We start from the raw sequence: 72,089 nt of genomic DNA, 5'->3' as shown, positions 1-72,089 counted from the left end.
TCGTGAGAGCCATACGGCCTCCTTGGCAGCCCCAGTGGCAGCCATATATTCAGCCTCTGTAGTGCTCAAAGCAATGCATGGCTGTAAACGTGATGCCCACGAAACCGGTCCACCTGCAACTGTGAACACATAGCCGCTAGGAGACTTCCTCGAGTCCACTGACCCTGCATAGTCTGAATCTGTATATCCGCAAACAGACATATCCTTCTCACCATAACATAGGGACAACTCTGAAGTCCCTCTCAAGTATCTGAGAATACCTCTCACTGCATCCCAATGACGCTTGCCCGGGTTAGACATGTACCTGCTAACCACACCAACTGCATGAGCAAGATCTGGACGCGTAGCCACCATGGCATACATCAAGGAACCAACAGCTGACGCATAGGGAATCTGAGACATCTCTGTAGTCTCCAAATCTGACTGAGGGCAGTCATCATGGCCGAGTTTTACATATGGAGGCAACGGGGTACTAATGGCCTTCCCCCCTTCCATATGAAACGCTCAAGCACCCTGTCAATGTACTCTTTCTGACTAAGAAAGAGCATCCTGCGAGAACGATCACGAGTGATCCGCATACCCAAAATATGACTGGCATCCCCAAGATCCTTCATGGCAAAGGTCTCATGTAGCCTATGTTTCAAGGCATCCACATCAAAAATACACTTCCCTGCGATCAGCATGTCATCCACATACAAAACCAAAACAATAAGACTACCATCTGCAGCCTTGTGAGTATAGAGGCATGGGTCCTCATAACTGCGTACATAGCCCATTGAACTCATGAATGCATCAAACTTACGATACCATTCACGAGATGATTGCTTCAGACCATACAAGGTCTTAAGAACCCGGCATACCATCTTCTTTGAACCATGAATAACAAACCCACTTGGTTGCTCCATGTACAAATCCTCGTGCAAGTCCGGATGTAAGAAAGCTTTCTTTACATCCATTTGCTTCAACTCCATGTCTTCTGTAGCTACCAAAGCAAACAACATACGCAAAGTAGACATCTTCACCACTGGGGAGAAGATCTCATCAAAATCAATGCCCTTCTGTTGCTTGAATCCTTTAGCCACAAGCCTTGCTTTGTACCTAGGCTTTGCATCCATTGAACACAATTTTATCTTGTAAACCCACTTTCATGGTAGTGCCTTCTTACCCTTTGGCAAAGGAGTAAGCTCCCACGTTTCATTTTGGATCAACGAATCCATCTCTGATTGCATAGCCTGCTCCCACTTGAGCTTGTCAACACTAGAAATGGCCTCATCATAACATGATGGCTCCCTGCAATCAGTCAACAATACATAATCCATAGAAGGCACAAAACGCTGAGGCTGTCTTCCACGCCGCTCTGAATGCCTCAAAGACTATGCAGGAGGTGCATCTGGCTGTCCCACATCTACATGATCTCCCAACAAGGGCTGATCTCCCACTTGAGGGTCAATGGGCTGCCCACGAGCAGCCATGGGACCATCATACCGATGACCATCCTCCTCAAATATCACACGCCGAACCTCAACCGTTCGCGGTGATGCTCTATACATAGAGTCCTCATGAAAAACAACATCATGGCTGCGCACAATCTTCCTGTCAATAGGATCCCACAATCGATAACCCATCTCACCAGAGCTACCATAACCCAAGAAGATGCATCTCTTGCTCTTTGGATCCAATTTACTATGTTTTGCCTTAAGTACATGTACATAAGCTTCACAGCCAAAACCACGAAGGTGACCATACGAAGGTGGCAAACCTGTCCATACCTCTTCAGGCACTTTGAAGCCCAAAGGAACACTAGGTGAACGATTTATCAAATGCACAGAAGTGGAAATTGCTTCAGCCCAAAATCCATCTGACAAACCAGCCATAGAAAGCATACTACGGACTTTCTCCTGTATAGTCCTGTTCATTCTCTCTGCCACACTATTTTGAGGAGGTGTATAGGGAGCACTAAGCTCACGCCATATACCCTTCTCAACACATAATGTAGTGAAAGCATGAGACATAAATTCACCCCCATTGTCCGTACGTAAGCACTTCAACTTACAACCTGATTGGTTCTCAACAAGAACCAACCATTGCTTAAATATATGAAACACCATATCCTTCTTACGAATGGGGTATGCCCATACCTTCCTGCTAGCATCATCAATGAACGTAACAAAGTACATAGCACCTCCAAGAGAAGCATTGGGCATCGGCCCACATACATCACTATGCACCAAAGCTAGCTTTTCCAAAGATCTGTGTGGAACACTCTTCTTATGAGAAGACCGAGCATGTCGACCATAAAGGCAATGCTCACAAAACTCAAAACCACCAAAATCTGAAACAGGAATGTAATCCGCACGTGCCAACAACTTCAAACCTTTCAGTGACATATGCCCCAAACGCTGATGCCATAAATAAGCAGGAGGTTGCTCAGTGATCCCCACAATGTGATCAGCCACACTAGCTACAGAAAGGGAATACAACGTATTCCTCTTAGCACCTTTAACCAAAACAAGGCTGCCCTTAGTGAGCTTCCAACCTCCATCACCAAAAGATACATTGAAACCAAGTGAATCCAACTGACGCACACTAATCAAGCTTTTTGCAAGAGCCGGCACATGACGCACACGCTGCAAGACAAACGCAATAGAGTTTGGCATAGCCAAATGAATATCCCCAATGCCATGAATCTGCATAGAACGCCCATCGGCAATCCTGACAGTACCTGTGCTCGAAGCATCATAGTCATGAAACCACGACCTATGAGGCGTAACATGAAAAGAAGCACCACTGTCAATGACCCAATCCATAGGCATACTACTCTCATGAGTGAGAAGAAAAGCATCATCAAAATAGGATGCAAGCAACACATCACCAAGCTCTTCACTAGTAGCACTAGTCGGAGCACATACATGGTCATCTTGAGAGCTACACTCTCCCTGTGTTGCATTTAACTCCTCAATATTGACATTGGACTTAGGCTTGTCCTTAGCATCATGGTCTTTCTTCTTACCATCTCCATTTTCCCTTTTCCACTTGTAGCAATCCTTTTTGAAATGGCCTTTTCTACCACAATGAAAACATTCCACATCCTTTTTACTTGTGCCTGCACGGGACTTGCTTCTAGATTTACCACTGTTGGACTTATACTTTTCCATAGTCCTGCCTCTGACAACCATTGCACTAGAAGACTTACTACCTGCATTATTCTTTCGATTAATCTCTTCCGTGAGAAGACTAGACTCCACATTGGTACTTGTCAACTCATCCGCAGGAACCGAGTTCCTTATGGCTGTCCTAAATGTGTCCCATGACTCAGGCAACGTGACAAGTAAAAACATAGCTTTTACATTGTCCTCAAACGTAATTTTCTGCGTAGCAAGTTGGCTGAAAATTGTATTGAACTCATTCAAATGCGCATTCATGGAAGCACCTTCCTCCATTCGCAAATCAATAAGCTTTTTAATCCAATACACCATAGAAGCAGCCGAATTCTTATCATGCATATCGCAAATCCCTGCCATAGCTCATAAGCTCCACCCTATGCATCTTTCACATTGTAATAAACAGACTTTGAAAGGGAAAGCCTAATGGTAGACCTGCACATCTCATCCAACTCCTCCCAATCATCCCTCTCCATGTTCTCTGGCTTAACTCCCTACAACTTTAGAGGTCGAATCTGTTTCTTCTGCACCAAGACATCCCAAATCTGATCTTTCCAATATGAGAAGTTAGCACCATCCAACTTCTCAATATTGAAAACTGTGTCCTCTTTAGTACCCATTACAACAAGAATGCAACAATGAGAAACCTGTAACCAACCAACAAACTGCCACAACAAAGTAGTGTTGCAAATCTGACAACACCTGCTGCTCAATCAAAGAGCAAACGCATAGAGTATAAATCAGCCCATAATGTAACATTTTAATGGCCTAAAATCTTTTGTGTAGCGGAATTTAGCATGAACCTAGTGGGCATTTCATTAGAGTTGATTCCTAATGAGAATTACAAGAGTGCTTGGGTGGAGAGAGCAACAAAAAGCATAACACCTAGTTAGATAGCATCGACAATACTTTCAAAAGAGAGAGTAATTAAGCTATTGACAACAGTTGAGGACCGGATTTGCATGGAGCCGGTCCCCCCTCCAAAAGGCTTTGTATTATGGTTTCTCCCATCAAGAGAGACATTGTACAATACAATTCTTTGTGTTCCTTCAAGACTAGCTAGTGCAATGAAGATGGAAGCTTCATACACCAAGCAAAACACTTAATCAAACACAACTTGAATTATCCCCGTTCTCAGACCCAAGACCTCACACACCTTCGAAGATGGTGAGAGCTAGCAGGGTATGAGAGTAGATTGAGAGGAAAAAGAAGTATCTTACGAGAAAGAAGTACATCTCCTCACATAATCACTCATATTAGCATAGCTTAGCTTAGTAATTAGCTTGGTAGAGAAGATGAGCATGCATTGAAGCTTGGCTCTTGGTTGGATTTGCATCCACATGCCAAGAGAGTGTTGATGTAGGCTTCTATCTCACAAGCTTGGAGTAGGTGATGAGCTCTCCATTAAAGCTTGGGAGGAGATAGAGTATTTTCCCTTCACACATGGTCAAGTGTGAGAGTGTGTGTGTCAATTGCCAAGCAAAAATCAGCCCCCCCTCTCTCTTGGGCGAGCCCTAGCTGCTAAATAAGTCTGGCCTTTGCCTCATTGGACCTCCCCAGGTCAAGCCAATAGGAATTAAGCAGCATAAGTGATAGCCTTTAGACATGTGTCCCCCTTTCCCCTTTTGTGAGAGCTTTAGGTAATTAAATAATTAAACTAAACTCTCATTGGACCCCTTTGCCTCCTGGCCAATAGGAATCAGGCAAGCCATGGGGCTCCTGAATGCTCATTGGACCCCTTGGGAGACTGCCCAATAGTCTTCTAGGAGACTTAATTCTCATTGGTTTCTTTTATTAAATGTTTTTAAATTAATTAAACTAGATTTACTCTAGCTTAATTCTCATTGGTCCACTTCAAGGGTCTTCCAATAGGAATTGGGCACACCTTGTGGGCATCTGGCCTAGGGAGCTGACATGTGTCCCTCATTCCCTTTGTGTAAAGGGAGCCTGTGTGTGTGTGTGTGTGGCTTTCTCTCTCATCCCCTAGCTTTGGGGCTCGCCCCCTCCCATGTAGGGATGTAGAAAGACTTTTTGGGCACACACTAAGCATCCAATTTTCCCTAGGGTTGACCTTTGGACACAACCTTTGAATTTTGGAACCTTAGCATTTTGGAAGTCTTAATGGGCTGAACCTTAGGGTCTTTTTGGCCCATTGTTTCACATGGCTCTTTTGCAGATGGCCCCCCCTTTTGGATCCCTATTTTCCCTCCTTTGGATCCCTACTGTGGCCGGTCTACTAACTTAACCAATATTCTAGCTTTTTCTCCCTTGGCACTTCCCCACATTAAATGATCAGTTTAATATGAGAAAATCATTTAGGAGAATTAGATATTGATTATTATGATATTACCTCTCTCTTGAAATCATAGTCGTCCTCGACTATGGTGTAGAGAAGATAAAGCATATGCATGAGTCCTTTTCTTAGCGGGTAGAGGATCCCTATGTTACCCTACGACATCATTCCATAATGGATGACTAGTCCATTTGGCGCTTGAGAGCCTGAGGCTGCCGCAAGCATGTCTGCACATTAGTCCTATCAGTCTTCCATAGTAGAGTGACAAGCTCTACTTGGTGTTTGGGAGACGTCGTCTCCACAAACTTGATCTAAGCATGCATACTACTTCATTTTTGTGCACAAATAAAAAAAAAGGGAGTCTTATAAGACAAAAATTTTTGTTCATTTTTAACATTTTGTACATTTGCTTACTCTTGGGAAGCATTGTAAGCATTGACAAGGTTTAGGTTATCCTTTAATTGTATGCCTTGCATACATCTAGCATCTTCAAAAGGATAATTCTTAAACTTAATAAGATATCGTCTGATAGTCTTACCGCCTCTTAATACCTTGTCTTCATGTCGGAGAATGGACTCGGGCTGCAGCACCTCCTCGTGGTCCTCGATCTCCGGTGGGTCTTCAATAGTTGGTTCTTGAGGTGGCTCTCCTTTGTAAGGCTTTAAGAGGCTCACATGAAAAGCATTGTGTATGAGCCAATGATTGGGCAACTTAAGTTGATAGGCCATCTCATTGATTGGCCTAAGAATCTGGAAGGGACCATAGTACCTTTTTGCTAGTTTAGCATAGTACTTTTGGTGGCCCGTAGGATTCTTGCCCGTAGTGTGCCTTAATCGAGCCTTGGGAAACTTTAACAAGACCCAATCGTTTTCTTTAAAGGTTTGGGCTCTTCTGTGCTTGTCAGCAGCAGCCTTTTGCCTTTGCTGTGAGATAGAGATAGCATCCTTAATCTTTTGGAAAGATTCTTGTAGGTCTCGGCTATACTCATCTGCAGCGAAGATCTTCCCATGTACCTTAAGTAGCAAGGGACTTTTTGACCTTCCCTCAATTACCTCGAAAGGTGCTTTTCCTGTAGAAGTATGTACAGTGTTATTGTAAGCATACTCTACTAAGGGTAAGTACTTCTCCCATTGGGATCTTTGATCTACTTCCGTTACATAGGCTTTTAGTAGATTGAGAATAGTTAGGTTAGCTATTTCACTTTGGCCATCAGTTTGTGGATGATAGGCCGAAGAGAAGTTTAGCCTTGTTCCTAAATTCTCAAAGAGACCCTTCCAGAAATTACTGGTCATTCTAGGATCTCTATCCGACACTATGGACATTGGCAAGCCATGGTACTTGAAAATTTGTGAAATGAAGAGGGTTGCCATTTGATGGGCTTTGATAGTCTTTTTGACAGGTATAAAATGAGCTTGTTTACTGAACCTGTCTACTATCGTCCATATTCCCGTATTCCCATGGATAGACTTAGGCAATCCAAAGATAAAATCCATGGATATGCTCTCCCACGGTGAATTAGGGATTGGCAAGGGTTGAAGCAATCCAAGTTGCTTCCCTCTATCAAATTTTGTCTTTTGACATACCACACATTTGGAAACATACTCATGTATGTTCACTTTCATGGTAGGCCAATAGAAATATGTTTCAATTCCCTTTAGGGTAGACTGAATCCCTCTATGCCCCGCATATGGGGGAGCATGAGATTCATACATTACTTTCTCACGTAGTGAGTTAGTAACGCATAGTCTATTGCCATAGAGAAGATAACCATCTTGTAAAGTAAATGGTTCTTCTTTCTTCCCTAATGCAAGGGCTGAAATCACATCTCTAAAATCGGGATCAATAGCATACTCATCTATCATTGAAGAGAGATCATTGTGAGTTGCTATAGAAACCGCATTCACTCTCGGTCGTCTTGAGAGTGCATCGGCTACTTGATTATGCTTGCCAGCAATGTGAGCAATATGAAAATGAAATTGCGAAAGGAAATTTGCCCACCTCATTTGTTTGTCGGAGAGCTTGGTCTGCGTCATGAAGTACTTAAGACTTTGGTGATCCGTTCGCAGAATGAAAGGAGTCCCCAATAAATAGTGCTTCCATGAGTCTAAGGCATGTAGAACTGCAAGGAGTTCTTTTTCGTATATGCCTAGAGCTTGCTCAACAGGGTCGAGCCTTCGACTCTCATAGCCTATGGCGTGCCCTTCTTGGAGCAAAACAGCCCCAAGACAATCACCACAAGCATCACATTGGACCTCAAATGGTTTTGAGAGATTCGGTAGTGTAAGCACAGGTTGAGAGATAAGCTTTTCTTTAAGCTTTTCGAAAGCATTGTTCTCCTTAGCAGACCACGTATACCTAACATTTTTCTTTGTTAGGTCATGTAATGGTCCCGCAATTTGTGAGAACTTTTCTATGAAGCGTCTATAGTATGCACACATACCTATAAAGCTTCTTAGTTCATGAAGATTCCTTGGTTTATGCCATCCTTTTATTACCTCTAACTTAGATGGATCCATTTCGATTCCATCTTGAGAGATAATGTGACCTAAATATTGAATCTCTTGCAAGAAAAATTCACTTTTCTTTCGATTAACATAAAGTTTATTCTCTCTTAAAACTTGAAATATTACCTGGAGGTGTTGCTTGTGTTCCTCCAATGAATTAGAGTAGATGATAATATCATCAAAGAACACTCCAGTGAAGGTTCGATGAGGTCTGAACAGCTTCTCCATCAAGCGGTTAAATGTGGCTGGTGCATTAGTCAAGCCAAAAGGCATGACAATGTATTCGTAAAGACCAAATGTAGTACGAAATGCGGTCTTTACAATGTCTTGATCAACTATCCTTATTTGATGATAGCCACTTTTTAGGTCAATCCTACTGAAGTAGGTCGATCCTTGTAGCTTATCAAATAGGTCTTCTACCCGTGGAACGGGAAACCTATTCTTGATAGTGATCCTATTTAGTGCTCTATAGTCGACACACATACGATATGTGCCGTCTTTCTTTTGCACTAATAGCACAGGTGAGCAAAATGGAGATGAGCTAGGCCTAACCATGCCCTTCTCAATTAACTCATGCACTTGCCGCATAATCTCCTCTTGTTGAGCTTGAGAAACTCTATAAGGAGGTTTGTTAGGCGGTGAACTTCCTGGAAGAAGTTCAATTGCATGGTCGTCATTACCTCGTTTAGGAGGTAGCTCACAAGGGATGTCGTCAAAAAAGACATCTTGAAACCCCTTGAGAAAATTGGATAACTCTAATTCCTTTTGGTTGCTTTTATTTTCTTTTGCTAAAGCATTAGGTTCATTTTGAGAATCTTTAACAAAAATCATGTACACGGAAATAGAGCTCTTTATTGACTTGTTGAAAGCTGGTGTATGTACAATGGGGATGGTGTTACCCATTTCCCTAGCATCTATATACATGTCCTTTTCCCTGAACTTAAAGGAGATTCTCCTTTCAGGAAATTTAACATGGGCAGCCAGACGGTCAAACCATGGTGCCCCTAGGATTACATCCTCATGCTTGAAAGGAGAGATAAAGAAGTCCTCTTTGTCCACATAGCCTTGGACATGAAGCCTCAATTTCCCGATTAAGGGAGTGACTGAAGCTTCTTGCCCCTTGAAGGCACTGTCTGCGGGTAGGATATCTCCCATCTCGTAGGATTGTATGCCTAGCTTGGTGGCTAACTCCATAGATATAAAATTGTGAGTAGAACCAGGGTCAAAGAGAATAAAAGCATCATGTTCTCTTACCTTTCCCCAAGCATGGCATAGAGGAGATCCTTTGTGGTGAGTTTGATGAATCTCCTCCTCTTGTATTTCAACCAAAGAAGCTCTAGGAGGATCTTGGCGGTTGTTCTTTTAGGGACAAGCGCGGTACGCATGCCCTTGTTCGCCGCACTTGAAACACCGGTTATCTTTACGATAACGCTCAAGCTCTTCAGGAGAGAGTTTATTCTTTCCTTTGTAAACTCCCTTCTCTTTAGCTTTGTTGGAATTGCCCTTAGGAGACTTTTGGACATTGTCCTTCCCCTTAGGCTCATTGGAACCCTTGTTTTCCGGGGGCTTATTATTTCTTTTACCCCCCGTTTGGAAATTGATTCGCGAGGCCACCATAGTATGGTGTATTACCGCCGATATGGTACGTGGCCTTTGGGAGTTGACATACTCCGCCATTTCTTCGGTTAAGCCCGCACAAAATTGTTGCTTTTGCTCTCCAAAATCCAACTTTTTGAAGACAGTGGCTTTGAGTTGTAGGTCCCAAAACTTGTCTACATATTTGTGGATGGATTCATTGGGAGAGAGCTTTAAGCTTCTCCATTCGGTGAGTACTTTGTCTTTGGCATCGGTGGCCAGAAACTGCTTCATAATGGAAGCTCTTAAAGCCTTCCATGTTCGTGGAGCTTCACCGTTGGCTCGTAGGCTAGACCACCATTGTCTGGCGGACTTTTGAAAGTGCATAGCTACATGGCGTAGCTTAGAGGACTCCGTGAAGCCCTTATCTCCAAACGCCGCATCGAATTGCTGGATAAAGGCCAAAACTTTGTCTGTAGCACCGAAGGTGCCATCATAGGTAAGGAAAGAGATGCTCTTCCCTCCCTCTTTGAATTTCTTCAGCTTGGACGACCTCTTCCATGCGGCATAGGATTTCCTATGGCCTCTTCTTTTTGATGGTTCAAAAGTTGCACCATCACTTTCTTCGAAAGATGAAGAATTTGAAGAAGGTGGAGAAGAGGGTGACCTCTTTCTCGCCTTTTTCTTGTCTTGATCTTTGTCGTCTTCACCATAGCTTTCATAAGAGGAAGAGGATGAAGAAGATGGAGAAGAGGGTGTCCTCTTTCTCGCCTTTTTCTTCTCTTGCTTTTTATCATCCCTCTTTGAATTATGGCGTGGAGAAGAGTGTGATGGTCTTCTCCGCTTTGGTGGTGATGGAGAGCGTTTAGCCCGCCGTCTTCGTGGAGCCATCTCCGCCGAGGTGGCGGGAGACTCGCTTCTTTCTCGTTCCTTCGGTGGAGGCTCTTGAGTTCTCCTTTGGGAAGGAGATGCATCATCAAGAAGTAAGTTCTTGAGCCCTTCATATGGATTCTCTTCTTCTTCCCGAATCGGAGAGAGACCTCTTTTGGTAGTCTCACAAGGAGGCTTCCTAGGTGTTCTCTCGTCATGGTGATGAGCTTGGAGAATCCCGTGAGTACGGAGCTGCCGTTTCACTTCACTTTGGAGAGATGGATTGCCCATGGCTTGTTGAAGCCTAGAAACAAGATAGTTAACAAGCATTGAAGCATCATTAGTAGCTTGCTCATGAGCAAAATCAAAGTTATCAACATTAATTTCACTCTCTTTACTATTGTTAGCCATTCTAACAACTTTTAGGTGTAAACTTTTTAGGTGTACTTTGGCACTTCAAGCCCTAGTTGCTACTCCTCTTTACCCCTTCAGAAAAAGCACTCAAGCTACTGTACCCGCGGCTCGAATACCATTAATTGCAAGGAATAGAAGAGAGGGTCTTTCGACACCAAAACAGCACCGGCTCCTGTCAAGCTTCTAATAGCTCAATAGTGGTTAAGCCGTAGGCAAGCCCCGTAGGACTCCACTATTAAGACCATAGCTCTCGACGGTGATGCCCCGTTAACTGCACAAAGGCAGGCGCACTGCAAGGCTGAAAAATCCCTATTCTACTTACTCACAGGCAATTAATAATACCAACCATTTGTAGCTAGCTTGAGGACCTCCCTTCTTGAGCAAGAAAAGAGAAACCTTGAGCTCTGATACCAATGTAACATTTTAATGGCCTAAAATCTTTTGTGTAGCGGAATTTAGCATGAACCTAGTGGGCATTTCATTAGAGTTGATTCCTAATGAGAATTACAAGAGTGCTTGGGTGGAGAGAGCAACAAAAAGCATAACACCTAGTTAGATAGCATCGACAATACTTTCAAAAGAGAGAGTAATTAAGCTATTGACAACAGTTGAGGACCGGATTTGCATGGAGCCGGTCCCCCCTCCAAAAGGCTTTGTATTATGGTTTCTCCCATCAAGAGAGACATTGTACAATACAATTCTTTGTGTTCCTTCAAGACTAGCTAGTGCAATGAAGATGGAAGCTTCATACACCAAGCAAAACACTTAATCAAACACAACTTGAATTATCCCCGTTCTCAGACCCAAGACCTCACACACCTTCGAAGATGGTGAGAGCTAGCAGGGTATGAGAGTAGATTGAGAGGAAAAAGAAGTATCTTACGAGAAAGAAGTACATCTCCTCACATAATCACTCATATTAGCATAGCTTAGCTTAGTAATTAGCTTGGTAGAGAAGATGAGCATGCATTGAAGCTTGGCTCTTGGTTGGATTTGCATCCACATGCCAAGAGAGTGTTGATGTAGGCTTCTATCTCACAAGCTTGGAGTAGGTGATGAGCTCTCCATTAAAGCTTGGGAGGAGATAGAGTATTTTCCCTTCACACATGGTCAAGTGTGAGAGTGTGTGTGTCAATTGCCAAGCAAAAATCAGCCCCCCCTCTCTCTTGGGCGAGCCCTAGCTGCTAAATAAGTCTGGCCTTTGCCTCATTGGACCTCCCCAGGTCAAGCCAATAGGAATTAAGCAGCATAAGTGATAGCCTTTAGACATGTGTCCCCCTTTCCCCTTTTGTGAGAGCTTTAGGTAATTAAATAATTAAACTAAACTCTCATTGGACCCCTTTGCCTCCTGGCCAATAGGAATCAGGCAAGCCATGGGGCTCCTGAATGCTCATTGGACCCCTTGGGAGACTGCCCAATAGTCTTCTAGGAGACTTAATTCTCATTGGTTTCTTTTATTAAATGTTTTTAAATTAATTAAACTAGATTTACTCTAGCTTAATTCTCATTGGTCCACTTCAAGGGTCTTCCAATAGGAATTGGGCACACCTTGTGGGCATCTGGCCTAGGGAGCTGACATGTGTCCCTCATTCCCTTTGTGTAAAGGGAGCCTGTGTGTGTGTGTGTGGCTTTCTCTCTCATCCCCTAGCTTTGGGGCTCGCCCCCTCCCATGTAGGGATGTAGAAAGACTTTTTGGGCACACACTAAGCATCCAATTTTCCCTAGGGTTGACCTTTGGACACAACCTTTGAATTTTGGAACCTTAGCATTTTGGAAGTCTTAATGGGCTGAACCTTAGGGTCTTTTTGGCCCATTGTTTCACATGGCTCTTTTGCAGATGGCCCCCCCTTTTGGATCCCTATTTTCCCTCCTTTGGATCCCTACTGTGGCCGGTCTGCTAACTTAACCAATATTCTAGCTTTTTCTCCCTTGGCACTTCCCCACATTAAATGATCAGTTTAATATGAGAAAATCATTTAGGAGAATTAGATATTGATTATTATGACACATAATATGGTCAAAAAACGTATGTAGAAATCCACAAACAAATGCATAAACCCGTTACACTTGTAACTCAACCGGCCTAGGCAAACCGTGCCACAAAATGCATCAACAATGAGCTGTCATAGAGGCATAAACATACTCCATGTCTGAATAACCACAATAGAGACATAAGCTGACCAAGCTTACACAAATCCGTGAGCATAAATGGATCCAAGTGAGCATATAACCAATGCACAAGCTCAACGAAGTCCAATCTCTACTGTCAACCAAGTACCTGTCCATACTCAAACCGCAACACTGCAAGCAAGAGCAAACCCGCTCTATGTATAAGTGAACCAAATCTCCACAATATCATGCATAAAGAGTGTCTGTCAAACTTCCATATCCACATCCATCAACATACATAGATGATGTAAACCTGTAGCTCAAGAACATGCATAAACAGACTGCCCAGAAGAGTAGAAGCTCCCACTCAAACCACAACCATATACATGGCTGTCCCACAGTCAAAATACATGTTTTATAACCACAGAAGAAACATGTATCCAAAGCTCCCTGTAACCTGTACCTGTACCTGCACCTGTACCTGTACATGTAGTCGAAGAAGACAATGCCGCCAAACTCCCACTCTATCTGTGTGTATGAGGCCACTCCAATAAGAGGCTACACACTCTCAAATGAGTTGTGGGCTCACGTAAGTGGAAGACACTGCAGCAATGGCACTTGTGATGTCTATGGAAGCTCTGCAGCAGCAGAAATCTACCAAAGAGAGCTGAAAAACGCAGCTCCTAGTCTGTAGCTCGGATGGGATTTCTAATGGCACGAATGGCTCCGAAAGGGGGGTTAAACATCAGGACACCTGTTGAAAATGCTCTCGGAGTGCTAAACCTTCCAATGCCAAGCTCGAAAAAACCTTCTGCTCTTTAGAAATGCGCGCGTGCGCGAAACTAAAAAACGGCAATGAAACAGCAGCAATTTTCAACACACTCAACAATGATGATGAAGCTCTCAATGCTCTCACTACCAAGCTCTGATAACACTTGTTGGGATCGGAGAGCACACACATAGAGAGCCAGCACGAAGAAGGAGATAGACACAGTGTGTGGCGGGGCGGTACTCGCACTACAATGTGTAGTTTTGAGTATAGGTATTATGAATGAGTAAATGAATGGCTGTACATGGGCGGCTGAACAACGGGCAGCCGGGCACACGGGCCTTTAACCCAACACATGTCGTCCCTGACATGACATCTTTGCTTTGTCTTTAGTGGAGTCCCGTCGATTTCAACATCTGAATATGTGACTCGTATCTCAGGTTTCGAATAGTCAGTGTAGGGCCGAATATCTTACTTTCATGATTAAAGAAACCAGTATAAAATGCCTCCTCAAAGGCCTGCATGTGGAAGCTCGGCATAAACATGATTCTCTGATAAAAGAGGTGTAATACTTTTGGAGATGGCTGTAAGGCTAAATCATACATCATATCTGTGATTGTGTCTGTCGTTGACAACAATGTTGAGTTGGTAGCTTTATCCGGCGTGAACACCTCAATGCAAGCCAGGAATGTTTTGCAAATCTTTTTGAGCAGTTGACACGAAAGGTCATGAGAGCCAGTGAAGAGCTTAATGGTGCCCGTTAGGGTTTTCACCATGTAGGCCTTACTTATTCTCTCTCCTGCCTCTGGTCCTGGCATCCTGGGGTAATTAAGCCAATTCGGCTTCTTTGCTATGATTTTGGCATGTTCTTGCCAACTCCTTACTCGTGGCACTGGATTGAATGTCGCATCTTCTCTAACTTCCTTGGGTGCCTCCACCAAATAGATTAGGTAGGTTGGATACTTTGTCAACCACCCTTTCCTCCATCTCAGCCGGGAGTCTACTATCTTCTTTGATTCCTCCTCTTTTGTGATGTCGCCTTCGTATAGCGCGACATACTGCTCTTCTTCTATCCTTTTCTTTGTCTTCAACACTTCAAACTTTAGTAGAGAAAGGGGCAATGTAGGTTGCATCCATTGTTCTTGCAGCACCTTAGTATCCACCCCTTGAAGTCCAATGGAGAACATGAGTCTTCTTTCCCACTCCATGGCCGCCTTTGCACTCTCCTCTGTTGACTTCTCTATCTGATCGTGCAATCTTTTTTCTTCATCTTCGCTAAGCCTGGATGTTGCGGTCTCGTCTTGGGCCGGGGCTGGATCTTCACTTGTTGTGGCTTCCCCGGTCTCTGGAAGCTCCACGACTGCCACGCCTGTTTCTTCTTGATGATCCTCTGTATCTTTTATCACTTTGTCTTGCAGATCTTGGAGCTGCTTTCGGAGGGCCTCATTCTCCGCTTTCAGTGCTTGGGTCTCTGATGTCAGCCGTTCTTCGGCACAGCCAATGAGCCCTCCACAATGTGCAATCTCTGCACTTGCTCTAGCCGCAATTCTCTTTGTAAACTCCGGATTTGATCTTCCAGACCAAGGATTATTGCTCCTTTGGCTCTACTCCTCCTCTGCTAGCTCTTGGTGTGGATCTAAGCCTTAGGATTGTTCTATCCTGTAGCTCCATCCTTTCTTGAAGCTCAATGAGCTTGTCCTTTGCAGCTTCCAATTCTTCATTAATTCTTTCCTTGGCTTCTTGTGCACTGGCCACCTCTCTTGAAGCATCAGCAAGTTGGAGGATTAGTCCATCTCTTTCATTTTCTACTTCCAGGAGAGATGCCTTGAGGTACTCTGATTCTTCTAGTGCACTCTCACATTTTGTTTCCATCTCCGCTTCTCTCTTTTCCGCTTCTTCTTTGCTGTCCCTCATTGTCTTTGATCGGGCTTTGATCTGCTGCAACAATTGATGCACTTTCTGGATATCTCTTTCATCCTCATCCTCGAGCTCATCCTCCTCTTCAAGCTCATCCTCTACCTTCTCAGGTACCAACCTTCGCTCTCTGTCGAATCGATTCTTGGTTCTCCACTCCTTTCCTCTCTGTTCTTCTTGTGTTATGGTAATGCCATACACAACTTTGAGAGCCTCCTCTTGAGTATATCCTGTGTCGATTAGAACATCATATTGATCTTTCTTCATTTGAATTGGATTTGTTGCCTTCTCCTCTAGCTGTATTTCGGGATTTTCTGGCACATCCACCTGCACTTCAGTGGTTGTTTCCTCCACTATCTTTTCCTCTTCTTCAGGACTAGACTCTTCTACCTTGCTCTTGCCCTTGTCACCTCCTTTTAATTCAGCTTTAATGTGCTGAACTTCTGCTTCGGTGTATGGATCTACTGGTTGTTGCTCCAATATAGCTTTTGATTCTTCATAAGCCTTGATATATTGATCGTACTGATCAATATGGGGTCTGGTTGAGCTGGCTCCGACTTTAGTTGGGTTTGGTACCCATTTTTCCTCAAAATCTCCCTTTAAAGCTCGCTCGGCTCTAAACTGTTCAATCAGTCTCTCCATTCTGGCGGCTTTCTGGCTCTTAGTTTGCTTGGGAGCGGGTTTCTTCTTGCTCTTCTTCTTGAGGGGCTCGTCTGCTTCTTCTTCTGGCTCCGAAACAATCTCTAGCTTCCTCCTTGCCCTTGTTGACACTCTCTTGGTGACCTTTGGCTGGTCTTGATCTTCATCTATCTCTCTTAGCCATTGGTTTTGCGAGGGAACCTTTGGACATTGGTCCCTCGCTCCGATAGCTTCATAAGCTATCTTAGTCAACACTTCGGCTCCCCCAATGTACTTTGGCTTCTCGTTCTGCATAGCAATTACTTGCTCATGAATGTGCTGAGCATAATTTACTTCCTTCGGGATGTTGCTCTTTATTGCCCAAGTGATGGTTGTGGCAATGGCATGTGGTGGTGTGGTATAATTTTGTGGCCTTTTGCTGCATATGTGTAAGAATTGGTTGTAGAGCCGGCAAAGCTTTGCCGCTCTCGGATCTGCCATGTCTTCATAGGTGACATTTTGCTTCTTTGGCCCATACACTTCTATAGCTTCTGGTCTTTCTCTGACTGAGCTTCCTTTGTTGTGCAGCTTTAGAGCATCTGCAATGAGCTGAGGAGTGATAATCACTTCAACTTTTTCCCCGTCCTCCCAGGCTGTGAGTGTAGCCATTCCATCTTTCTGTATGGTGGTTACCAAATCATACACTCTTTGAGCATCTACCCCTGATGGTCTGGAAGTAAAAAAACTGCGCAGATCTGCCCTTTCCAGGTATTTGCTTATCTCCTCCGTTCTGCTATAGTCCACCAGTTCTTGGGGAATCATTGGGATATCCACTGTTTTTCCCGTGGGTCTCTGAAAGTACCTTGGTATATCTTTATCCCGTGTTCTTCTAACACTGCTTCTTCTATCCAAGTCTTTGTAGGCTTGAGAGTCTCTGGGGGGATAGAAAATGGATCTGCTTTTGCTATTGCTTCCTTGAGTGTCATTCTCTTCCTCTTTGATGAAGACTTCCCCGAATCCATGGATCCTGTAACTCCAATTTCAGAAGTTAGCGTCTTTTTTCAGTACTGAAAGCCGAAATTAAGCTTTTAACTGTCCAAATGACTTAAAAATTGAAACATAAGCTATTCAGGGCCTAAGGATGCAATGCATATGGAAAAAATATGACATTTGGGTGCAAAATCATGCTGGAGATATCATACGCGTATGATGTCTTTTGTGTCAAAATGGCTTGATATTGGTTGTGCTTGTAGCTGATAGTGCATACATCCATTCTATATGCCTGGATTTGAATTTGGGTCCCATTTGGTCAAGTTATGGCCATTTTAGTCCTGGTGAGGCTCTTTGCAAGATTTTGAGTGGGAATTGGATTTTGTGATCCAAATTGGATGAAACTTGGTGGTTGGCTCTCAAATGGCATGTAGATCACTTTTGTGTGGTGGTTGCAACCCTGAAATGCAAAAATCAAGAAGGGAGACATCATACGCGTATGATGTCTTTTTGGGTAAAACTGAACCATTTTGCATTGTAAGCTTGGATTTGGCTTTATATAGGCTTAGACAATGATTTTATGAAAGTTGGGTATAGTTTGGACTAAAATTGGCTTTGGAGACATCATACGTGTATGATGTTTTTTTTGTCATTTTTGCATGAGATTGGTTACGTGGGCTCCTCATATGATAGCAAAGGACTGTGTGTACTCAAATCTGGACTTGAAGTTGAGTATGGTGATTTTTGGCTGGATCAGGCTTTAAACAGAGAATTTTCCGTTGATTGGGCTAATAGAGTGATCCCCTTGACCAAATGGTACCAAACTCCATATGTGGCATGTATTGATATATATATATAATGGATATATGATGAAAAATGATCAATTTTGGCTATGTATGTGCAAAGTGACATCATACGCGTATGATGTCTTTTTGGCCAAAATGGTACTTTTTGGTTCCAGATAGCTTGTGCATGTGTTGAACAACATTCCTACAAAGTTTCATTGAGTTTGGAGCTATTTTGGCAAATTTAGGGCCATAAGTCGGTTTTTAGCCTTACTTTGCGTCTTTTTGGTTTCCAATTGGTTTTTCAACTCTAAACCTCATGATACTTTGTACATCTGATGTTGTTCACATGTAGAAAGAGGAGGCTATGCATTCATGTGTTCAAGATGATGTGAAAATCATGCTGAGAGACATCATACGCGTATGATGTCACTTCTTGATAAAAAGTGTTTTTTGTGCAAAGCATGGTTTGTGCTAGTGCCGTAAGCCCTGTTAACTAGTTTTCAACCTTAAAAATCATCAGTTTAGTTAAAAGCCCCCTTTGTAGGCATTTCAGTCTCCGAAGTCGTCTTTTGGTGTTGGAGTTGCTTTTCCTCGATCTTTCTCCTCGAGAGTTGCATCCTGAGCTCATTTGAGGTGTTGGGAAGTCGTCTATATGGTTGGACTCGACTTTGGTTCCTTCTTTTCTTCGTTTAGCCATTTGATTGCCCGAAAGCGTCTTTTTCACCATTGGTAGGTGAAACTGCTTTCTTTTGGGTTTTGCTTGTACACATGTGTCATTGATGACTATTTGAAGTTGCTTGTGAAGTTTCATGGCAGTCGATCAATTTTGGCCGTTATGCCAAAATGACGCTATGTGTGTCTGCAGCCGAATCAGTTGTTTTGACTCACTTTTGGTGGTCCAAACCTGGAGATACTCCATGACTGCATTGTCCTCGATGTTGTCAAGCTTCTTGTGAAGTTTGGTGTCGTTTCGACAACTTTTTCTTGTTTGCCGCTTGCAGACTCTCTTGACCTAGGGTTTTTCCAGTTGGTCTTTCTCGCACTTTGAGAGTTAGGAACTCATCTTCTACACTAGGGTAAGCCACCTGGTGGTTCTTGCATGGTTTGGTTAGGCGGTTGTGCCTCTACCTAGCATTCTACCCCTTTCCCGTCTGCTCTTGTTTCTTTGTTTTGGTTAGTTTTCACTACAAAAGTTAGTGATAAGCATCAAAATCTTATGGCAACGAGTCTACCTCTCATATCTGGAGTCCTCTGAGCTCTCGTAGCAGTCGTAGAAGGCTGTAGAAGGTCGGATGCTCCTGTGTGCTCTTTGCTCTCTCCAAGTGGGCAATAGTGCAAATGAGCTTGTAAGTGAAGTCAAAAATACTTAACTCTGGACTTCCCGGCTCACTTGTTACCAAATTTGACATGTGCTCCTATCTCGTCATGAAATGCACTTTAGGATTTGAAATTTGTCAATTTGGACTCTGTTTGACCTGTTTCTGAGAAATTTGTCCACTTTGCCAAAATTCTGTCATTTCAGGCTTTCCGCAACTTTTCCCGAATTGTGCCCAATTTTTACCATGGGTTGCTCTTGTCATTAGGATCATCACCTTCTATTCTTTTCTTTTTTCTGATCTCGTTTCACCTGTTTTTTTATTTTTCTTTTACTTTTATTAAGAAAATCCTAAAAAATAAAGGAAAATAGCAAATTGAAACCAAAAAATTCCAAAAATACACCATAGTTAGCTGGTAACCCCGTGTATATGTATATACACTTATTTGTGGTTTCTCGGCTTGGATTACCACTTTTTGGCTCCAAAAATGCGCATATTTAATCGTATTTACAAACTTGGAGACTCAAATTCATCATTTGATCTCTTATTATTGCAAAACAAAGTATATAAGGGCATAAATATTATCAATATCCGCAATCAAACATAAAAAATTTGAAATCATGTAAGACACTGCCATCGTAATATCATTTTCTTTGTCCTTATTGCTTGTAGTTCCTGTATACCTGTATACCTCCCCCCTTCCTAGTCTGAGTCCTCCCGGACGACTATGAAGTGCCTGAGGGTGAGGCCGTGTAGTTGTTGTGGTCATGCCTGGTGAATTCAATTGTAGAGCGATGAAATAGCAATATTTGCAATAATGCCGCTCTTTGTTTGATGGTCAGGCTTTTGGGCAATATTTGGGTTGTTTGTAGCACTGGTGTTGTAGAATCAGTACCTAGGTTCTTGTTTACATCTGTGTCCTTTTTGATAATCCAAATCTGCCTCTGATTTGCCTATGCTTTCCACAAACTCTTTGCTATCCAAATCTGCTTGACTTTATGTTGTGATGGCTCTGTCCTTGAATACTGAGGATTCTCTGTTGATTGTACTGAAGGGAATTCCTGTTTACAAATCTTTGGAATCCAAGTTTGTTTGCTATGGCTTTGTACTGTCATCAACTTCTTTGGAATCCAGATCCGTTTCACTGAATTTGGCTGTCTGAAATCACTCTGTTGTCTGGTGTTGAAGACTTTGTTTTCCATTTTTGTTCTCTTTGACACAACTTTCTTTGGCTTCCATACCAACTTTGAGTCTGTCTTTATCCAAGGTTGAGCTGTGCATGTATTTTCTGTCTTCCCTACCCATATCTGAGATTTCTTCTTTGAGGAGTGTTCCGGTTGTGTAGACGTGGCTTTTGGTTGCCATCGCTCCTTCTTCACCTCTTTAGGTCGTTTAACTTTGTCATTGGATTCTTCGGCTTGTACCTGTACGGTTGCTTTGGAGAACGGAATGGATTGACTTTCCTCCTAATATTTGATGTTAACTGAATTTGAGCACCAATTAATCATCACATTGTACTGCTTTTGCCATGGTTGCCCTAGTAACAACGGATGTTGTGTAGCTTTGTCTTCAACCACATAAAACATATGCAATACACATATTGATTGATCTGTACGTGCAGTAATGTGCATCCGATTGCCTTAATTGAGTGTGCTGAATAACTCTTCAACTCCTGTTTGACAGTTTGCAGCTTAGTGTCATGTTTCAATTGTTTGTACAAACTGACTGAAAGCAGGTTAGCTTGTGCTCCTGAATCCAATAGTGCTCTGGCATTAATCTGGTTTGGCCTTACTTTGACCTCGATGATGGGCTCTACTTTGTCTTCACCCATCTCTGATATTCTGACTGCATTTATTCGTAAGGCCCCTTCATTGTGTTGTCGCTCACGCAGTAGTCTTCTTTTCTCCATTCTTTCTTTTGCTTCTGCTTGCGCTTCCTCAACAATATTTTTCTTTTTCTGAAGTCGCAGTCTATCTTGATGTATTTTGAGAAGCATGTCCTGGGTTAGTGGCAAATGATACTTCTTCAATTTGCATCCACTAATCCAGTTTGGCATTTCTTCTCCGTCTAATGTAGCAAGCTTGACGGCCCCGCTTGGTGATAGATCTTTAATCACAAGTGGTCCCATCCCTCGCTTTTTAAGTTTTTTTGCATGCTGTTTCAGAGTGTATACTAGGACAAAGTCCTCAATCTTAAACTCTTTAGTTCGTACATGCTTATCAAAGAATTCTTTTTGTCACCTTTTCTGAGCGTAGATTGAAGCCACAGCTTTTAAGCGAAGCTCATCTAGCTTTTCAAGGTCGTTTATTCTATCTGAAAGCTCATGTCCTATCCACTCTAATTCCTTAGCTACTCTCAGTGTTGGAACTAAAAATCTATTGGTAAAATAGCATTCAAACCAAAAACCATGTTGTATGGGGTCGTTCCTATCGATGTTTTATATGCTACCCTATACGCCAATAATGTCGAATGCAATCTCTGGTCCCAATCACTTCTCGACTCAGATACAATCTTTGTAAGAACCGTGCATATGGTTTTGTTCGTCGCCTCAGCTTGTCCATTGGCTTGTGGGTGATATGGAGCTGATTTACGATGTATTACCATGAATTCATCTAGAAGGATCTCTATCACTTCATTTATGAAGTCTGTGCCTCAATCACTCACAATTTCTATTGGTAATCCATATCGTACAAAGACGCATTCATACAAAAATTGTGCCATGGTCCTGGCATCAGCTTTTTGAGTTGCTTTTGTCTCAACCCACTTTGTTAGATAGTCCGTCGCCACAATGATGTATTGTGCATGAGTCCTATATGCTGGAGGTGAAATAGGTCCAACATAATCAATCCCCCATTTTGCAAAGGCTCTTGCTCCCATCATTGGTCTAAGCGGCATATCATCTCTTTTCAGTGGTACTTTTGTCCCCACTAACAATCATCACATCGTTTTACGTATTCCCCAGCGTCCATGTGTAATGTCGATCACCATATTCCTGCAGCTAAAACAATTTTTGTTGTCTTATCTCCTGAGAAATGGCCTCCACCTACTCCTCCATAAGACTGCTCTAGGATTATCACATACTCTGACTCTGATGCACACATCCTAAGCTGGTTGTCCTTTCCTCTCTTATAGAGTTGATTTCTTATTAAAGCATAATCTCGCGCTTCTGTTTGTACAGCTTTCTGACGCGCTTTTGAGATTCCCTCTGGAAAAGTTCTGTTTGTGAGATATTCAACAATATAATGACTCCATTCAGGAGCAATCATTATCTGATACAATGTTGAATACTCACTAGGCGGTTTTGACGAACATGTAATACATACCGTGACATATTCATGTACACTCTCTTTCATTCTTGGCCAGTAGACTCCCAATTGTAACAGATTCCTATACGTGTTTCTTCTTGAACAATGAAATTCACATTCGTGAACATGTGCTTCTCGCAGATATATGTTATATTCTTCAGGATTGATGCATAACCTTAGAATGTTATCGGTTCCTAAGTGATACAACCTTCCTGTAATCAGCTAAAGATTTTTGGATTTTTGAACAATAAATTGTTTCTGGTTGTATTCTTCTCGATCAAACTCTCCTCCATAGGTTAATAGATTAACGACATCCTGCGACCACTTTGGTATCATCTCTATGTTGAATTAGTACGCATCCGGCATGTCGTCATCTACACGTATAGGGTCTTCTCCATTCGTCAACCTTGAAAGGTGATCAGCTCTGAGATGTGTCTTTCCTTTCTTTACTACTACCGTGAAGTCGAATTCTAATAAGATGATGAACCATCTTACTATTCGTCCCGTATTGCATGGTTTGTTCACTAGGTAGAGCAAGGCTTGATGATCTGTTAAAAACACAAACTTATTGGCTAGAAGGTAATGCCGAAATTTCTTCACAGCATAAATCATTCCTAATCCCTCTCGCTCCGTTGTTGTGTAATTCCTCTCAGCATTGTTGAGTTGTCGACTAGCATAATAGATTGGAAAATCCATGTTTCCTTCTTTTGGCTGAGCCAGGATGCATCCTATTGCATATGCCGAATCATCTATATGCACATGGAATATCTTCTCCCAATCTGGTGATTTCAAGACTGGAGCAGTGATGAGTGCCTCTTTCAGTTTCTTGAAAGATTCCTCACACTCCTCTGTCCATTCGTAATTCACTATTAGCCTGTAAAGTGGTTGGCCTATTATAGCGTACATGTAAATGAATCGTCTATAATATCCACAATGTCCCATAAAGCTCTGCACTTGCTTCGCGTTGGATGGTCTAGGCATATCTACTATTACTTTTAACTGTTATGTGAAACAATATGTCCCAGAATTCTGCCTTGTCGGACCATAAACACACACTTCTTAGGATTAAGACAAATGCGATATGTCCTACATTTCTCGAATACCTTTTTTAGGTGTTCTAGATGCTCATCTCTCAGAAGAGAGTGTACACACAAATCATCCATGTATATTTCTAGAAACATCCTCAAGTACTCTTTGAAAGCATGAGTCATCAGCCTTTGGAATGTTTCGGGAGCATTAGTTAAACCAAACAGCATAACTCGATACGCATAAATTCCCCACTCCGTTGCAAAAGCTATTTTGTGTTGATGCTCTGGCGCAATGGCAAGCTGATTATATCCTGAAAATCCATCTAGAAAGGAATATTCTCTTTTCCCCGATACACGTTCTAGAACATGATCAGTTATCGGCAAGGGATAATTGTCCCTGATTGTCACAACATTTACTTTCTTTAGATTGACACACACTCGGAGTTTCCCGTTTTTCTTAGGCACTACCACAATCGGAGATACCCAGTGCGTGTGTTCAATCTCATATATGAATTCAGCTTCCATTAGCTTGTCTATTTCCTCTTTGATTCGCTTGGCAAATGTGTCATTATACGTGTACGTTCTCTGCCTGCTAGACTTAGCGTCTTGTTTCAAAGGAATTGTATGTTGGCATATTGATGGATCGACTCCTTTCAAATCCTTGTACGACCATGCAAACACATCCCTGTATTCTCTGAGAAGACTCAAAAGTCTCTCTTCTTCTTCCGGAGACAAATCTGTAGCTATGTACACCGGTCTAGGTTCCTCTCCTGGAGCTGCTAAATCAAACTTTTTAGCATCCTCCGGTCCATCGTAGGATTCGTTCTCCTTTTTTTCTGTGATGGGCTGGGTTAATATCACCTTCCTATCCTCTATCGTAAATTTCCTGTAGTGAGAGGGAACATCCATGTTTCCTTTGACATTGGCATTTGTGTCCTCACCACTTCCGATTTCAGTCGTCCAAACTTCTTTCAGAGTTTTCTTTAACTCTCTGTACTTGTTTCGGCGTTCTAATTTGGACTCTTTGTTTTCTTTGTTTCTAATGTTCTTTTCCGTTTTATCTGTTTTGGTTATCGTTCCACTGGGTTGAACTCGATTTCTTGAGCTTCGTTTGTCTTTCCGTGAGCTCGTCTCCACATTTCCTCTCATTCTTCCGGAAATATTATCCTTGGCACAATCTTCCGCCTTTACTAGCATTAAGAATTGGTTTTTCCCTCTTATCCTAGGCATCGGAGTGTTTCTAACTCCTTTCGTTTTTCTCTTTTCTCTATAGCGCTTTTGGCGTTTTTCAGTATGATTTGGGAAGTCGTAGAATCTGACATCCTTTATGGTTTCCTCGTTCTCACTTGAGTTGTCTATTGACTCGTTGTCAGCTTCTTTTCCCCATTTTGGATGATCGAGAATGTCGTGAAACATCTCCTCTTCATCTCTGTTGTCTAGTGTATCAATCTTTTCAGTCTCCTTTTCGAGTACAGCTCTCATCATGAAGTACGGAACCACATCATATCCATATTTATCACAGAACTTCGTTGTGGGACCATCTTGAATTGCACAAACATCTAGGGTTGCTAGAATGTGTGTCCATTCTAATGGTTCAAGTGCATCCTCTGGAAAGGGTTCACCTATGTAATTTTCGTCTTCAATCGCCCTTTCTAAAACACATTCTTCGCGCTTCAGACTTCCACAGTTCGAAGCTCCACACATCCATAGCTCTTTGGGTTTGCCTAACCAAGCTGGAAACTCTGATCCTGCCAAAGTAGCTGAATCAAACTCTTCAACTGGCGTTCGGTTCACATCCTTGTAGCTATGGTCTTTTAGGTTCACACGAGTAGTGGTTTCCATATGTCTCAAGTATATGTGGTCGTAACCCCAATCCTGGACCATTTTCAACTGTCTCATGAAAGGTCTTCCAAGTATAATATCATAGTTATTCTCCTTGCCAAAGTCGACAATAGCAAAAGTATGCTCGTATTCAATTCCGCAAGAAGTCACTACAACTTTCTCTAATAGTCCCAAAGGTCTCTCCATATGTCCGTCCGCTAGTTGGAGTTTCAACCTCGTTTTTCTTATCACTGGTTTTCCCCATTTTTTCCAGATTTCTTTCGTAGCAATGGCTACTCCAGCCCCACTGTCAAGTATTGCCATCGTGTTAACTCCCTGGAATTCAACTGGTAAGGTTGTATTCCCCTCTTCGCCTTCGCAATACTCTCCGACCTTGTTCCAAGGTATAGGCTTAGCATTTTTTTGTGGCGTACTCAGCTCTCTTGCAATTTTGCAGTTGGGTCTTTTATCCTAAATTTCTCCAAGCATTTTCCTACAGTTGCCCACATGTTTGGTCGTAGTCTCAAAAGCTCAGCTAGGGTGATAGTGCATGTCACTGGTGTTGGCAAAATCTCTATCAATCCTTGCGAGTCTATAACTTTTTCGGAAGAGATTCCTCATGAGGGAAGCACTCTAATCTCCGATTTTGCTTCATATTCTCCTAAGTATGAAGGTAAGGTTTTTAGAGAATGAGGTTTACTCTCTACTGTTCTAAGAGAGCCTCCATCTCCCCAGTAAGAATGCAGATCTAAGTCCACTTGAGATCTTGCCTCAAATTCCTCTATGGTAGGATTCCTAATGTCCTTTTCCCCATTAGTCTGATTAGCTTGACAACTCAGCTTGTTTGCAAAGTTTGCCTCTCTCACTTGTTTCCAAAATTCATTGTAATCCTCATCTCTTCCGTAAGACCTCTGTATCACAGGATGAAAACTCTCTATTTCTTGATCTGTGGTGTTCATCACCATACGTTCATCCCCGTGCTTTTTTTCAGGCTTTTGTGCACTGTTAGGCTTTTCAACTACTCGTGAGAGGATAGTCTCTTGATGAAATGGGTTTTCCGCTCCACAATTCATTGGTTCTCTAGGTGGTTCTAACAAGGCTTGTGCAGTCTCGATCATTTTCTGACACATTTCGAGTCTCTGCTTTTCCAATTCCGGGTTTGGATAAGTCAACCACCGTTGTTCTCGTGTTTGGTTGTTCTTTAAGCTCGCTTCATAAGCTCTCATCAGTGCATCCAATGGTTCGTGTACTTTGTCGACTAACATTGATCCCCCTGAGCTTACACTCGTTGTCTCTTTGACGCTCTTCAGTTTCGACTTTTCTAAGTCCATTTCTCATATTCCGTTTTGACTCTCAAGTTTCTCTAATCTGTGTTTTGTTTGTTTTAATTTCTCAGCTAGAATCCCGTCTTGCTGTTCTTTTTTCAGCTTCATGTGGGCTTTCCTAGCTTTCCACGTGTTTCTATGGCTTCGTCGTCCTTGACTTGCCAATTCCATCTCTGACTTTCCCTTCTCTGGTTCTCTAGGGGTTTTCTTCGCTTGAGCTCTAGTCACAACTTGTGTTGGTATCTTGGTTTCATTTTCAGACCACTGCTAGTAGGAATCGACTCTAGCATGTTCAATGTCGTCTTTTGCACTTTGTTGGGATTCTCAGAACAATCCTCAATGAAGTGAGTGACACCACACTCTGTGCAATATGCATTTATTCTAATGATCTCTGTGTGTGGACAATCATTCATCAAATGGTCACCTCCACACTTATAATAGGGGCCCAATGCGGGTCTTGGTGTCCCTTGATTTGGTCTTTGTGGGTAGGCTGGTCTTTGGCCTGACAACCCCCCATGAGCTATGAACATAAGTGTTCTTGTGTCCAAGTTATACCTCTCTTCATTTGAGGCATGTGCAGTTGTTGGTGGTCCAACATTTCCTATCATGCTCCAAGGTTCTGGTTGTTTTGGTTCTTCAGGTGGATAATACACAGTAGGAGCCATGGGTTCACCGGAATCTTCGTAATAAGTCTGAACAGGCACTAAAGCTCGTTCTTCCTGATTCTCTAGGGTGGGTGCATATCTAATACCCACTGGTCTCACTCCTGGTAAGGGTGGTTGTTGCCCCAATACCGGCTGTGGCCTTTCTACCCCCATAGGTCCTGGTACGTTTCCCGTTGGGTATCAAGGTACTGGATGTACCTGAGGTGGTGCTATTTGAGCTGGAGGTACATATTGACGCTCCTTTACATAACCCTTGTTGTAATAGCACTCTTCTGTTGAATGATTCGTCCATTTTTTTTCAATTGCACACCATTTCGTTAGTTTTGGCATTGGTTTAGGGTATGATAGCATCTTCTATCATTTGTTCCATGTTCGGCACTGTTGTTGTTTGAACATTCTTCTTAGTGGTGGTCTCGCTAGCTACGGATGACAACATCCGTATCCGTTGCCACCTCTCCATAAACAACACAGTTATCCACTAAGTACAATGCTTCTCTGGTCACTTGCTCAAAACTTGTACAAGCTTTCAGCTGCAAGTCTTTCTTGAGAATGTCCTTTCTCAGCCCTTCTATAAAGAGGACAGATAGTCTGTCATCTTGTGGTCGTTCCCATACTGGACATCTCTCTATGTATTGTTTGAAGCGAAGCAAAGCTTCCTTCACCTTTTCCTTCTCCTTCTGTTTGAAAGCATATATTTGGGATACCGTGTTGTGTTTGATCCCTCTTTTCGAAAATTCCTAGGCAAACTCTCGCAGCAAGTGGTCAATATCATGGAAACCTCCACCATTCAGTGGTTGAAACCATGTCAATGCTGTCCCTTCTAGAGTAAGACCAAATCCTTCGTATTGTGTGTGGAAATCTGTTATCTGCTCAGCTCTTAAGACTTGCTTAAAGAGTGAGACATGTGCATATGGATCTCCTGAGCCACTATACTTCTTCGGCATACACTTGGCCACTTGAGATGGTCTCATGCGTCTATTGTCTGCCACCAATCTCATTGCTCCAGTATCCCGACTAAAACTTTCTCTTGTGTCATGGGCTGCTCTAGTTGGATCCCTTGCCACGAATCTACTACTAGGAGGCAAATGTGATGGTGCTGCTGCAAACATCGGACCTACCGTAGTATGTGTAGAGAATGGAACTACACTACCTCGATTCGTAGCCATTGACTCTCTAGAATGTAATGTTCCCATTGGGCTTGGCATAGAATAATGAGGTTGATTGAAAGATTCAGTTACATGAGTCCTCTCTCTACCTATTGCCATCGGTTCTGGTATGAAAGTTGTAGGCACTGGTCTCATTGGGCTTGGAGTGACATAATAATGGTGGAGTGGTCCCCCAAAGTATGTGTATCCTTCCAATTCCTTTTTATCGATTTGCTGCATATCGTCTTCCATACTTGTCATAGGTAACAATCTTCGTTTCTGATCCCTCTATGTAGGTAAAGACATAAAGTCTTTTCCGCTCTGTCAACTCATCAACGTAGGGTTCCTCGCATCTATAATAGAGATCTTCCTCTCCATTATTATACTTGTATAACCCCACATAGACGTTGTCTGTGTTGAGTCTCAAAGTTTCGTTTTCTCGTCTTAATCTAGCATTAGGGAAGCTCATTGTTGGTGCTTTTTCTTCGAGTTCTTCATCTACTTTGGCTTTCGTGCCCATCATTCCCCACTTGTCCACAATGTTAGGATTCGGGACTACCAAGTACATGATACCTTCATCATCTAGGTACCTATCTCCGCTATAGCTCACAGGCACTAAGTCCTTGAACTCACTTGGTCTATCTTCTATCTTCACACAGTAGCGATCCATACCATCTTTGTAGATGTTGGCACCTTGCTTGTTGTCATATTGATACTTGATGAACAATAGCTTCATTGCGGCCGAAGGGTTTGATTGTCCTGCTGCCATGCTTTCTCTTTCGTTTAAGTTCAAGTATCCTAAGTGTTCAGTGAAAATCTCGTGAGATCTCTCTGAAGAAGTATCGGAAATATTTCCTTCAAGGATCGGCTCTAACGGTCACACTACACTTTGGTTTACACTCTCCTCGGTTGATATAACACTCGCTTGTTCTCTTTGCCTTGGTTATTCTGAAGATATCTACCGGATCTCAAATTCATCAATCCCCCTAGAGGAATCTAACTTTTCAGTCTCGACAATTTGTTTTATCCTCGTTTCGGTGATCAAAAGTGATCCAAACTGAATGACACTTGGTCAAATGGTTTGTTTTGTCAATCGGAAGACTTTTGTGATTTCAAGTGAAAATTCTGTATCAGTTTTGCTAAAAAAGACATTATACGCGTATGATGTCTTTTTTCACAGATTTTGAATATTTTTGCTTTGCTCACTCCCAGTAGCACCCTTATGCTCTGTCCACTCACAAAATTCACTTTGAACTCTGGTTGTGCAAGTTATGGCCAGATTAGGCTTTTCTGGACAATTTCCTGATTTTTGACTTACCTGGGGTCAAATGTGATCCAAATGATATAAAACTTGAAATACAAGCTCCAAACAACTAGTACAAAGGATCTGTGATAGAAAAATGTCAAAATCTGCCCAGAATTAGATTGGAGACATCATACGCGTATGATGTCTTTTTGTCCAATTTTGGTCCAAACTTGATATTTGAGCTATTCTCACTAAGTTTGCAACAATGTTGTCAAGTCAAAATTCAAAAATCACATCAGCAAGTGCAAAAAGTCATTATACGCGTATAATGTCTTTTTTCACAGATTTGCCCAATTTTCAATTTTAAGCTTCTCCAAGTGTTTGTATTTGAGTTTCAAGTGTTTTTATCAAGTTTGAAAGCAAAATTGAGCTCTGAATCAATTTTCCCCATTCTTTGCGTTTTTTGCACTCTGACTTGGTATTTTGAGTTTCTAGAAGTGTTAAAGCCCTTGTTTTATGTTGATCTTAGGGTAAAACCCCCTTCTGAACACTCTGGTAAGGTCAGATTTCAGTTTGGTCTCTATTTAGCCCTTAAGACATCATACGCGTATGATGTCTAATGTGACAGAATTCCAATTTTTTGGCACAAAACTCTTCCAAGAGCTCTCTTAAGTGCTCAACAACATTCAGTTTCACATAAAATCTCTATGCACTTTGTTTATGCCAGTTTCACTACCAAATTGACGGTTTAGTGATCTAACATGCAAACAAACACATCAAAGCAAATAAATCATTGATTTATAGCTCTAGATCAGGATCAAATCAAGTCCAGTTTTTGCAATGGTGAGTATAAAGAGATTCACTGCCACACACGGACTAGCAAATACCTCAATCTCACTACCACTCAACACCAACAAAAATCAATCTAATCTAAACCAAAAAACTATCACACAAAAGACCCAGGAATCTACAAGTTTCCTAGTACCTCTCAAAGATCCTCGGAGTCCACCACTCCTAGACCTCTCTAACTAAAATATACAAAGTAAATGAAACAATTCACCTCGTAGGATTAGTCTAAGGTCACCTACTTAGGGCTCTCGTCCCCGGCAGCCGCGCCAAATATTGGGCGGTTACGCCACTAGCGGTGGCTACGATAGCGAGAACTCAACCGACAAACAAGAATGTCAGACGAGGACGGAGCTTGACCCGTAGGCACATGGAAACAAATAGATGGGTGTCAATCACCTACTCGACCTTCTAGAGACAATCACTACCAAGGAAATCAAATCGAAGTTATAAAAACGCAAAGGACTAAAATCCGTCCTACGAGTAAATGCTATCCGAAACATGATCAAAAGTCATCGAATCAGCCTCAAACTCATAGGGGAGTCTATACACCACATAAGGACAGTACCCTATGAATCTACAATATAATCTCAACCTGTAAATCACTCCGTGCGATAAACGCGTATGAAGACAGACCAAAAAATTCAGGTGACCGAAATTCGACTCCGATGACACTAATGTGTAGCTCTACTCGCTGCGGTTCTATCAATATATGGCATGCTCAATTTCGACACACAGATAGGGAGAAAACTCACATAGAAGCTCGTGGGAGCTCACCTCGCATAGAAGCTGAATGCACGCACGCTCGGTATCGGTGCGTAGCTCTCACCGTTGCTAACACAATGGCGGTGTCGCTTCTCCAATGGCGGCTCTGTAGCTCGCATGGCAAGAGGATAAGACTCTCTCTCACACACAGTTATGACGCTTCAAAACTTATCTTGATTCATAATTCAAAAACTTGTCCTTAGGTTTACAATAATTGGCTCTTATAGTTCAGCCTTGGAAGTGTGAACACATCTCTAATCTAATTACATAAGCAAGTGAAACTACTTGGGGAATACAAGCTAGAAACTCAATTGAGTCCCGCTAATTACAATGAATCGGCTCCATGAAAAATGAAATGTCAGAAAGACATTCATTACAATAAGTGTTTACAAAAATATGAGTGTGAGTAAAAATGTCTAGGTGTAGTCCTCCGCTCAACAATGAGCATGCATTGAAGGTTGGATCTTGGTTGCATTTGCATCACAAAGCCAAGAGTTGTTGGTGTAGGCCTCCCTTCTCACAAGCTTGGAGTAGGTGGTAAGCTTTCCATTAAAGCTTGAGAAGGAGAGAGAGAGTCTTCTTGCTTCACACATTGATTGTGTGAGTGTGTAAGTGAATAATGCCTTGAGAAAATCAGCCCCCTCTCTCTCTTGGTCGACCCCCCTTGCTAATTGCTCATGCTACAGCCCTATTGGACCTCCCTTGGCCTAGCCAATGGAAATTAAGCAGCATAAGTGATAGCCTTTTGACATGAGTCCCCCTTTCCCCTTTTGTAAGAGCTTTTGCTAATTAATCAATGGAACTAAACTCTCATCGGACCCCTTTGTCTCCTGGCCAATAAGAATTAGGCAAGCCATTGGGCTGTTGAATGCTCATTTGCCCTCTTGGGAGACTGTCCAATAGTCTTCTAGAGAGATTAATTCCTATTGGTTCTTTTATTAAGTGTTTTTAAGTTAATTAAAATAGACTTACTCTATCCTAATTCTCATTGGTCCACCTCCAAGGCCATCCAATAGGATTTGAGTACACCTTGTGGGCATCTGGGCTAGGGAGCTGACATGTGTTCCTCTTTCCCCTTGTGTACAAAGGAAGCTTGTGTGTGTGTGTGAGTTTCTCTCTCATCCCCTAATTCTTGGGCTTGCCCCCTCCTTTGTAGGCCTTGAGAAAGACTTTTGGGACACACACAAAGCATCCAACTTCCCTAGGCTTTTGACCTTTGGACACAACCTTTGAATTTTGGAACCTTAGCATTTTAGAAGTCTTAATGGGCTGAACCTTAGCATCTTTTAAGCCCATTGTTGCACATTTCTCTTTTGCAGATGCCCCCCACTTTGGATCCCTATTTTCCCTCCTTTGGATCCCTACTGTGGCCGGTCTGCTAGCTTAACCAATATTCTAGATTTTTCTCCCCTAGCACTTCCCCATATTAAATGATCAGTTTAACATGAGAAAATCATTTAGGAGAATTAGATATTGATTCTGATGACATTACCTCTCTCTTGAAATCATAGTCGTCCTCGACTATGGGGTAGAGAAGATAAAGCATATTCATTAGTCCTCTTCCTAGCGGGTAGAGGATCCCTATTTTACCCTATGACATCGTTCCAGGATGGATGACTAGTCCATTTGCCGCTTGAGAGCCTAAGCTGCCACAAGCATGTCTGCACATTAGTCCTATCAATCTTCTATAGTAGAGTGACAAGCTCCACTTGGTGTTTGGAAGATGTCGTCTCCGCAAACTTGATCTAAGCATGCTTACTACTTCATTTTTGTGCACAATAAAGAAAAAGAGTCTTATAAGACAAAAAACTTTGTTCATTTTTAACATTTGTACATTTGCTTACTCTTGGGAAGCATTGTAAGCATTGAGAATGTAACATTTAATAACCTAATAACTTGTGTGTAGCTGAAATGAGCATGAACATAGTGGGCATTTCATTAGAATAGATTCTTAATGAGAATTACAAGAGTGCTTGGGTGGACAGAGCAACAAAAAGCATAACACCTAGTTAGATAGCATCGACAATACTTTCAAAAGAGAGAGAAATTAAGCTAATGACAACAGTTGAGGACCGGATTTGCATGGAGCCGGTCCCCCCTCCAAAAGGCTTTGTATTATGGTTTCTCCCATCAAGAGAGACATTGTACAATACAATTCTTTGTGTTCCTTCAAGACTAGCTAGTGCAATGAAGATGAAAGCTTCATGCACTAAGTAAAACACTTAGCAAACACAACTTGAATTATCCCCGTTCTCAGACCCAAGACCTCACACACCTTCGAAGATGGTGAGAGCTAGCAGGGTATGAGAGTAGATTGAGAGGAAGAAGGAGTATCTTACGAGAAAGATGTACATCTCCTCACATAATCACTCATATTAGCATAGCTTAGCCTAGTAATTAGCTTAGTAGAGGAGATGAGCATGCATTGAAGCTTGGATCTTGGTTGGATTTGCATCCACATGCCAAGAGTGTGTTGATGTAGGCTTCTATCTCACAAGCTTGGAATAGGTGATGAGCTCTCCATTAAAGCTTGGGAAGAGATAGTCTTCTCTTTCTTCACACATGAGATTGTGTGAGTGTGTGTGTGATAATGCCTTGCAAAAATCAGCCCTCTCTCTCTCTTGGGCGAGCCCTCTTGCTATTTGCTCTTGCTGAGCCCTCATTGGCTCTCCCCAAGTCAAGCCAATGACTATTAAGCAGCATAAGTGATAGCCTTCTGACATGTGTCCCCCTTTCCCCTTTTGTGAGAGCTTTAGGTAATTAAATAATTAAACTAAACTCTCATTGGACCCCTTTGCCTCCTGACCAATAGGAATCAGGCAAGCCATTGGGCTCCTAAATGCTCATTGGACCCCTTGTGAGACTGCCCAATAGTCTTCTAGGAGACTTAATTCTCATTGGTTTCTTTTATTAAATGTTTTTAAATTAATTAAACTAGATTTACTCTAGCTTAATTCTCATTGGTCCACTTCAAGGGTCATCCAATAGAAACTGGGTACACCTTGTGGGCATCTGGCCTAGGGAGCTGACATGTGTCCCTCATTCCCTTTGTGTAAGGGGAGCCTGTGTGTGTGTGTGTGTGTGTGTGTGGCTTTCTCTCTCATCCCCTAGAAGAAGGGATCGACCCCTCCCATGTAGGGATATGTGTTGACTTTGGAGAGCACACAAAGCATCCAATTCCCCCTAAGCTTTAACCCTTTGGACACAACCTTTGAATTTTGGAACCTTGGCATTTTGGAAGTCTTAATGGGCTGAACCTTAGGGTCTTTTTAGCCCATTGTTGCACATGGCTCTTTTGCAGATGGCCCCCCCTTTGGATCCCTATTTTCCCTCCTTTGGATCCCTACTGTGGCCGGTCTGCTAGCTTAACCAATATTCTAGCCTTTTCTCCCCTGACACTTCCCCACATTAAATGAGCAGTTTAATATGAGAAAATCATTTAGGAGAATTAGATATTGATTATGATGACATTACCTCTCTCTTGAAATCATAGTCGTCCTCGACTATGGTGTAGAGAAGATAAAGCATATTCATGAGTCCTTTTCTTAGCGGGTAGAGGATCCCTATGTTACCCTATGACATCATTCCACAATGGATGACTAGTCCATTTGGCGCTTGAGAGCCTTAGGCTACTGCAAGCATGTCTGCATATTAGTCCTACCAGTCTTCCATAATAGAGTGACAAGCTCTACTTGGTGTTTGGGAGACGTCGTCTCCGCAAACTTGATCTAAGCATGCATACTGCTTCATTTTTGTGCACAATAAAGAAAAAGAAAGTCTTATAAGACAAAAACTTTGTTCTTTTTTAACATTTTGTACATTTGCTTACTCATTGGGAAGCATTGTAAGCATTGACAAGGTTTAGGTTATCCTTTAATTGTATGCGTTGCATCCATCTAGCATCTTCAAAAGGATAATTCTTAAACTTAATAAGATACCGTTGGATAGTCTTACCGCCTCTTAGCACCTTGTCTTCATGTCGGAGAATGGACTCGGGCTGCAACACCTCCTCTTGGTCCTCGATCTCCGGCGGGTCTTCAATAGTTGGTTCTTGAGGTGGCTCTCCTTTGTAAGGCTTTAATAGGCTCACATGGAAAGCATTGTGTATGAGCCAATGATTGGGCAACTTGAGTTGATAGGCCATCTCATTGATTGGCCTAAGAATCTGAAAGGGACCATAGTACCTTTTTGCTACTTTAGCATAGTACTTTTGGTGGCCCGTAGGATTCTTGCCCGTCATGTGCCTTAATCCAGCCTTGGGAAACTTTAACAAGACCCAATAGTTTTCTTTAAAGGCTTGGACTCTTCTGTGCTTGTCAGCAGCAGCCTTTTGCCTTTGCTGTGAGATAGAGATAGCATCCTTAATCTTTTAGAAAGATTATTGTAGGTCTCGGCTATACTCATCTGCAGCGAAGATCTTCCCATGTACCTTAAGTAGCAAGGGACTTTTTGATCTTCCCTCAATTACCTCGAAAGGTGCTTTTCCCGTGGAAGTATGTACAGTGTTATTGTAAGCATACTCCACAAAGGGTAAGTACTTCTCCCATTGGGATCTTTGATCTACTTCCGTTACATAGGCTTTTAGTAGATCGAGAATGGTTAGGTTAGCTATTTCACTTTGGCCATCCCTTTGTGGATGATAGGCCAAAGAGAAGTTTAGCCTTGTCCCTAAATTCTCAAAGAGACCCTTCCAGAAATTACTGGTCATTCTAGGATCTCTATCCGACACTATGGACATTGGCAAGCCATGGTACTTGAAAATTTGTGAAGTGAACAGGGTTGCCATTTGATGGGCTTTGATAGTCTTTTTGATAGGTATAAAATGAGCTTGTTTACTGAACCTGTCTACTATCGTCCATATTCCCGTATTCCCATGGATAGACTTAGGCAATCCAAAGATAAAATCCATGGATATGCTCTCCCATGGTGAATTAGGGATTGGCAAGGGTTGAAGCAATCCAAGTTGCTTCCCTCTATCAAATTTTGTCTTCTGGCATACCACACATTTAGAAACATACTCTTGTATGTTCACTTTCATGGTAGGCCAATAGAAATATGTTTCAATTCCCTTTAAGGTAGACTAAATCCCTCTATGCCCCGCATAAGGTGGAGCATGAGATTCATACATTACTTTCTCACGTAGTGAGTTAGTAACGCATAGTCTATTGCCATAGAGATGATAACCATCTTGTAAGGTAAATGGTTCTTCTTTCTTCCCTAATGCAAGGGCTGAAATCACATCTCTAAAATCGGGATCAATAGCGTACTCATCTATCATTGAAGATAGATCATTATGAGTTGCTATGGAAACCGCATTCACTCTTGGCCGTCTTGAGAGTGCATCAACTACTTGATTATGCTTGCCAGCAATGTCAGCAATATGAAAATGAAATTGCGAAAGGAAATTTTCCCACCTCATTTGTTTGTTGGAGAGCTTGGTCTGCGTCATGAAGTACTTAAGACTTTGGTGATCCGTTCACAGAATGAAAGGAGTCCCCAATAGATAGTGCTTCCATGAGTCTAAGGCATGTAGAACTGCAAGGAGTTCCTTTTCATATATGCCTAGAGCTTGCTCAACAGGGTCGAGCCTTCGACTCTCATAGCCTATGGCATGCCCTTCTTGGAGTAAAACAACTCCAAGGCAATCACCACAAGCATCACATTGGACCTCAAATGGTTTTGAGAGATCCGGTAGTGTAAGCACAGGTTGAGAGATAAGCTTTTCTTTAAGCTTTTCGAAAGCATTGTTCTCCTTAGCAGACCATGTATACGTAACGCTTTTCTTTGTTAGGTCATGTAATGGTCCCGCAATTTGTGAGAACTTTTCTATGAAGCGTCTATAGTATGCACACATACCTATAAAGCTTCTTAGTTCATGAAGATTCCTTGGTTTAGGCCATCCTTTTATTACCTCTAACTTAGATGGATCCATTTGGATGCCATCTTGAGAGATAATATGACCTAAATACTGAATCTCTTGCAAGAGAAATTCACTTTTCTTTCGATTAACATAAAGTTTATTCTCTCTTAAAACTTGAAATATTACCTGGAGGTGTTGCTTGTGTTCCTCCAATGAATTAGAGTAGATGATAATATCATCAAAGAACACTCTAGTGAAGGTTCGATGAGGCTTGAACAGCTTCTCCATCAAGCGGTTGAATGTGGCTGGTGCATTGGTCAAGCCAAAAGGCATGACAATGTATTTGTAAAGACCAAATGTGGTGCGAAATGCGGTCTTCACAATGTCTTGGTCAACTATCCTTATTTGATGATAGCCACTTTTTAGGTCTCTCCTACTGAAGTAGGTCGATCCTTGTAGCTTATCAAATAGGTCTTCTACCCGTGGAACGGGAAACCTATTCTTGATAGTGATCCTATTTAGTGCTCTATAGTCGACACACATACGATATGTGCCGTCTTTCTTTTGCACTAATAGCACAGGTGAGCAAAATGGAGATGAGCTTGGCCTAACCATAGCCTTCTCAACTAACTCATGCACTTGCCGCATAATCTCCTCTTGTTGAGCTTGAAAAACTCTTTAAGGAGGTTTGTTAGGTGGTGAACTTCCTGGAAGAAGTTCGATTGCCTCGTTTAGGAGGTAGCTCACAAGGGATGTCGTCAATAAAAACATCTTGAAACCCCTTGAGAAAATTGGATAACTCTAATTCCTTTTGGTTGCTTTTATTTTCTTTTGCTAAAGCATTAGGTTCATTTTGAGAGTCTTTAACAAAAATCATGTACCCGGAAATAGAGCTCTTTATTGACTTGTTGAAAGCTGGTGTATGTACAATGGGGATTAGTGTTACCCATTTCCTTAGCATCTATATATACATGTCTTTTTCCCTGACATAAAGGAGATTCTCCTTTCAGGAAATTTAACATCGGCAGCCAGGCGGTCAAACCATGGTGCCCCTAGGATTACATCCTCGTGCTTGAGAGGAGAGATAAAGAAGTCCTCTTTGTCCACATAGCCTTGGACATGAAGCCTCAATTTCCCAATTAAGGGAGTGACTGAAGCTTCTTGCCCCTTGAAGGCACTGTCTGCGGGTAGGACATCTCCCATCTCGTAGGATTGTATGCATAACTTGGTGGCTAACTCCATAGATATAAAATTGTGAGTAGAACCAGGGTCAAAGAGAATAAAAGCATCATGTTCTCTTACCTTTCCCCAAGCATGTCATAGAGGAGATCCTTTGTGGTGAGTTTGGTGAGTCTCCTCCTCTTGGATTTCAACCAACGAAGCTCTAGGAGGATCTTGGCGGTTGTTCTTTTGGGGACAAGCGCGGTACGCATGCCCTTGTTCGCCGCACTTGAAACACCGGTTATCCTTATGATAACGCTCAAGCTCTTTAGGAGAGAGTTTATTCTTACCTTTGTAAACTCCCTTCTCTTTAGCTTTGTTGGAGTTGCCCTTAGGAGACTTTTGGACATTGTCCTTCCCCTTAGGCTCATTGGAACCCTTGTTTTCCGGGGGCTTATTATTTCTTTTAGCCCCCGTTTGGAAATTGATTCGAGAGGCTACCATAGTATGGCGTATTACCGCCGATATGGTACGTGGCCTTTGGGAGTTGACATACTCCGCCATTTCTTCGGTTAAGCCTGCACAAAATTGTTGCTTTTGCTCTCCAAAATCCAACTTTTTGAAGACAGTGGCTTTGAGTTGTAGGTCCCAAAACTTGTCTACATATTTGTGGATGGATTTATTGGGGGAGAGCTTTAAGCTTCACCATTCCGTGAGTACTTTGTCTTTTGCATCGGTGGCCAAAAACTGCTTCATAATGGAAGCTCTTAAATATTTCCATGTTCGTGGAGCTTCACCGTTGGCTCGTAGGCTAGACCACCATTGTCTGGGAGACTTTTGAAAGTGCATAGCTACATGGCGTAGCTTAGAGGACTCCGTGAAGCCCTCATCTCCAAATGCCGCATTGAATTGCTGGATAAAGGCCAAGACTTTGTCCATAGCACCAAAGGTGCCATCATAAGTAAGGAAAGAGATGCTCTTCCCTCCCTCTTTGAATTTCTTCAGCTTGGACGACCTCTTCCATGCGGCATATGATTTCCTATGGCGTCTTCTTTTTGATGGTTCAAAGGTTGCACCATCACTTTCTTCAGAAGGTGAATAATTTGAAGAATGTGGAGAAGAGGGTGACCTCTTTCTCGCCTTTTTCTTGTCTTGATCTTTGTCGTCTTCACCATCACTTTCATAAGAGGAAGAGGATGAAGAAGATGGAGAAGAGGGTGTCCTCTTTCTCGCCTTTTTCTTCTCTTGCTTTTTATCATCCCTCTTTGAATTGTGGTGGGAGAAGGATACGATGGTCTTCTCCGCTTTGGTGGTGATGGAGAGCGTTTAGCCCGCCGTCTTTGTGGAGCCATCTCCGCCTAGGTGGCGGGAGACTAGCTTCTTTCTCGTTCCTTCGGTGGAGGCTCTTGAGTTCTCCTTTGGGAAGGAGATGCATCATCAAGAAGTAAATTCTTGAGCCCTTCATATGGATTCTCTTCTTCTTCTTGAATCGGAGAGAGACCTCTTTTGGTAGTCTCACAAGGAGGCTTCCTAGGTGTTCTCTCGTCATGGTGATGAGTTTGGAGAATTCCGTGAGCACGGAGCTGCCGTTGCACTTCACTTTGGAGAGATGGATTGCCCATGGCTTGTTGAAGCCTAGAAACAAGATAGTTAACAAGCATTGAAGCATCATTAGTAGCTTGCTCATGAGAAAAATAAAAGCTATCAACATTAATTTCACTCTCTTTACTATTGTCAGCCATTCTAACAACTTTTAGGTGTAAACTTTTTAGGTGTACTTTGGCACTTCAAGCCCTAGTTGCTACTCCTCTTTACCCCTTTAGAAAAAGCACTCAAGCTACTGTACCCGCGGCTCGAATACCATTAATTGCAAGGAATAGAAGAGAGGGTCTTTCGACACCAAAACAACACCGGCTCCTCTCAAACTTCTAATAGCTCAATAGTGGTTAAGCCGTAGGCAAGCCCCGTAGGACTCCACTATTAAGACCATAGCTCTCGACGGTGATGCCCCGTTAACTGCACAAAGGCAGGCGCACTGCAAGGCTGAAAAATCCCTATTCTACTTACTCACAGGCAATTAATAATACCAACCATTTGTAGCTAGCTTGAGGACCTCCCTTCTTGAGCAAGAAAAGAGAAACCTGAAGGAGTACGAGCGGAAGTGCGACGCGAGAGAGAGTGCGAGAAGAAGAGCACGACGATATGGTGAACTCGCTCTACTATAATGTGTAGAGCATAGTGAGTTCTTATTAGGTTTTTACAAAAGAATATGTGTACATACTTGGCGGCCCGCCCACTTACCTGGGCGACCACATTGGGCTTTATACCCCAACAACCTCCCACTTAAAGTCCAATGTGGTACTTTAAGTGTGAGAGAAGCTACTATACAAGCTAATATACAAGAGATGTAGAGAAGTGATGTACTACCCTACACCTAACTGCTTGTGAAAATGCGCAAAGCTCTCTGAGGGAAGTGCTTTTGTAAGTAGATCAGTAGGATTTTCTGTGGTGTGAACTTTGACAAGCTGAAGTTGCTTATCCTCGAGCATTTCCCTGATGAAATGATACTTCACATCCTTCTACACCTGCTATGTTCAAACCATCTGGAGGTGCAGAATTACTCACAGCTGTGCGAAAAGTGTCCCAACTTTCCGGCAATGTGATCAACAGGAACATAGCTCTAACAGGTTCATCAAACTTGACACCTTGAGCTGACAACTGACTGTAGATTGTGTTGAATTCATTCAGATGATTGGACATAGGTGTCCCTTCTTTCATCTTCAAGTCAACAAGCTTCTTAAGCCAGTATACCTGTGAAGCTGCACTTTGCTTCTCATAAAGATCACTCAGCTTTAACCATGCTTGATAAGCCGACATCTCGTCTGCTACATTGAAGTAAACGCTTTCTGCCAAAGTCAGCATAATGGTAGAAAGTGCCAATTCATCCATTTCGCTCCATTCATCTTCGTCCATATCTTCTAGTTTTATCCCCTTGAGCTTTATAGGTTTTATCTGCTTCTTTTGTACCAACACGTGCCAAATCTGCTTCTTCCACAATGGGAAATTGGTTCCATCCAGCTTCTTGATATTGTAAAGAGTAGTGTCCTGTGATCCAGCCATAGCTACGCTTCACAGTAGTTTACTTTCCTGGGAAAAATTCGGCAGAGTTTCCCCTGTAAACTGACCTCTGAACCAATATCAACCTGTCAAATGAACCAAGAAAGCTTCAGATTTAGCAGAAATTTTGGTAGTCTCCTTTGTAAAATGGCTCTGGTGTACTAAAAACAGACCAAAAAACAGCTCAAAAAACCACTGTCTCTCTGACACTGTAAGCTGCGGGTAAACCTGTCCTACACCTGTACTTTCTCTCACTGTCCTGTAAGCATAGACTGCGACAATGCCTCAACGGCAGTAAAGCAAAGATGCAATCCCAACTGTCTAACTCACAGTCCATACATCCTAGCTGCCTATCTAAGGGTGCTCGAGGGATCGCTCCAAGACCTGTATCACCGAAAGGATCTCAACATTCGAGAATACCCCAGCTCAATAAAACCTCACTCGACCCTCAACAAAGGCTGCAGTAAATCTGACAATACATAGACTTCCCACAAAGTCATATATCCACAAATTTCCCACTATATGTTGTAACCGCTGCGGCGGTTGTTTCCTGCCTGACTCACAGCCAGCAAACCCTCAACAGACATACATCATCTCTGACAATACATCCCATGTGGAAGTACCTGCAATGTCAGGATGAAATCTGGAATATCAAGCAGCAAACACAAGCTACCTGATGAACTAGTGGATGTCGCCTACAGTCTGTGTGTAGATGCGCCCGTGTCGTATGTGACACGCCTCCAAGAACTGTGAGCCGTCCTTCGATGTGTAGATAGCCACAAATCAACACTCTGGGAGTGTCGATATCCTCAGCACCTGGAGTCGTAGGCCGAAAACCCCAAATTTGTAGAATCGGATCTGCACCCGTTGAGACCACGTAGTCGAAAATTGCCTGCGTAGACCTTTGTCGAAGCCGAACGGTGGCCGAGATAACCTCAGAATGAAATTTTGAGAACACCGAGTCCTTCGGTCTCACCCACAGGATTTGGGGCCGTGCTGCGCCGAGCCTCGATATGAGCTCTGATACCAGTTGAAGGAGTACGGGCGGAAGTGCGACGCGCGAGAGAGTGCTAGAAGAAGAGCACGAAGATATAGTGAAATCGCTCTACTGTAATGTGTAGAGCATAGTGAGTTCTTATTAGGTTTTTACAAAACAATATGTGTACATACCTGGCGGCCCGCCCACTTGCCTGGGCGACCACATTGGGCTTTATACCCCAACAAAACCTTGTGCTCTGATACCAATGTAACATTTAATGGCCTAATAACTTGTGTGTAGCGGAAATGAGCATGAACATAGTGGGCATTTCATTAGAATAGATTCCTAATGAGAATTACAAGAGTGCTTGGGTGGAGAGAGCAACAAAAAGCATAACACCTAGTTAGATAGCATCAACAATACTTTCAAAAGAGAGAGAAATTAAGCTAATGACAACAGTTGAGGACCGGATTTGCATGGAGCCGGTCCCCCCTCCAAAAGGCTTTGTATTATGGTTTCTCCCATAGAGAGAGACATTGTACAATACAATTCTTTGTGTTCCTTCAAGACTAGCTAGTGCAATGAAGATGAAAGCTTCATGCACTAAGCAAAACACTTAGCAAACACAACTTGAATTATCCCCGTTCTCAGACCCAAGACCTCACACACCTTCGAAGATGGTGAGAGCTAGCAAGGTATGAGAGTAGATTGAGAGGAAGAAGGAGTATCTTACGAGAAAGATGTACATCTCCTCACATAATCACTCATATTAGCATAGCTTAGCTTAGTAATTAGCTTAGTAGAGGAGATGAGCATGCATTGAAGCTTGGCTCTTGGTTGGATTTGCATCCACATGCCAAGAGTGTGTTGATGTAGGCTTCTATCTCACAAGCTTGGAGTAGGTGATGAGCTCTCCATTAAAGCTTGGGAAGAGATAGTCTTCTCTTTCTTCACACATGAGATTGTGTGAGTGTGGGTGTGATAATGCCTTGCAAAAATCAGCCCCCTCTCTCTCTTGGGCGAGCCCTCTTGCTATTTGCTCTTGCTGAGCCCTCATTGGCTCTCCCCATGTCAAGCCAATGACTATTAAGCAGCATAAGTGATAGCCTTCTGACATGTGTCCCCCTTTCCCCTTTTGTGAGAGCTTAAGGTAATTAAATAATTAAACTAAACTCTCATTGGACCCCTTTGCCTCCTGGCCAATAGGAATCAGGCAAGCCATTGGGCTACTGAATGCTCATTGGACCCCTTGTGAGACTGCCCAATAGTCTTCTAGAAGACTTAATTCTCATTGGTTTATTTGATTAAATGTTTTTAAATTAATTAAACTAGATTTACTCTAGCTTAATTCTCATTGGTCTACTTCAAGGGTCATCCAATAGAAACTGGGCACACCTTGTGGGCATCTGGCCTAGGGAGCTGACATGTGTCCCTCATTCCCTTTGTGTAAAGGGAGCCTGTGTGTGTGTGTGGCTTTCTCTCTCATCCCCTAGAAGAAGGGCTCGCCCCCTCCCATGTAGGGATATGTGTTGACTTTGGAGAGCACACAAAGCATCCAATTCCCCCTAAGCTTTAACCCTTTGGACACAACCTTTGAATTTTGGAACCTTAGCATTTTGGAAGTCTTAATGGGTTGAACCTTAGGGTCTTTTTAGCCCATTGTTGCACATGGATCTTTTGCAGATGGCCCCCCTTTGGATCCCTATTTTCCCTCCTTTGGATCCCTACTATGGCCGGTCTGCTAGCTTAACCAATATTCTAGCCTTTTCTCCCTTGACACTTCCCCACATTAAATGATCAGTTTAATACAAGAAAATCATTTAGGAGAATTAGATATTGATTATTATGACAGAGAAGGTTTAGGTTATCCTTTAGTTGTATGCCTTGCATCCATCTAGCATCTTCAATAGGATAATTCTTAAACTTAATAAGATATTGTTGGATAGTCTTACCGCCTCTTAGTTACTTGTCTTCATGTCGGAGAATGGACTCGAGCTACAACACCTCTTCTTCGTCCTCGATCTCTGGTGGGTCTTCAATAGTAGGTTCTTGAGCTGGCTCTCCTTTGTAAGTATTTTATAGGCTCACATGAAAAGCATTGTGTATGAGCCAATGGCTGGGCAACTTGAGTTGATAGGCCATTTCATTGATTGGCCTAAGAATCTGGAAGGGACCATCGAGCCTTAATCGTGTGCCTTAATTGAGCCTTGGGAAATCAGAGTAAGACCCAATTATTTTCTTTAAAGGCTTGGGCTCTTTTGTGCTTGTCAGCAACAGCCTTTGTGCTTTGCTGTGAGATAGAGATAGCATCCTTAATCTTTTGGAAGGATTCTTGTAGGTCTCGGCTATACTCATCTGCATCAAAGATCTTCCCGTGTACCTTTAGTAGCAGGGGACTTTTTGATCTTCCCTCGATTACCTCAAAAGGTGATTTTCCTATGGAAGTATGTACAGTGTTATTGTAGGCATACTCCACTAAGGGTAAGTACTTGTCCCATTGGGATTTTTGATCTTTCTTTACATAGGCTTTTAGTAGATCGAGAATTGTTAGGTTAGCTATTTCACTTTGTCCATTTGTTTGTGGGTGATAGACCGATGAGAAGTTTAGCCTTGTTCCTAAATTCTCAAAGAGACCCTTCCAAAAATTACTGGTCATTCTAGGATGTCTATCCGACACTATGGACATTCGCAAGCCATGGTACTTGAAGATTTGTGAAATGAAGAGGGTTGCCATTTGATGGGATTTGATAGTCTTTTTGACAGGTATAAAATGAACTTGTTTACTTAACCTGTCTACTATCATCCATATTCCCATATTCCCATGGATAGACTTAGGCAATCCAAAGATAAAATCCATGGATATGCTCTCGCATGGTGAATTAGGGATTGGCAAAGGTTGAAGCAATCCAGGTTGCTTCCCTCTATCAAACTTCGTGTTTTGGTATACCACACATTTAGAAACATACTCTTGTATGTTTGCTTTCATTGTAGGACAATAGAAATATGTTTCAATCCCCTTTAGGGTAGACTGGATCCCTCTATGCCCTGCATAAGGAGGAGCATGAGGTTCATACATTACTTTCTCACTAGTGAGCTAGTAATGCATAGTCTATTTCTATAGAGAAGATAACCATCTTGTAAAGTAAATGGTTTCTCTTTCTTCCCTAGTGCAAGGGCTGAAATCACATCTCTAAAATCGGGATCAATAGCATACTCATCTATCATAGAAGATAGATCATTGTGAGTTGCTATGGAAACCGCATTCACTCTCAGCCGTCTTGAGAGTGCATCGGCTACTTGATTATGCTTGCCAACAATATGAAAATGAAATTGCAAAAGAAAGTTTGCCCACCTCATTTGTTTGTCGGAGAGCTTGGTCTGCGTCACAAAGTACTTAAGACTTTGGTGATCCGTTCGCAGAATGAAAGGCATCCCCAATAAATAGTGCTTCCATGAGTCTAAGGCATGTAGAACTGTGAGGAGTTCCTTTTCATATATGCCTAGAGCTTGCTCAACAGGATTGAGCCTTCGACTTTCATAGCCTATGGCGTGCCCTTCTTGGAGCAAAACAGCTCCAAGGCAATCACCACAAGCATCACATTGGACCTCAAATGGCTTTGAGAGATCCGGTAGTGTAAGCACGGGTTGAGAGATAAGATTTCTTTAAGCTTTCAAAAGCATTGTTCTCCTTGGCAGACCATGTGTACCTAACATTTTTCTTTGTTAGGTCATGTAATGGTCCTGCTATTAGTGAGAACTTTTCTATGAAGCATCTATAGTATGTACACATACCTAGAAAGCTTCTTAGTTCATGAAGATTCCTTGGTTTAGGCCATCCTTTTATTAACTCTAACTTTGATGGATCCATTTGGATTCCATCTTGAGAGATAATGTGACCTAAATACTGAATCTCTTATAAGAAAACTTCACTTCTCTTTCGATTAACATAAATTTTTCTCTCTCTTAGAACTTGAAATATTACCTGGAGGTGTTGCTTGTGTTCGTCTAATGAATTAGAGTAGATGATGATATCATCAAAGAACACTCTAGTAAAGGTTTGGTGAGGCATGAATAGCTTCTCCATCAAGCGGTTGAATGTGGTTGGTGCATTGGTCAAGCCAAAAGGCATGACAATGTATTTGTAAAGACCAAACGTAGTGCAAAATGCGGTCTTTACAATGTCTTGATCAACTATCCTTATTTGATGATAGCCACTTTTTAGGTCAATCCTACTGAAGTAGGTCGATCCTTTTAGCTTATCAAATAGGTCTTCCACCCATGGAACGGGAAACCTATTCTTGATAGTGATCCTGTTTAGTGCTCTATAGTCGTCACACATACAATATGTACAGTCTTTATTTTGCATTAGTAATACGGGTGAGCAAAATGGAGATGAGCTAGGGCTAACCATGCCCTTCTCAACTAACTCATGCACTTGCCGCATAATCTCCTCTTGTTGAGCTTGAGAAACTCTATAAGGAGGTTTGTTAGGTGGTGAACTTCTTGGAAGAAGTTAAATTGCATGGTCATTATTGCCTCGTTTAGGAGGTAGCTCACAAGGGATGTCGTCAATAAAGACATCTTGAAACCACTTGAGAAAATTGGATAACTCTAATTCCTTGTGAGTGTGTTTATTTTCTTTTGTTAAAACATTAGGTTCATTTTGAGAATCTTTAATAAAAATCATGTACACGGAAATAGAGCTCTTTATTGGCTTATTGAAAGCTTGTGTATGTACAATGGGTATGGTGTTACCCATTTGCTTGGCATATATGTACATATCTTTTTCCCTAAACCTAAAGGAGATTCTCCTTTCAGGGAATTTAACATTGGCAACCATGCGATCAAACCATGGTGCCCCTAGGATTACATCCTCATGCTTGAGAGGAGAGATAAAGAAGTCCTCTTTGTCCACATAGCTTTGGACATGGAGCCTCAATTTACTGATTAAGGGAGTGACTAAAACCTCTTGCCCCTTGAAAGCACTGTCTGTGGGTAGGACATCTCCCATCTTGTAAGCTTTTATGCCTAGCTTGGTGGCCAACTCTGTGGATATGAAATTGTGAGTAGAAGCAGGGTAAAAAAGAATAAAAGCATCATGTTCTCTTACCTTTCCCCAAGCATGGCATAGAGGAGATCCTTTGTGGTGAGTTTCCTCCTCTTGGATTTTGATCAAGGTAGCTCTAGGAGGCTCATGGCAGGTGTTCTTTTGGGGACAAGCGCGGTACGCATGCCCTTGCTCGCGGAACTTGAAATAGCGGTTATCCTTGCGATAACGCTCAAGCTCTTCAGGAGAGAGTTTGTTTTTGCCTTTGTAAACTTCCTTCTCTTTAGCTTTGTTGGAGTTTCCCTTAGGAGAGTTTTGGAAATTGTCCTTCCCCTTAGGCTCATTGGAACCTTTATTTTTTGTGGGCTTAGAATTTCTTTTAGCCCCCGTTTGGAAATTGATTCAAGAAGCCACCATAGTATGGTGTATAACCGCTCATATGGTGCGTGGCCTTTGGGATTTGACCTACTCCAACATTTCTTCAGTTAAGCCCACACAAAATTGTTGCTTTCGTTCTCCAAAATCCAACTTCTTGAAGACAGTGGCTTTGAGTTGTAAATCCCAAAACTTGTCTACATATTTGTGAATGGATTCATAGTGAGAGAGCTTCAAGCTTCACCATTCGGTGAGTACTTTGTCTTTGGCATCGGTGGCCAAAAGCTGCTTCATAATGGAAGCTCTTAAAGCTTTCCATGTTCGTGGAGCTTCGTTGTTGGCCTGTAGGCTAGACCGCCATTGCCTAACGGACTTTTGAAAGTGCATAGCTACATGGCATAGCTTAGAGGACTCCGCGAATCCCTCATCTCCAAACGCCGCATCGAACTGCCGGATAAAGGAGAAGACTTTGTCTATAGCACCAAAGGTGCCATCGTAGGTAAGGAAAGAGATGCTCTTCCCTCCCGCTTTGAACTTCTTGAGCTTGGACGATCTCTTCCACGCGGCATAGGATTTCCTATGGCCTCTTCTTTTTGATGGTTCAAAGGTTGCACCATCACTTTCTTCAGAAGGTGAAGAATTTGAGGAAGATGGAGAAGAGGGTGACCTCTTTCTCGCCTTTTTCTTGCCTTGATCCTTGTTGTCTTCACCATCACTTTTATAAGAGGAAGAGGATGAAGAAGAGGGAGAAGAGGGTGTCCTCTTTCTCGCCTTTTTCTTCTCTTGCTTTTTGTCATCCCTCTTTGAAGTATGGTGGGGAGAAGTATGTGATGGTCTTATCTGTTTTGGAGGTGATGGAAAACGTTTAGCCCGCCGTCTTCATGGAGCCATCTCTGTCGAGGTGGCGGGAGACTCACTTCTTTCGCGTTCATTCGGTGGGGCCTCTTGAATTCTCCTTTGAGAAGGAGATACGTCATCAAGGAGAAAATTTTTGAGCCCTTCATATGGATCCTCTTCTTCTTCCGGAATCGGAGAGAGGCCTCTTTTGTAAGTCTCGCAACGAGGCTTCCTAGGTGCTCTCTCATCATGGTGGGGAGCTTGGAGAATCCCATGAGCACGAAGTTGCTATTGCACTTCACTTTGGAGGGATGGATTGCCCATGGCTTGTTGAAGCCTAGAAACGAGATAGTTAACAAGCATTAGGGTATCATTAGTAGCCTGCTCATTAGAAAAATCAAAGTTTTCAACATTTATTTCACTCTCTTTACTATTGTCAGCCATTCTAACAACTTTTAGGTGTAAACTTTTTAGGTGTACTTTGGCACTTCAAGCCCTAGTTGCTACTCCTCTTTACCCCTTTAGAAAAATCACTCAAGCTATTATACCCGTGGCTCGAATACCATACCAAAGTAGCACCCGCTCCTGTCAAGCTTCTAATAGCTCAATAGTGGTTAAGCCTTAGGCAAGCCCCGTAGAACTCCACTATTAAGACCATAGCTCTCGACAGTGATGCCCCGTTAACTGTACAAAGGCAGACGCACTGCAAGGCTGAAAAATCTGTATTCTACTTACATGAAATTAATGTTACCAACCATTTATAGCTAGCTTGAGGACCTCCCTTCTTGAGCAAGAAAAGAGAAACCTTATGCTCTGATACCAATGTAGCATTTAATGGCTTAGTAACTTGTGTGTAGCGGAAAATAGCATGAACATAGTGAGCATTTCATTAGAATAGATTCCTAATGAGAATAACAAGAGTGCTTGGGTGGAGAGAGCAACAAAAATCATAACACCTAGTTAGATAGCATGAACAATACTTCAAAAGAGAGAGAAATTAAGCAATTGACAAGAGTTGACGACCAGAATTGCATGGAGCCGGGGTCCCCCCTCCAAAAGGCTTTGTATTATGGTTTCTCCCATCAAGAGAGACATTTTACAATACAATTCTTTGTGTTCCTTCAATAGTAGCTAGTGCTATGAAGATGGGAACTTCAAGCACTAAGCATAACACTTATTAAACACAACATCAATTCCCTCACGGTCTCAAACCCAAGACCTCACACACCTTCGAAGATGGTGAGATCTAGCGGGGTATGAGAGTAGATTGAGAGGAAGAAGGAGTATTTTGGTGCTTACTATGATATATATGTTTTGTCTAGTGATTGGTATTAATTGCGTGTACAAATCCTTTTGGTTTATAGCTAAATAACTACACTTATATCAAAAGAAAAGTTATAGTCTAGAAGGGGTAGTACAATGGGATCCGGTGAAAGAAGTATTTCATTGAGCCTTTCTGGGCCAAAGAGAAACACTATACGTTGTTGGAAGTGTATTTTATGGCTAATCCATACGCTAATTATAATAGATCACACAACATGGAAGCAATAAAAATTCACATCGTGTGGATTATTCATTTGAGATAATTCTAGTATGTGCAAAATGTAGATGTGAGGAGAAAATAAATTTTCCTTCCAACCCCTATTCTTGCCCTTAGGCAGTAAGGAAGAGATGTACCTGTAGCAAGGAGAACCTAGAGTTAGAAAAAATAAGCTTCTACGGGTGAGAGAGGTTTATGAGAGTGTAAAGATATGGCTACTCACCTTGTGCATTAGCATAGCTCTCCAAGAAGGTTGATCATAGCTTTGGAGGAGTGTTGTAGCTTGAATGCATTCAATAATTAGGACACAAGAGAGATGAAGATAGGGATATAGATAGAAGTAGATGTAGAGATAGAGGTAAGGGTGGGTTTAGAATTAAAGATGGATACTAGCTAGGTTAGGGAATAGAGGTGGAAATAGAGATAGAGGTAAGGTTTGGGCTTGAGATGAAAAGAAAAACATCAAGAAACATCGAAAATCACAAATCAAAACACACCTTGTTTGATAAACCTTCGAGGTTTATTTGCCAATTTGATGGAGAGAGAAGGAGAGGGAAGACTTCGAACCTTGAATGATGCATCAAAATCCAAGTCCTTCTTTGATTAGAGTTGATGTTACAAGGACTGCTTACAAGATTGGCTGGTCTTCCTCAAGCAAAAAGTGTAGTCTTAGGCTTATGTTTATGGCTACGTACAATTAGGAATTAATAATCTCAATCTCTAATAAATGGTTTTCAAGGAAGAAGAGGTCCCCTTTTATAGGTGAAGGGAACCCCCAAGGATTACACAAGAAAGAGAGGAGCCAGTGTAAACAGGAGTTGACACAGTTTGAAATGGGTTGTCCCTACATGATGTGGGCAGCAGACTGGGGTCCACCATTTTGAGCATATCTTCTCAATCGTAGCTCCAAATAAAAAAATCAAAATAGGAAAAAAAAATTTAGTTTATAAGCTAGCACCCTCATTATATATACTTGTTTCAATTTGGATTGACCCATGTGTAAAAAAATCATCAGGATAGGGTATCTTTCTGGTAGCAAAAGTCTTCTTGTGGTCCCCTTAGCCTAGAATTTCATTTGATGGACACCTCATGCAATATGAAAGCATGGCATTTCTCCTTGACAAAGTTTTGTAAGGTTCCTTGCAGTAATGCATTGAAATAGGTGCATCTTTGAGAATTATGCAAGCTAGTGTCCCACTAGGATATGATACCTTCCTAGTAGCTATAAAAAAGAAATATAAGTAAAATATATAAACTACATAGAATATATATATATATATATATATATATATATATATATATATATATATATTGAAAATCACACTAGCTATAGGATCTAGCTAGAGTGTGAATAATGGAATAGTAGAAAGAAACAAACAATGCTTTTTTCCCCAAGTTAAAGAGACGCGGCTATTAACGCGTTTTTCCACAATACGTTGTAAGGATAAAGTAAGAATATATTACCCTCGCAACAAATACTACAATGAGATAAGAATCTTATTATTATACTTAGATATAAATATGCACATTATGGAAAATATACTTATTCATCTAAGAAGTCATGAAATAAATCTCCTAGCATTTGTTCCCACTATGTGCATGCCACAACACGACATCCACCCTCTCTAAAACTGCACATCCTCTGGTATGTGTCACATTTGAGTTTCTGCAGGTTTAATCCTCTTGTAGATCTTCCATGCTTTCATCTTCATTGATAGATTCCAACGCTTCATCTTCACTTTGATCTTCACTTGTGTTTTGCTCTTCCTCTTTCTCAACATTTCTGGATCACTTTCTCCTCTTCTCTTAAACACTGACCCTTTTCCCTACAATGGGAACCTTTACTTCTGTACCATCTAGTTCAGACAAGCTGTAAGTAGCATTTTTATGTACATGCTTTACAACATACGGTCCAAACCATCTTTTTGAGAACTTACACATGACTGTGTACTGGTTATCAAGGCTACTATCATACACTAAAACCCAGTCACCTTTGTCAATTGGTTTACTCCTGAGCTAATGTCTCTTATCAAAGTAGTCCTTATTTTTCAACCTTCCATTTTTGAGTCGTTCTTTTGCAGCCTTAATGTCTCCAGGTCTTATCTCTAGTTGCCTTATACACAATGCCAAGAGATCTTTCCTGCTAAGACCTTCTTGCCAAGGTAGTACATTCCATGTGGGAATTGTATCTTTAATTGGCACCACTGACTTTTAATCATACATTAGCTCCACGGGCGTATAGCTAGTTACTGAGCTATGTGTTGTACGATCATCCCACAAAGCATATGGCAACAACTTTGGTCACTCACCAGCTTCCTTCACAAGACTTGGCCAAAGCTTTGATGATAGGAGGATGTCCTCTTTCACTCTTTCCATTTCCTTCAGGGTTGTAAGCTGTAGTAAGTGAAATCTTGATTACTAATTTGGAAAAGAACTCCCTTGATTCACTGGCATCTACTTCACCTTTTTCTGTAGTGATCTTTCCCACACAACCATGTCATAATAATCAATATCTAATTCTCCTAAATGATTTTCTCATGTTAAACTGATCATTTAATATGGGGAAGTGCCAGGGGAGAAAAAGCTAGAATATTGGTTAAGCTAGCAGACCGACCACAGTAGGGATCCAAAGGAGGGAAAATAGGGATCCAAAGGGGGGGCCATCTGCAAAAGAGAAATGTGCAACAATGGGCTTAAAAGACCCTAAGGTTCAGCCCATTAAGACTTCCAAAACGCTAAGGTTCCAAAATTCAAAGGTTGTGTCCAAAGGTCAAAAGCCTAGGGAAATTGGATGCTTTGTGTGTGTCCCAAAAGTTTTTCTCAAGGCCTACAAAGGAGGGGGCGAGCTCAAGAAGTAGGGGATGAGAGAGAAACTCACACACACACACACACACACACACACACACACACACACACAAGATTCCTTTGTACACAAGGAGAAAGAGGGACACATGTCAGCTCCCTAGCCCAGATGCCCACAAGGTGTACTCAAATCTTGTTGGATGGCCTTGGAGGTGGACCAATGAGAATTAGGCTAGAGTAATTCTAGTTTAATTAACTTAAAAACACTTAATAAAAGAACCAATAGGAATTAAGATCTCTAGAAGACTATTGGACAGTTTGACTCCAAGTGGGTCAAAATTGGATGAGTTGCTTTAGGACTATGTAGCGGACAAGTCCATAGCCTCAAAAGTGACTAACCAACTCTACAGGCCATGTAGTCACAAAAATCGGTGATTTCAAAGTCGGCAAAGCATGAAGTAATGCCGGCAAGACCAAATTTTACCAAATTCAATTTAGGACTTGTTTTAGGTGTATAGAGTGTGTTTAGGTCAAAATTTTCAAGTTTTGCAAGAAAAAGTTGACTATTGTAAATGATCACGATTATTTACTTTTGCAATATTTTGGCTTGACGAAATTGGTATCATCACCTCACCTATCACTTATACACACTTATTACATTCCACATTTCAAGTATGAGCCAGAATGATCAATTATAACTTGGAAAATTGCCCAAAAACGCAAAGAAGTCCTTGCAAACCAATTTCTAAGTTATGAGTGACATTTTTTGATCCAAATCACCTCATCCCACATACACAGGGTCTACACCATGCCTAGAACCAAGTTGCACCAAAAAATGTTCATTTTGATGAAAAAGTTAATAATCGTGATTATTTACTTGTTTGCCAAGATGGGGGAAAATTGCAACTTTGCCATCATGAGACCAAAGTACATGATGTCCTAAGCCCACTAACCAAGTTTGAACAATTTTGGAGCTCAAATTCTCAAAATTCCTTTACATCTACTGTTTCAGAGACCTAAAGCCTAAATCTGGCACCATTTTCACCCTGTGCACTCAAATGAGCCCATATTTCAATCAGAGTATCTAATTGATATATACTTCAAGCCTATAATGCCAAATTTGCAAAAAGTTGACAAAATTACTCAGCTGTAAATAATCGTGATTATTTACTTATGTTGCAATTTTTTGTTTGGACTTCATGATTTTGATCTTTACATGTTTTTATGCATCTATGCATGTTCAAAAATTGATTTGAAGCAAATTGGACTAAATTTGTCAGTAGTTCAAACTGAAGGACATTTCAGGGCGGAATCTACCAAATTTTCTGACTTTGACACTCTATTCACTTAACATGAGCCATGCAGGCTGCAGAGAAGGCCAAAAAGAGGGTCTCTCAAAAGGAGAAGCTGCAAGAGCTGCCACCATACCAACTGGACCCCAATTCAGTAATGACAGCCAAAGCGACCTATCTGTCAAAAGAACATTTGGAGGAGAACAACACCACAATATTCACAGGTAGATTCAAAAGTGAAGAAGGACATCATTTAGAACTACAACTTTTTCCAAGAGAGTTCTACGATGTCGTAGCAAAGTCGGAAACAAAAGAAGCTAACAGAAGGCTTGGACTTAGAGAGTTCTACGACCAAGAGCCATGTGGAGTAGATTTTCAAAAAGCTTATGAGCTCTTGTCCACCATCAAGGAAGATGGAACAGCTCAGATCTCGGACCAGCAAGGGAACAAGGTCGAAGTGGTATTTACGAAAGAGATCATGGCCAAAGCTCTCAAACTGCCGACAGAAGGGATGACCATGAGATCTAGAGATAGAAAGACGGCAGGTACCTTCACCAAGGAAACCGTTGCTGTAACATTTGCCGATCTTATCCAAAAGCAAGTGGAAGAACTAGCACGATTATACCACCAACACTTTCATTTTCTTGCAAAGAGACCGCCAAGGTACACGACACCCGATTATGCAGTTGCGACTACATTTACACAAGTGTTAAAGTCGACAACAACCAGGCAACCCATCGACCACACACAGTACGTGTTGTCCACACTGAAGGGGACCAAGAAAGAGGGTAAGATAACATATCTGGGAGCACCTGAGGTACTCACAAGAATTTCCTACCATGCTATTGGCATGGCAGACAATTTGCCACCTGCCCTAAATCAGAACACATGGATCGTGTCTGCACAACCATCCCCTTGAGCCACAAGATCCACCAAAAGAACTTACAAATCTGATGAAGAATCTGCCGAGAGCTCTCCAAAAAGGCATAGCAGGGAAATCTCAGACAACGAGGAGAGAAGGCCCGCATTGAAGAAATGAAAAGAAAAGTAGTGGTAGCACATCAAGAGGAGCCTCAACAGAAGTAGGCAAGGTTTGAGAGAGAGAAGCACTCTTATGAACAAAGCTGTTAAAAGCTCAAGGCAAGGACCCTGCAAAGTGGGTATCTATAGAAGTAAATGTACCAAGAACAAAGCACTGCGCACGGAGAGAAGCAGAAGATCCAAAGGATCTATTGAAAATAATGTATCAGGAGGTGGAGGCATTGAAGCTGAAGGACGCTCAGGAAGCAAAAAGAAAAGCTAAAGATGCGACAGAGCAGCAAAAACAAGCAGAAGAAGAAATTGCACAAGGAGAGACCCAGCATGAACCTCCCCGACCATCTTCACCTGCTAGCGAACAGCACGACCACCCCATGCCAAGCCCACCACCGTCACCAATAGATAGACCCATAGACAGTGAGCCCATTAAAGAAAAAGATCATAAACAGAAAGAGGCAGCAGAATCTGCACAACAAGCAGCAACTACTCAGGAGCAAGCCAAAGAAAAAGAACCAGAACCGCAAAGAGAAGCAGGTCTTGAACCGGAGGAGTCAACAAGGTTTGAGCACACAAAGGAATAGGAAACAAAGGAAACCCCATCTACCTCCACCCAGAAAGAAACAACCGAAGCATCCACGAAGCCTCAACATGACAAAGCAGAAGAGGGTCAAGCACAGCCTCAAGGGCAAGAACAAACCTGGCTACTACCACAAACAGCCACCACAACCCCACCAAGAGAAGCACAAGAGACTGCCAAAATGTCTAAACAGCTCACAAGAAATGAAGACTCGCAAACCAATGATGAGGTAATTCTGCAAGTCAATGAATATGCAAAGCAAATGCAGGATATGATAGAAAAACTGCGATCAACAGCACTTAGCCGCAGCACAAAGGCTAAAGAATTGGAGATGGTCATTGACGCTCTACAAGGAGAGTTAGAAGACAGATTGAATCACTGATTTGCAAAAACAAGTCCAAGAATTGAAAGCTGAAGTTGAACAACACCAACTAGCAAGAGACAAGCAGCAAAAGGAAATGGAAGAGTTAGGTGAACTTCTCAAGAAGTTGACAGATGCTTGCAAAACCAAAGACGAACAGCTGACAGAGGTTACTAACGAACTTTTGACCACAACTCTTTCAGTTCAAAATATTCAAGTGCAACTAGATGTAGCAAATGCCTCATTGCAATATTCAGAGGAGAGGATCAAGGGCAACCTTTTTGCGACAGATATGAAAAAATCCTGCAGTTGCCTCGATCAAAGACAGAATAAGTGTGCAAAACACTAGAGAAAAAGAATAAAGATCTCGAGCTAGAGCTAAATCTGGAGCAGTCACAACGCAGAGACCTGGCATTAATGCGGGTACAACGAGAAGAAGAACTGCTCAAGGAAATAGCCGAGCTGAAAAGAGTCAACCAACTACTGCAATCCTTGGACGGCAAGAGACGCAAGAAGAAGCAAGTACGTCAGAGCAGCCACATATTGATATTCCCTCAGTCTCTTTTGCTGAGATGGAAACACAGCCAGCAGAAGGGCTAGACGGCGAAGAAGATTTCTAGGTAACAATAACAAATGCCGATCAAGAGACAATGGTCCAGCTGCCAAAAGCTGAGGAAGATGCACTTAAGGAAAAAGTTACACAAGAGACTGATGAGGAGTGGAAAGCAGTGATGGATTGGGAGTTGAGAGTTCTTCACTCTGTCAATGTTATTGAACTCACTCCCAATCAAATCAATGCACAATGTCATCAGCAATCCCTACCATATCCCTTGATAAAGGTAGAGTTGCTCCAGGTCAAGGAAAGACTTTATAAAGAAATGCAAGTAGAAGGCGCAGATGAAGTCCATCCTAAGTGGAGGAAGATTTGGTTGAACAAAAATCCAAGATACTTGATTCTGTTCACAAGAGCACCTGTGGCACTTTAAAAGGATCCAACTTTTTGTCTCGTACCAAGAGTAAAGATGTGGCAAACACATGAGGCAACAACAAAGAAGCGTCCTACATGGCTGAATGATCCAAAATTTCCAGGTCCAAAAAAAGGATCGCCGATAGAAGAATACATGGTGAAAACCCTAATGGACGCCATGTCATTCTTCAAAAGTCTACTTGATCTTTCATGTGATATGCTTTATAAAATTTGCCGCTGCTCACCTGCATTGAAGTTTTTCATGAGCCAGAGCAAGCAGGAGCCTCGTGGATGTCCTTCCTCAAGTGCAATAAGGGTTTATGCTACGATCTCAGTGGCCAACCTTCCAAAGAAGTCCTCTATGGCTTCTACGCCCGTTGCATGTTCTTACCTTCTCATAATATGTTGGTGTTTGAGGAAGCATTCTACACAGGGTTTTTCACTTGGAGAATTGAAGATTTTTGGGCCAGTGATCAGCAACCTGACTTCAAGATTTGTAGGCTACTCCACAGTCGAGCTTAAAAACAGAGTCACTATGCATTTTTTGCAGGTGCTAGACAAAGAGAGAAAAATCAGATTCAAAAAGGCTCTACATGCACTTAAAGACCGCCTTGCTAGCCGTCAACCCGAAGATTATTTCAGCCCATAAAGCTATGTCAAGGGACGACATAGGCGAGGAGGGGGGAATAATAGTAGCAAGCTAACTCGGATACCATTTTTTGGAGCTCTCATTGTAAAAACACTTATTATTTTGATAAATCGAGAATATTGTAACTCCTATTTTACAGATAAACTTTGTAATTGATCAGCCGAGGCTACAAGCTTTCAGATTGTATCAACCTATCTTTACCCATCTTTAGTTAGAGCTCCCAAATTATTAGTTTTGACCACCAAAAACCTTGGCTAAGGTATAAAAGCCAATTTTTATAAGTTATTTTCAAGTTTTGGATAATGAAATACACAGTGTGAGCTAACGGTGCTCACTTCTCTCCTTCTAACACTTCCTACTTCCTCTCCGTTTGTCACATTGCAGTCATGTCTGTTGCGTTGCAACCGTAGGTAAGAGCTCTACGCATTGACGTAAGCATTTCACAGTATTTCATAGCTTTTGGCGTCGCCGGATCCACGGCCTAATCTCATCATAAATAGTAATTTACACTTCAAAATCAAAAACTAGGTATATGCGGGGTATTGGGGCATCATTGCTAAGCATTTAGATGCATTCTGGGTCAAAAACGACTACGTAAAAAAGCCACTGCTGTTAATAATCGTCATTTTTTCACTTGACCTAAAGTGGGATTTGAGACCATAAGCATGTGTGCTTAGGTCTTATAAACATGTCCTAAAAGTTTCATTACGTTTGGATGTCATTTGATGCTGTAACAGATGTGATTTGTTTATCGATGAGTGATTGGCTTTTGATGATTTCAGCCACTTGAGTGTAGCTTGAGTTAGATGCGATTTGTTTGTTGTTTTTCGAGAGATTGACAACCTCTTGTAGCCTTTATGCACTAGTCGAGTCAGCTTCGTCCCATGGATTGACAATTTATTCGTGGTTCTTGATACATCTGCAATAAGATAGGAGTGAGGTTAGACACCCGTCCCACACTAGGGGTGGAGTCTTGCTAGGCAGCACCTTCTCTTGTCTTTCATAGCATTGTTGTGTTAGCACATATGCTAGGCATGCCCTAGTAGTCCTCTCCACTTGTAGTGTGTAGTCGAACTCATGTAACTGCACCACCCATTTTGCTATCCTTGAGGATAGTTCCATGTGTTTCAAAGCATATGGAAAAACATCACTGCAGTCATAACTCTACTTACAAAATACACAAGTCTCATCAAGAGTGTCTTTGGGTCCTTTTGCATGCCCCCAATGCCTCGCAGTCAAGGCTAGGGTTGACATAGAAGGTCTCCTCTCAACAAGGTTGCAAGACAATAGGTAAAGATCCCAGAATTCCCTTAACCTCCTCAAAACACCTCTCACTATTTCCATCCCATACCAAGGTAGCTTGCCTTGTCAATTTCTGCAGTAGATAGATTGCACGTGAAAGGAGATTAGCGTACCAAAAATGATACCAATTGCTTCATGTTTGAAGGTGAAGGCAGAGCAAGGAGTGACTTCACTTTCTCGGGATCAGCTTCTATCCCTTTCTCAGACACTACAAGACCCAAAAGAGTTACCTTGGATTCCCCAATGTGGCACTTATCCTTGTTGAGCTGCCTTCCCAACTAAGCTGGATGTGTAAACCCTTTATCTATCTTGCTCAAGTGTAATGCTCTGGAGCTATAGATGCAGAAATCATCAATGAAAACTTTGATAGGCTGACCAAAATAGGGCTGAAAAACCAAATTCATGAGCCATTGCAAGGTAGCCTAGGCATTAGTCGGGCCAAATGGCATGACCCTGTATGTAAAGCATTCCCAAGGTGTAATAAAAATTATCAATTGTTGATCTTCATCTGCAATCCTTATTTGAAAATACCATGAATACTCGTCACACACAGTGTACCTCTCATGACCTACTACCTCATTTGAGATCTCATCTTGAAAAGGGAGGGAAAAATGGTCCCTCTTTGTGGTGGAATTTGGTGCCTTTTAATCTGCACACACTCTCTACTTACCATTCTTCTGAGGGGTTTCCACTACTGGGGATACCCATTTCGAATCCTCTATTGGATAGATGAAGCCAGCCTTAAGCAGCCTCTTTACCTCTTTCAACAATGCATCTTGTTGAACCACCCCAAGCCTCCTCAGCTTCTGCACGACTGGTTTACTACCCTCTTTAGTTGGATGCAATGTTGTGTCACAGTGACTCCTTTGATGTGTTCATAATCTGTGATGAACAGGCTAGAGTGTTTCCTTAAGACCATTATGTATGACTCCCTTTCCTCTTGAGGAAAATCCTTAGCTACCATGGATATAATCCTAAATCATCTACTTCACCTTGGATATCTTGGCTCTTCTCCACCATTGGATCTTGCATTAGTACACTCATTATCTATAGAGATCTTGCATCATCCTTGGATGTCTACTCATCTGACGAGGAGTAATCACCCCTACTCCACTCATCCACAGAGGACTCTAGCTCCAAATTTTGTTGCCTACCTAACTTCATGTCATAAACAATCATTTGCTGCTTCCCACCAGACTTGCTTTTGAGCCTCAATTCTAACGCTCCAGTCTCCTAGTCTTGTCTAGCCTTCATTGCCATGAGCCAAGGCCTCCCCAAAATTAGCAGGTAGCCCTCCCCCTTGCTAGAGATCACATATGCATTTATTGATAACTCACCCCAAAAATTGACACTTTCACTCCATTCACCTTGCCCATGCATGCAACTCAGACATTGTTGGCCATCTTTGTTTGCAAAAAAGTGTGCTCATTCACTTCTAACCCTAGCTTGTGCATAAGTTTCTTGGTCATCACATAGATTTTTGCTCCTCCATCAATATAGACCTTAGATCCGTTGATCCTTGATCTCAGCATCTACCACTGGTACTATGTCCTTGATTAATGGCCCCAACGGACTTACCTTTAGCTCTCCTAGTGCTTTCCATCTTAGACCAATCCCTCCTCATCTTAGGTGAAAGATGGAGGAGTTGTTGTCAAGTAATCTTTGGTCCTTGCTTGATGACGTCTGCAACAAGGTCCTAAGGCAGTGATCCTACTCCTAATGGAAAATCCTACATGCCAATATTCCTTCTAGACCTACCCTTTCTCTTCTTTGCATCGTTGCAATCTTGTGATGTCCCCTCTTGTGTTACCTTTTACTTTTTTGAAGCATCCATTTCATCAGATTTGTGTCTCCTTACCCTTTTGATTTGCATCACATCAAATTATCTCACCTTCGCTTTCCTTTGTCCTTGCCTTGATCTAAGCTAATGACTGCCACTACCCGCTCTTCACCCCTAGGAGGGAGCGGGGAAAATTCTCCAGGTGCCAGTGGATGTGGTGATGCAAGGAGTCTCAAGATTTGTATGGGTGGTGCCATAGGTGCAACAGGCCTGGCTTGTGGAAAAGCATGTGGAGGAGTTACTTGTTGTTGAGGCAATCATCATGGATTACCATTCCCTTAGTGAGGAAAGGGGTACTAATACATGCCAAGCCCTACCTGACCACAATTGTAGCATACATATTCCCTAGCTTGCCGTTGACCACCTTTGCAATTAGCTCCATTGGCCAGTGGCGGGGGTCTCACACCTTGAGCCAAGTTTAGGGAGAGGCTTTCAAGCTGGTTGGTAATTTGCTACAATAACTTCTGTTGTGAGGTTTTGGGGTTGGCTGGGACCACCCCTCCCACCGGCCCTAGTTGTTGTGCCATGGACGGAGGCTTGATTCCTCCTCGTAGCTGAGCTTGGAATTTCAGCTTGCGGTCTTTTTATCTCGCATGAAGGATAGCCTAATCATAAGAAACCGGAAATTTTTCCTTTACCTTTTTTCACAGGATCGGATAGAGCCCTGCTAGGAAGCAATCCTTCTAAAAACAGTCAGGTGCCATGTCTCCCTCGCCTAAGAAGGATGACTGCTTCTCCCAAAATTTGAGAAACTTATCTTTGTATGCCTTATAACTATTTGACAAAGACTGATGGAGCTCTTGAAGATGTCTCCAGATTTCATCTGGGAACTCTTGATGTTGATAGTTGTTGAGAAATTCCATCTTTAGTCTCTCCCAATCCTCTCTCACGTCTAGAGGGAGCATCTGGTACCAAGCCTTGGGCCCCTCTTGCAAAACCAGTAGGAAAGCTCTAACCTTAGAAACTTCCTCATCTCGTCCAGATACCAAGAAGGCCATTTCTAGATTGTCTAGAAAATCAGGGGCGACTTCCCTCGGCCTCATGTAGAAGTTTGGGAAAGCCATCTGCTCAAGATCTCAAAATTGCAATACCCTTATATATATATATATATATATATATATATATATATATATATATATATATATAAGATTTGAAATTCACAATGGTTTGTACAAAGGGTTGGAACTGAGTTTAAAAAACTAGGGAGCTAGAACAAAATGAAGATGATACATCGAATGAGTGATGATAATTTAGTAGAGGTAGGATGACAGCATGTGGGGATCCAAGGATTTCATCTAGTACCCGGGGTCCATATAAGAAGACTATTTTTTGATGGTAGAAAATTTTTCTATTGACATATATGTTCACATGCATATGACGTAGGAAGCTAAAAGGAAAAAAATGTGGCCAATTTCCATGATTACACAAGGTAAAACCTTACTTACTACAGCCGCACCTTCTTGGCATTGACAAGGTTGTATATCCAATAGATCACTACCCTTCATGACTTCCACCTTATCAAACTCTTTAGCTACCATTACATTGGGAGTGATGACGACGTTCTTGACGACCGTGAGTTTTCTGGCTAATAGCAACTGCAAGTGGTTGCCGTAATCAAGCCATTGCATGAAGTGCATTCCATTTAAGTGTAAATTTTCCCCAATCCACTTGGTTGCATCTATGGTAGACAGCTTCTTTAGGATGAGTTGCAAGGGAAGAGTAGGGAGGATCTCAACACGATCACCAAAACATCAATGACAGTAGCCAAACCACGCCTCTTTCGAGCATGGAAATTCTCGTGATGCTTTGGCTTTGGGATCAACAAAATTCACTGGTTGTACTTGCATACACGTCCCAAAATGAGATGCGACCTTGCGTTTTTTTGTCTCAGAAGAAGACCTCCATGGTAGCCTGGGTGGAATCTTGGCTATTGTGCTCGGGGTGGTCTCAAAATTTGAAACTCTTGCATTGCTAGGCACCTACTTCCCTTTGGGTACCATGCACTTTCAAGTCTGGTTGAACCCCTCCTTTCCGTTCACTCATGAAACACCCTTGGGCCACCTAGGGGTGGTTGTAGCCCTCCTTTTTTTTAATGATCCTTCAAGAAAGAGAGGCTTCATCAATCTCTTTCCTCGCTTGATGTGGGACGAGCTCCATATTGTAGATGTTAATGTAGAAAACCTTCGTTTCTAGTGTGCTCATTGAGGTTGCTTCACTCATTTGCATGTAAAACTAAGGGCTTAGCAAACCATCCTCAGTTGGGGCACTATTCTAATGAGGCAGGCAAATCGACCCCTGGTGGACTCTACACCAGAGCAATGCCGAGGGACCTCATCAGCGAGGGAGATAAAACTTGGGGGAGGGGTAGCACCTAGCGGATGTGCGTCTACGACTCACTACAGGGACTCAAAGAGTAACAAACACACACACACACACACACACATAACAGTTAGGATGCTCACACTCATCCAATGAAGACAAGCAAATAGTACACACCATCCAATGAGAGACAACTTTCAAGCACAGAGGCCTCTACACAATGCTTGTGTTGCAGCCTCACCAAGTGTAATGGAATTTGCCTATTCAATTTGAGAGTAGCGGAATTTAATAAGAGTACTTTCAAGAAATGATTTTGTGAGCATAGCGGGTAGACATAATTAAAGATAGCAACATAATTATAGCAATTAGTTAACTTGGCATGGACAATACTTTTGCAAGAGAGAGAATTTAGAGAACATGACAACAGTTGAGGACCGGATTTATGTGGAGCCGGTCCCCCCTCCAATAGGCATTTGTATTATGATTTCTTCCATAAAGAGAGACTTGTTACAATACATTCTTTGTGTTCCTTGTGACCTAGGTGAAGCAATGAAGATGGAAAGCTTCATGCATCACCATCATAGCATAACCTAAACTTGAAGAAAGCTTTAACTATACCAAGCCTCAGTCCCAAGACCTCAAACACCTTCGAAGGTGGAGAGAGCTAGCAGGGAATGAGGGTAGGGAAGAGGAAGAAGAAACATTTCATACGAGAAAGAGCTAGTTCCTCACTTATCATAACTCTTGTTCTAGCATACATAATAGCATAGTAATGAAGAAGAAATAGATGGCAAGCTCAAGCATTGAAGCATGGCTCTTGGATGGATTTGCACTCCATAGCCAAGAGTGTTGGTGTAGGCTCTCAACCTCTACTTGCTTGGAGAAGGAGAGGGAGTTCTTGCACTTTGCATAGTACACAATGAGAGTGTTTGTGAGTGTGTGTGGGTGAGTATACCCCCTAACACCCCCCCTAGCTTTCTTGGGTCGACCCCCCCTTGTAGCTCATGCTTGAAGCTCATTGGACCCCTCCAGGCCTAGCCAATCACAAGCAGGAGCCATTACAAGCAACATGGGTAGCCTTGGGACAAGTGTCCCCCTTTCCCCTTTGAGAGAGAGGACTTGATAAATGCAAAATCAATTAATTAAATATCCTAAATTATCATTGGACCCCTTGGGTGGCCAACCAATAGGCTTCAGGCACACCATGAGGGCAACATGGGGAGGAACTTGACAAGAGTCCTTGCTGCCTCTTCAAGCTGGGGCTTCCCTTGTGTGTGTGTGTGTGTGTGTATTCTCTCTCATCCCCCCCCCCCCCCCCCTTGTAGGCTCGCCCCCCTCCTTGTAGGGATATTTTTGACTTTGGATGAGCAAGCCCCTTAGTCATCAAGCATGACTAAGCACTTGAAGTAGGGGGTGTTCCCACAAGCATCTCAGGCAAGCTTCTCAAGGCACCTCAAGCACCTTAATCATGCACCAAGTCAAGCACCTCAAGCATGGAGCCAGTCAATCACCTCAAGCATCTTAATCAAGCACCTCAAGCATGACAAGCACCTCAAGCACGACAAGCACCTTGAGCTTGGGCCGGGTTCCCACCTCAAGCTCAGCCCTAGCTTACCTAAGGTCAAAGGACTTTTACACACATTATTGGAGGTCTTCAATGAAGCTAACCCTAAGGTCTTATGCTCCATTGGTTAGCCTTGCTCTTGATAGACCATCTCCCATTTGGGCCCCTTTACTATTGGCCCCGTGTTGAGATAGATCTATAAGCACATATCTATATCTTAACACTTGTTCCCATTTATTCTCCCACATTAAGTGATCACTTTAATATGAGAAAATCATTTGGGTTGGTTAGATATTAGATTTTATGACACCAAGCTATCTTCCTTATGCACAACTCGGTTGCATAATCCTTCTAGAGAAGATGAAAGTAAGGATGAGGGAAACACTCTTATACTATGAGAGTTTTGAAATGGTGCCTACTCGAAACTCTCTTAACTAATACTGCCAATGGCTGCAATGGTGCACATAGAAGGGAGTGTGTGTGAGAGAGATTTGGGGAGAGGAAAGAGAGGGGAGAAGAGAGGGAAGGGAAATGGAAAGAGAGAGTGGAAGAGAAGAGAGGAGGAAAGGGGAAAATGTGGTTGGGAGTGGGAGAGAGGAAGAAAAGAGATGAATAATCTAGATTATACCTCCACAACATTCAAAGTTTGCAATCATTCTTCTCAACCACACACACACCAACATCCAAGAGCTTAAGAAATTAACATTCCTTAAGATGGAATGGAGTGGAAAACCATTGCAATCATACACAAAGCCAACAAAGTTACCCACACAAGCACATGAATAATCCTACTGCAACACTACACAAGCGGTAATCTAGTGTTGCATAGGGCATAACTAAGGCATAATACCAAGGAGAGGGGCTGAGTTTCTTTTCCTTGAGCAAGGTGGGGGCTCTTTATATAGACTCTTCCACTTGATTACATTTAGGGTTGATTACAATTAAGGGCCAAAATGGGGGGGGCAGATTGAGATGCCTCCAGGACCGCCGCCTTGACCTCCTTGATGCTTCACCTTGGCACTTGAAATGGTGATCTTTCACCACTTATTTGAAAAGATTGATCTTCAACCTTGAGGATTTTAGAAGATACTGGAAATTTATCTCACCTTTTGTGGTAGACAGGAGAGATGAATGGGTCAAGAGAGATAGATGCATGGGTGTGAGGAAGAGTGAGACTTGGGTGGAAAAAGGTGAAGAGATGGTGGATTTTTTGTGTGATTTTGTGGATTATTTTAATGGGATAATGTAGTGTAATGGATTGTGGGGATGTACAATGATCTCATGTTATTATGTGATTTTAGGCATATATATTGTATGGTTTATTAGTGCACTCACTCACAAGCAAGGGAAAAGGAAGAGGTGCACCCATGGAATCTTGAGAGGGCTACTTAGGAGTGGGAAAGGAGAGAAATTTGTGAAAGACTAAATGTGTGTGAGAGCAAGATGGTAACTAGGGCAAAATGGGAGAAGACTAGGTGATAGGAAAACACCAAAAATATGAGTTCTTCCACCACAAATGGCTCCAAAGTGAGGTCCCGCTTGGGGAACATGTGTGAGATGATCGATTTGTCGACACATATTTTGTGAAGTGTGTTGTAGTTGAACATAATTGTGTAGTCAACGCTCCTACTCTTCTTTTTTCTATTGTATTTTTTGATTGAGATTCACCATCTCATTGTTTAGTTGTTTCATCTTCTTGTTGGATTCCTCTTTGACTTGCTATAGATCTTTCATGGAGTTCTCTTGCAATGATGTTAGGCAGCAAAGAGATGTTTACTTACTTCCCTTTCATTGACAAAAGCTGAATACAATCTCCAATAGTAGCCAAACAATCCGTCTCTTCCATCTTCAATAGAACATAGAAGCTCATCAAATTTTGGTGGGTGATAGTTTGGGGCTCTGGGAAATTTTTTGGGCTCACTTTGGTTGTGCCATTGAGATCTAGAGAGGATGGTCTATAATAGATTCTTTTCTCAGAGATATACCATCCTTTGTTATGAAACACTAGGCATAATTCTATGAGCTGGTATGTAGGCCTTTCAAACATTGGTTGAATCTTTTTGTACAATTTTGCTTATCAATCTACATAGTGTGCATATGAATTATGTGTGCCATATTTGCTTCACATATCTCTTAAATTCAAAAATAATTGCACACTACTAGTTGTGGATGCAAGATCATTCAATGCAAACCTAACACTCTTTTTGACCTTTGGTGATATGGACACTTTAACTAAATTCACGTATGAATTTGTTGTTTAGTGGTTCCAATCTAAGCTTTTCAGGTGCCTGTGCCTGTGCATCTTCATGCTGATTTTGAACTGTTAGTGATTTTATTGGTGCTTCTAATGGTAATGCGAGAGCATTTGAATGCATCAAAATTGACGGGTTAATGGCACTTACGTCAAAATTTGCATTTCGAGTTTTCTCTATGTTTTGCTCTGCAATTGCTATTCCCATGTTGTCTGGGTTTTTGGGACCACCCTTTAGGAAATGTCCACCTTTTCTTCCACAATCTGAGACGTACACCATATTGAGTGGCACTTCTATTGGTGCATCCATTTTAAGCTCTTGTTGAGAAGTTTATGCTTCTGTGTTGGCCAAGTTGTCAGTATTCGCTTTCAAATTGCTCCATCTTGATCTTTATACTGCCTTTGACTTGGTTCTCTAATAAGACTTGCTTCTATTGGCTGATCTATTGGGTTTTCCCTTTTTGGCTCTCAACTATAGACTTGGCCACTGTAGTCTATGTACATGACCTTGATTTCATATGCACCAATTGTGTGGTCTGCTCACTTGTGTAGTTTTTTGGATAGCTACTTGGGTCAATTTTTTGAACTTCTCTGTACATTTTGTCTTTAACTTGCAATACCTAGCTCCACTAAAATCTATGAACATATGAGAGTTTTTTGAAATCGGGCTTACTTTTATCAGTAGGATCTTGGCTCTTGTGCTGTTGTTACTGCTTATCAAATACCTATGGCCTTCCGAATCATGATATAAGACTTTGTCTCCACCATAGCCATATACCTGTAAGATTTTCTTTGTTGCAATTGTGCATGTGCTACTACTTCTGAGACTGACTTTGATACACTAAAATTCTTAGCTCTACTTGAGTCTATGTTTCGCTTGGTCTGTAAAAAGTATCTCCTAGTAGATTTTGATGTTGCAACGTTGAATTTTCCTTCTTTCGATTGACAAGACTTCTTGTGCCGAAGCAATATCTACCAGTTGGGTCACTCTAGCTCAATGCATTAAAAATGATTGCAATCCTTTGAAATGATGCCATTAGGGCTCTAAATAGCTTAGTCTACAATCAAATGTGCCCTTGGTCTCCAATTTAGGCCCAATTTTCAATGTAATGATTGCACTTTCTAATTTGTGGCAGCAGGTATGATGACCTCTAGTTTGTCTATATTCTTTGGCTGAATTGCAACGCCACCTTTCAAAACTGGGATAGAAGAAAGATGTTTTCTATCTGGAGGGGTTAAGACCCAATTGGAAGGTTCTCCCAATTTTGAGGTCAAAATTTTAAGCTTAGGGGAGTTTCAATGCCAAATACATGAACACAAGGCACCTATGGAGAAGAGAGATCACTCAGGTAGGAAGAGACATAACATCTAAGAATGAGAGTGAGAGAGAGAGAGAGAGAGCTGGGAAAGGCTCACCAGGTTGATAGCAAATTGCTCATACAAGTGATCGAGGGTGGTCTGGCATAGATCTGACATGCCCCGATGGATAGACCCGATTTACACACATTTGCAACTCTGCTACCATCTGCTCCTACACATGAGACCACTGACATGGCCTCGACATGGGTTGGAACCGAAACATTGATTCACCTCCTATAATCAAGCCAGCACAAACAAGAAAGTGCCTCTGACAAAGATGTGAGCTGCCCCGAGGGGAAAACTCCAAGGGGTAAGTTTGTTGCCCATTGCCCCTAGAGAGGGGCCTCTGCAAGTGTTGTCCGCCATCGCCAGAAAACCTCACCATGGCTACCCACCAAAAAAGTTGGGGGATGCCAATGAAAAACACTAGGGAGAGCATCAAAAAACACTAGAGAGAGGCAGATTTGCCCCCTCCCCCCTTCTTGCTACCCAAAATAGTTGTCTAGGTCTGCCCCTTTGGGAGTCCTACTAGACTAAACACACACCAAGAGCCTAGAGGTGACCGCCCTAGGCCCATATATAGGCCCTACCCTGACCCACATGCTGACTCCCCACGACTTGAAAATAGACCTACAAGGAGAAAAAATACAAGAGGGAACCACGGTAGGGAAGCTTTGTGGGAACCATAGGTGCACTTCATTACTGACTGCACATCCGCCTCGATTCTCCTTTGGTTGTTGTGATCAAGGCACTATTTGGCTTAGGCCATTCCAGACTCTGCAAGATTTGTGGGTGAAGCGGAGAAAGATTGCTATACCCAGTTTGCCTAGGCGTACATAAGTATGGTTATAATAATAAAATGTCGTGTGAGACAAGCTCCATGGATGGACAACCAACATAGAGCAGCTTGCCAAGGTCAACGTGGATGGCCTCAAAAGTTCTTGTGAAGGACGCTATTGGCTCCTACTCTACAAAATTGGATGGGAAACATATGCAAACATGAACAAGCAATGAAAACCTTATAGACATCAAAGAAACATATATGACAGAAATACAAAATAAACAATATAAAAACTTGACACAGGAGTGAAATTAGAGTTTGCAGGAAACCTCGATGGAGCCACTATTGTCTCTAGCTTCAGTTGTGAAGCAACATACACATGTTGCACCTTCGTAAGCCACTTTTTGTCATGGGTTTGCTTGAACTCCATGATCCTTCCCTTCCAATGATGTGCTCAAGAAGCCATGTGTCTCCTTGAGACCTTGTGTGCACCTCTTGAGCTGGACTACATTGTCACCCACATCAATTGTTTGAACTCCATCGTCACCCAACATCCACTATTGTCTTGTACATTGCTGTATAAAATCAAGTCAATGACACTCCTAGGTCGTCGAGTACCTAATGATGCCATGGAAAATAGCGGCACAACCTGCAAATAAACACTTATGATTAACATATGAACATCCATGTTCTTAGCTGCACAAAGAGCAAGATTCTTGGTGGTGAACAAAGACGGTTAATGTCACTTATTGTTGTACTGCTCCACTTTCAAGTTGGCTTAGTGGAAAAGGTAATGTTGCAAAGCTTGAGAGGGAAGTAGACCCTCCCTAGAGAGGTTAATGGAGAAGGAGCAAGAACCCATTTGAGAAAAGAAAGAGGGAAGATCTAGCAGAAGGATATGTTGCAGAACTTCAGTTTTAGGTAGAGGTGTTTTGTGAGGGTCATGGAGTAATGGAGAACTTCAGCTTGAGTAGAATGCAATGAGCTTGAGAAGGGAAAAGAGGTTCAAAATTCTGTTGCAGATCTTTTGGGAGGGAAAAGTGAAAGGGAGGAAAGAGAAGCAATTTGCAAGGTGGAGTGAAGAGAAGAGAGAGAGAGAGGGAGAGAGGGAGAGAGGGAGGGAATGATCAACACGTTTTTGGAGGGACCCCCTTTTAGGAGAGAGGGGGGGAGAAACTAGAACCCATGAGAGAGAAAAAGGATTGGTTTTTACCCCACTATATAGAGAAAAGTTTAGGCTTTTGAATTTATGAGATATTTGCTCTTTATACTGTATAAAAGAGCACAAGTTTGACCACTTACTTTTAGGCCATGCCATACCCACCATTTCATTCCACATGGTATCCACCCATTTGTCCCTACTACAATAATCTCCCTTATAATCCCATGGCAAATAAAGAGGCCCCCTTAGACCCCATTCCCTTCCTAATGATGACATATTTTTTCCAATAGGATACACCCAATGTGATAACATATGTGAATAATCCACTCAAGTGATGATACTATCCAAAATTGATATCTTCTTTGAGTTTTCCCTTGTGAATACGGAGCATCATGACAACGGTACTCTGTGTGAACAACTCAAAGAATGGATGGTCCCAGGTGGCTCAAGTAGTGATTCAACAACCTACTTTTACCAACAGACACATTGCAACGAACTATTCCTACCAACTCAAAGAATGGATGGTCTCAGGTGGCTCAAGTAGTAATGCAACAAACTATTCCTACCAATAAACACATTGCGAGAGCCTCCATTTTGCATAGAAGATTTGTCAACATAGTATGTAGTCTACAAAATATTTTAAAGAACATTACCTATATTTGTAAGAAAAGTGTAGACAATTGTTTAGGTCTAAGTATGTTTTACATGAGTATTCTCATCCATTTCTTCTAGAGATTTTCTTGTAAGGTTGATGCTGTAATGATTCTCTCCACCCATTGGAATTAGTGGTTTGTATGGGTGGAAAGTGTTTTTAGGCACACTCTCACAAAAGGAAGCACAAGATTTGATTTCCACTAAGGTGCTTACCACCGGGTTACCACTGTTTTCACCACATTATTCTAATTTTCTTTGGGTAGATGGGAGAATCTTACCAAGAGACTTTGGTCTTCAAAATCAATTTCAAATTGTGATGGTGCTTCCTTTCCACTTGGATCATTCATACCCGCATAGATAGAGAGCACCAAAAGAAATTTTTCCTCTATAAGTCCAAGCGTCTCTACAATGTCGTCAAGGAAAATAAATTGACGACCCTCCACCACCACGACATGCAAAGTGATGAATAGGAAGTTGGGGACTTCCTCCAACAATCCCTCTTCTCTATCATCCGATCTTCCTTCTCGGTAGATTTGGGCTCTTGTAAAAGAACAAGTGCCATGTATGCTTTCACCTGCTCATAAACCTCTTTTGACATCTTCATTTTCCTCCTCCACAATGGTTACAAGATCCTTGTTGCTTGTCTTTTCTTTTAATTTTCCCTTGTCTATGCCTCAAGTACAAGCAAAGCCAAAACCATGTCCGAGGTTATGAATTGGACATTATATATTCCATGCCCAAGTAGTCTATGAGTTCATCCTAATCCTCTATCTTGTATCCCCATTTGG

The sequence above is a fragment of the Adiantum capillus-veneris genome, chromosome 1 (assembly GCF_014529385.1).
Source record: "Adiantum capillus-veneris isolate H3 chromosome 1, ASM1452938v2, whole genome shotgun sequence".
Taxonomy (NCBI): Eukaryota; Viridiplantae; Streptophyta; class Polypodiopsida; order Polypodiales; family Pteridaceae; genus Adiantum; species Adiantum capillus-veneris.
Note: the sequence above shows the minus strand (reverse complement) of the source record.